Genomic DNA, 72,089 nt, shown 5'->3' with positions numbered 1-72,089 from the left:
AATCAGCCATCCAGATCAACGACTACTAACACCGGTCAGATCATCGACTACCACAATGTCTTCAATCAGCCCACCCGCACCTTTCAACCAAGCTGGAGAAGACTGGGAATCTTACATGGAAAGATTCCACAAGTTCCTGGATGGAAACGACCTATTGAGCCTGTCGGAACAAAGAAAGAGAGCTATATTCCTCACGCATTGCGGAGCCACCATATTCAAGATGGCAAAAGCGCTTGCAGCCCCAACCAAGCTAAGAACGATGTCCTGGCCGGCCCTACAAAACATCCTGAAGGCACACTACGCTCCCTAAGCTTCATCCCTGGTAAGGAGACATGAATTCTACCGGAGGGACCAGAGGGAAGGCAAATCAATAAGTGAATTTGTTGCGACCCTGAGGGAGATAGCTGCAGCCTGTGACTTTTCCAACTTAGAAGAAGCTATGAGGGATCGGCTGGTGTTGGGGTTAAAAGACCTCACATTGCAAAGTAGACTACTGGCCAAGCCTCAAATAACTTTCAAAGAAGCGATGGAAGAAGCCACCTCATCAGAGGCGTCCCAGAAATCCGCGGCAGCCATGAAAAAGATGAACAAAGGGCCGCAAGGAAAAGAAGAATCCTAGATCCATTACGAGGACGTAGAAATGGGGTCAGAGGAAGAAGAAGAGGATGAAGTCCATCACCTCCAAACAGACCGAAGGGGCAAGCCACGAGGAAAAGGGAAGTCAGAATTCCGGTGCGCAGGATGCGAGGGAAACCACCCAAGGGCAGAATGCAGGTTCCGTGATGCCATATGCCAGAGATGTGACCGGAAGGGGCATATAGCGAGAGCCTGCAGAGCATCCCAGCCAGCGTTCCGAAGGAACCGACCAAACCGTCCGCCAAGCCCACCATCAAACAACTGACAGTTCAAGGCAAGCGGAAAAAGACAGCCGTTTGGAAGAGGTCGCAGAAGCGAGGATTCCGAATCGGAGAGAGGAGAGACCCACCAAACCTTAATAGTGGGTCATGCAAGCACGGGAAAGTCGAACAAGATGGCGGCGACCATACTCATCGAGGGGAGACCCTGCAAAATGGAGGTCGACTCGGGGTCCTGCTTATCCATGGTTTCCTGGGCAACAATCAAACGTCTAGTTCCTGACATCACTACCAGCGCACTCAAATGCCAAAGACTGACACTAATAGACTACCAAGGGAATCAGATTCCTGTAATTGGCACAGGAAATTTCAACGTTGCATACAAGACCTTCAAAGCAAAGCTGCTCCTCACCATTGTGGACCAAGATAGACCTAGCCTATTAGGTCTGGAATGGTTCAAGCCATTAGGACTGGCTGTAACGGGCATCGACCACATCAACGACTGCGGCTGGGAGGAAAAGCTGATGGCAGAATTCGCGGAGGTGTTCAACGGCGAATTAGGCAAGTACACGGGGTCCCCAATATCATTTAATTTAGACCCCCAAGTTGCCCCTGTCCGGATTAAACCCCAAAGGGTCCCATTTGCTCTAAGGCCCAAGATAGATGAGCAACTAGACAAGCTAGTTGCCCAGGGAGTATTAGAGCCTACAGACCATGCAAAGTGGGAGACACCCATCATCACCCCCATTAAGCCAGATGGGTCGGTACGCATCTGTGGAGACTATAAAAGCACAATAAACAAGGCATTACAGCAGAGTGCTTATCCGGTGCCAGTGGTGCAACATCTGATCCACTCTTTGGGCCGAGAAAATTTTTTTTGCAAAGCTTGACCTGGCACAAGCGTACCAACAGCTTCCTGTGGACAATGCCACAGCCGAGGCCCAAACAATCGTGACACACAGGGGTGCCTTTAAGTCAGTGGTTCTCAACCTTCCTAATGCTGCGACCCTTTAATACAGTTCCTCATGTTGTGGTGACCCCCAACCAGGGGTGGGTTCTAAATTTTTTTACTACCGGTTCTGTGGGTGTGGCTTATTTTGTGGGCGTGGCTTGGAGGTCATGTGACTGGGTGGGTGTGGCTAGCTGGTCATGTGACCGGGTGGCCATGGCTATGTGTATAGGGACTACTCAGAGGGCTGAAAAAAGTCATTTCTGACAGGTCCTCGGACTTTTGACTGGTCCTCACACTTATGACCATCCTCACATTTATGCCTGTGCAGCATTCTTAACAACCATGTCACTCATTTCACAACTGCTTCTCTTCAACATGGTGATAAGATAGGGCAAAAAACGTAAAATGTGAGGACTGTCGTAAATTCGAGGACTGGTCAAAAGTGCGAGGACCAGTCAAAAATAACTTTTTCAGCCCTCTGAGTAGTCCATATGCATAAAAGGATACAGCAATAGAGAGGGATGAAGGAAGGGAAGGGAAATTAGAGTAGGAGTGAGGGTAAGAGAGGGAGGAAGAGAGGAGGAGAAGGAGAAAGGAAGAGGAAGTAGGGAGAAGAAGAAGGGGGGGGAAGAGAAAGTAAGAAGGAAAGAAAAGACAGAGGTGGTAGGTTTGAGGAGAAAGATTGCTGTACAATAAAAAAGATGAAAGGAAAGAAAGCCAACCCCAAACAAATATAAAGATGTTAAGATAAAGAATGAATTGTTAAACTTTAAAGAATAAAAGAGAACAAATATGAATAAATAGCAATAATTAGAAACACACATACAAACATACAACGTATTTTCTTTGAACAGAGTATTTGGCTGGTTCACAAATTTAAACAGTTGTAGGAGGTTAGCACCCACCCCTTTCCTAGAAGAATTAAATATTTTGGGAAATATTAAAAAGGCAGAATATTATATTTCCCTGGATGAGAAATGGAGAAGCATATTTTACAGACAAAGCAGCTCCCACCTTCCTGGCCCCCACCCTTTGTTAATGGGCCAGAGGCAGAAAGTCAATCCTTTGTCAAAGGACATTTGCAACACAATAGCAACAGAAACTAACACAATCGGCCCCATCTAGCAACCGAAACTCACCACACGTGACCTGGGAAGCATGTGACCTGGGAAGCACATGTGACCATCAGCCAGCAAGGCTAGCTAAGACCCTCACCCCCTGGGAGTCTGACAACCAATCAGGATACTCTTTCGGGGCCCCAAGAAATGCAAAGCCAGAGAGAGCATAAAAACCCGAAGATTTACTGTATCTGCCCCTTTTCTGTTCAGGAACTCAAGCCATGTGATCCTGTCCACCATTAAACCATCTTTCCAAGCAGTCTCCATGTTTCCAGTGTCTTTTCTCCCACTTGGAGCAGAACCCAGAAGGATATTTCTTCCAACACAGTGTTTAGTCTTTTCAATTAAATTTACAATTTCTATATTTCCTTTTTACCATATTTATTCCTCATCTATTTTTTTTAAAAAAACAATATTACCCTTCATCCTCATCTCTAATCTTAATCAAATTCAATTTTTCCCTTCTATTCTATATTATACCCCTTCGCATTGTCATCTATTTTTATATCCATCCTCACATTGGTTAATTATGTAATTATGTAATACAGTTGTTTAATACAAATTCAACATTTTAATATAAATCAATTAGTTATATAACTATCTTTTTTGTATATTAATCAATATGAACATGAATATTCCAATTATTTCCATGCAATCCAATTTCTTACAAATCAATTAATTATATTTACCAATAATAATAAACCAAATAATTTCCCCCATATATTCCTCCAAACCACAACTTAACCATTTCTGCTTTCAACACAATATACAATTAATAGTATCTCAATTATTACAATTCCCTAGTTAAATAGAGCTTTTTTTCTTTTGTGTTTTAAAATCTTGAACCTCCTCTTTTGCCCTAAATTTCCCATTGTTTGCAGTTTTGCACCTACTTTTTTTGGTGAGGAAAAAAAAAGAAAAAGAAATCTCTCTGCCTCATTTTGTCACGTTGCAGCAAAGACCCTGCTTTACTTTCAATTTCGCTTTTTCAGCATAGCTAGGGGAAAAAAAATCTGCTCCAGGAATTTACCTCTTTGCAGCTAGCTAGCAACAGAGCCCTCCGCAAAACAGCTGAGAGCAAATCAGCCGAGAGTCCAGAGGCTGGTCAAATCAACTTATGGTAATTAACCTATGCTGAAGCTGAAAGGGGCTGTTTTTTCTATTTTTGCAGGCACTGGTCTATTCATTTGTTTTCTTTTAACACTGATCAGCTGTAGGGTGGCTCTTTGAAGCCCCGCGGCAAGAATTTAAAGTTTTTTTCCCTCTCGCCATCAGCTGGGACTCCGGAGGCAGCAATAGATTGGGAGTGGGCGGGGTAAGCGAACGGCAAACGGCGATCCAACAGAGGCAGAGAGTGAGGGTGAGTGAAGGCGTGGGAGGGGGCGAGAGAGGGCTTTGGCGACCCCTGTGAAATGGCCGTTCGACCCCCAAAGGGGTCGCAACCCCCAGGTTGAGAACCGCTGCTTTAAGTGCAAGCGGTTACAGTTTGGAGTCAGCATTGCCCCAGGGCTGTTCCAAAGCCTGATGGAATGCCTATTACAAGGGATTGAAGGAGTTGTCCCATATTTCGACGATGTGCTCATCTCGGCAGGGAATTTAGACCAGCTACAGCAGCGTTTAAGAGAAGTACTATCTAGATTCCAAGAAGTGGGGCTAAAAGTAAAAAGGAACAAATGCAACTTGGTGGAAAAACGACTAGAATTCCTGGGCTACTTAATAGATGAATCAGGGATATGACCCACTCTGGGGAAACTGAGGGCCATTAAAGAAGCACCTACACCAAAAAACAAAATGGAGCTGTAGGCTTTCCTCGGATTACTGAACTTTTATAATATTTTCCTACCGCAGAAAGCCACAACTGCTGAACCTCTCCACTGGCTACTGGACAAAACAACGGAATGGAGGTGGGGGAAACAAAGAACGGCATTAGAAGAAATAAAAAAACTATTAACATCAGACAGAATATTGGTACAATACAGCGGAACATTGCCAATCAGGCTGACTTGCGACGCGTCACCTTTCGGCATTGGAGCTGTACTGAGCCACTGCATGCCAAACAGAAGAGAAGCCCCCATCGCATTCTATTCCCGAACATTGTCCAAGCCAGAAAGGAACTACAGCCAATTAGATAAGGAAGCGTTGGCTGCAGTAGCCGGAATAAAGAGGTTCCACAAGTATTTGTATGGCCGGAGATTCAAACTCATCACCGACCATAAACCACTACTTGGCATCATCGCCGGAAACAAACCCAGTGTTGTGGCTCCGTTACCTGAGTCTGTGTCATCGTCAGGAGAGGACTCTGAGAGTGAAGGAGAGGAGTTGGCAAGGCCTCCCTCTCCAGGATCCTCCTCTCTGGCAATGCCTTCGGTGTCCGCCGAAGGGCAAGAGATAGGGCCGGGGCCAAGCATGTCCACGCAGCCACAGGTGGACAGTGATGAGGGAAATGAGTCTTGGCTGGATCCTCGGCAGTGTCGCAGAGATAAGCGCGCGCAACAGAAGAAAAGGCGTGCCAGAGATTAAGCTGAGTCACTGGACCACACCCCACAGGGTATAAAAGGGGGTGAGGTGGCCATTCAGACTCTGTGACGGACAAAACTAACTACTATCGAGTCACATTGCATCTTTGGAAACAACATTATGGGCCTTGGATTTATTTTACGAACTGGACAATTCTTGACTGTGTGTATTTTGTTTAATGAGTAAAGTTCTTGGCAAGCAGCTACTGGGTTGCTGCCAAGCTTCTTATCGGAAGAATTGGTTGTCTGCCAGTTTATTTAACCCCCAGCTGTCTGTTTGTGTGCGTGTGTGAGACGGGGACAGAACACCCACACCTCCCATACTATCACCAAGAATGCTCCGTTGGATAGAGTTCCTAACAGCCTATGATTACCAGCTGAACTATAAGCCCGGGAAGACGATTGACCATGCTGACGCACTCAGCAGATGCCCACTTCCAGAAACAGCAGAAGACCCAGCTCCAGCATCAACCACACTACTGATTGAAACGATGGAAAGTGCACAGATCTCCGCTGCAGACATCACGAGAGCCACAGCAAAAGACAAAACTCTGGTGCGCGTTTTGAACTGGATCTGGAAGGGATGGCCAGAAGCGAACGTGGACACAGAATTCCAACCATTCAAATCAAGACAGACCGAGCTGTCGGGATTGAAAGGGTGCATATTGTGGGGAGACAGAGTCATAATTCCCGGGGTGCTAAGGCAGGACATTTTAAACATGTTACACGAGGGGCACCTGGGAATCGTGAAGATGAAAGCATTGGCAAGAAGCGACGTGTGGTGGCCGGGAATGGATAAGGAGATAGAGGCATGGGTGGCAACCTGCACACCCTGCCAAGAATCACGACCAGCACCACACACTGCACCCACACATGATTGGGAGAACCCAGGAACACCCTGGTCGAGAATACATATAGACTTTGCGGGGCCATGCCAGGGCAACATGTTCCTGATAATAGTGGATGCATTCTCCAAATGGCTAGAGGTATACCTAATGCCATCTACAACCACGGAAGCCATCATCTGAGTTTTAAGAAGATTGTTTGCAACACATGGGCTGCCCGACTTGTTGGTGTCAGACAATGGGCCCCAGTTCATGGCTAATGCATTCGAGATGTTCCTGGCCAACCAGGGAATCCAACACGCATTATCTGCACCGGGAAAACCATCCACGAATGGGCTTGCTGAAAGGATGGTGAGAACAAAGGAGACTTTGGCAAGGCTGGGGCCCGGAGACATGCAAGCCAAAATAGACAAGCTGCTGACCATCCAGCACATTACACCGAGCGCATCCACACACCGAAGCCCAGCTGAATTATTAATGGGGAGGAAGTTACGATCCCCATTAGACAGACTGCACCCACAGTACAGCACGGAAAAACCAACCGACTCCACGAGCAGGATCCGGCAATTCCAAGTGGGGGACAAAATCTACGCTAAGAACTTCAGCGGTAACCCCCTATGGATACCGGGAGAAATAACCCAAGTCACAGGACCACTGTCTTACAGATTACAGACAGAGGATGGCCGACAGTGGAAGTGGCACGTCGACCAGATCAGAGCCTGAGTGACCAGAAACGAACAAGGCCCACCAGAAAACGCCCAAGAGCAAAGGAAGGAAAAATGCACAGAAAGGAACCAGACCCTACCACAGGCACAAATATAAGACAGCACAGGAAAAGACTCAAACCCGAGAAGAGACAGCGGACACTTACCTGAAGTCCGGGAGGAAGAGCCGAACACCAGTAACAGTCCACCATGTCGGCCGGGGGAGGAAGGAAATAACATCCAAAGAAATAAGTCCACACCAGCGAGCGAGTTCGAGAGAGTTCCGGAGGCAGAGCCAGCAGAGCCACAGAACTCAGCCTCTCACTCCAAGAACGCTGGGACGACTGATCTGCGCAGGTCTAGTTGCGCATCGAGACGACCCGCCTACTTACGTGACTACGTATCCTAGAGACTTCAGGATTGGTTATGCTAACTAGAGGGGAGGGGTGTTGAGTATTGAATGGCAGATTTGAACGGACCAATCAGAAACGGGAGTGGGAAATTCAGAGCAACATCAGTGGCTGAAGCCGCAGACAGCTCCTAGCATAAAAGGAGCTGCCGTGGCCAGCAATCTCCATTGCGATTTACGGAGCTAATAAAAGTGTTTGATTCTACTACGTGTCCGGTCCTTCCTGCGCCCACGACTTAACAAAAATCATTATAAAATTCTCTACCGTTGGCACTTAGCCCCAGCAAGGCTGGCTAAAATGTACCCAAACCTAAGCCCAAAGTGCTGGAAATGTAACCAACACCAAGGTACCTTCTTTCATGCCTGGTGGCTATGTCCTGAAGCGAAAAAGTACTGGACCAAGATACAAGGTTGGCTACAAGGCCTAATAGATTGTCAAATTGAGCTAAATCCGGAAACATTTCTCCTGGGAATATTAAAAACTAAATTTGATAAAAAAAATACGATATCGAATCCTACATATATTAACAGTAGCAAGAATTGTGTTCGTGCAATATTGGAAGGAACGCAATTTACCACCAGAGGGACTGATCATCCAGAAAATATATGACTGTGCCGAAATGAATAAACTTACCCTAGAATTAAAAGAAAAAGATGATTCGGAATACTATGAGGTTTGGGGAAAATGGTATAGGTGGATAGACAATAGAAATAAAAATGGGTAATATATACAAGGAAGTTGAGGATTTGACTTTAAATGTATAAATACATATATAATGTATATATTACATGAAGTGTTAATCCAAAGTATACAAAAATGACACTGTCTGTTTGACTATGTACTAGAGTTATGTAAAAGAAAAACTACAATAAAAATTATTTTAAAAAAACAACCTTTATTTGTTAAACATATTCCTAAATATTTTATTTTTTGTTGTTGTTTGGATACCCATTTTGTCTTGTAATTCTTTCTCCTGCTGCTTGGTAAGGTTTTTTGTTAGTGTCTTTGTTTTGAGTTTATTAATTTTAAGTCCCGCTACTTTTCCATATTCCTCTATTTGCGTTATTAATTTGGGTCCTGACAGTATTGGTTGTTCTAAGATGACGACCAGGTCGTCAGCAAAGGCTTGGACTTTATATTCCTCTTTTTTTATTTTCAATCCTTGACTGCACTGATTGGAATGTTTTTGAAAGTACATCTGCAGACTTAGATGAACTCACAGAGACTGTAACATCATATGTCAGCTTCTGTGAAGACCTATGTGTACCCACCAGGAACTTGCGAATATACAGTAACAACAAACCTTGGTTCACAGCTAAACTTAAGCAGCAGCTACGTCGTTCCAAAGAGGAATCCTACAGAAAAGGTGATAAAATGCTGTACAATCAGGCCAGAAATGTATTAACAAGGGAGATCAGAGCAGCAAAAAGAAGCTACTCTGAAAAGCTAAGGAATCAGTTCTCAACAAATGAACCAGCAAACATGTGGAAAACTCTTAAAAATATCACCGGCTATGGCAAACCTCCTTCCCAGGCTGAAGGAAATCAGCAACTGGCAGATGACCTGAACGTGTTTTACTGCAGGTTTGAAAGGAAACTACAGCCACCTATCTCCACAACCCCCATCTTAGACACACCAACAACAGCCAAGCCTCCTACAACTGACCCCATCCCATTGGGTTCACAACCCCTAGTGATCACAGAAAAGGAAATGCAAGACCTATTTCACAGACAAAAGCCAGGGAAAAGCTCCAGGCCCAGACAAGATAACTCCTTCTTGCTTAAAAGTCTGTGCTGACCAATTGGCTCCCATCTTCACCCATATATTCAATAAATCACTAGAGATGTGCTATGTTCCTTCTTGCTTCAAATGCTCTACTATCATCTCAGTGCCGAAGAAGCCCACCATCAAGGAACTGAATGACTACAGACCAGTTGCTCTAACATCTGTAGTCATGAAAACCTTTGAAAGGCTAGTGCTGTCCCACTTGAAAACCATCATGGATCCGCTGTTAGACCCCCTGCAATTTGCATACCGAGCAAATAGATCGACAGATGATGCTGTTAATATGGCTCTGCACTACATCCTACAATACCTTGAATCTCCAAAGACCTACGCAAGGGTCCTCTTTGTAGACTTTAGTTCAGCATTCAATACCATCATTCCATACACACTTCTAACTAAACTAAACCAGCTACAGGTACCTGAACACACTTGTAAGTGGATCATAAGCTTCCTAACAAACAGGAAGCAGCAGGTGAAGCTAAGCAGAATCGCATCAGATACCTGTACAATTAGCACAGGGCCCCCCGAAGGCTGTGTGCTCTCTCCACTTCTCTTCTCTCTGTATACCAATGACTGCATCTCAAACGATCCATCTGTTAAACTACTGAAGTTCGCAGATCACACAACAGTGATCGGTCTCATTCGAGACAATGATGAATCTGCATACAGACGGGAGGTTGAACAACTAGCCTCGTGGTGTGACCGAAACAACCTGGAACTGAACACACTCAAAACCGTAGAAATGGTGGTAGACTTTAGGAGAAACCCTTCCATACTTCCACCTCTCACAATACTAGACAACACAGTATCAACAGTAGAGACCTTCAAATTTCTAGGTTCTATCATATCTCAAGACCTAAAATGGACACCTAACATCAAAAACATTCCGTGATGTCTAAGTGCCTGGAGGCGGTACGGGTCTGGATGGGTAGGAACAGGCTCAGGCTCAACCCCTCCAAGACAGAGTGGCTGTGGATACCAGCATCCCATGATCTAGCTCCCCCATCACTGTTGATGGGAGGGGAGTGTCTTGCTCCCTCGGAAAGGGTTCGTAATCTTGGCGTCCTTGATTCACGGCTGTCTTTAGTGGACCATCTAACGGCCGTGACAAGGGGGGCATTTGCACAGGTTCGCCTGGTGCGCCAGTTACGCCCTTTTCTAGACAGGAACGCCCTCCGTACGGTCACTCATGCTCTCATTATCTCTCGGATTACTGCAATGCCCTCTACATGGGGCTGCCCTTGGGGTGCACCCGGAGGCTCCAACTGGTCCAGAATGCGGCCACGCGAGTAGTTACGGGTGCGTCCCGCTATTCCCATATAACACCTCTATTGCGTGAGCTGCACTGGTTGCCGGTGGTCCTCCGGATCCTCTTCAAGGTGCTGGTACTCACCTATAAAGCCCTTCATGGCATGGGCCTGGGGTATTTGCAGGATCACCTCCTACTGGCCTCCCACCGCCCAGTGCGCTCACATAGGGCTGCCCTCCTCCGGGTCCCCTTGGCCACACAGTGTCGGCTGGCGGTCCCCAGGATGAGGGCGTTCTCTGTGGTCGCACCGACCCTCTGGAATGGGTTGCCCACCGGGCTCCGGATGGCCCCCGACCTCCGCACCTTCCGTGCCGACCTAAAGACATGGCTCTTTCAGCAACTTCCCTGATCTGCCGTGGATTTTAACTTGGGGATTTGGGGATTTTAAATTGGTTTTTAATATTATTTAATCTTTATCTATTTTTTTTTATTGAAAAAGTTTTTCAAATACAATTTTTTCCCCCCTTTCCCCCCCCCTCTCCCCCTCCTCCCTAACCCCCCCTCACCCTCCCCTCCCCCCATGGCTTCTTCAAGATAAAATCATTGATATCAAGTTAAATAATACTTTACCATCCTTTTACACCACCCCCACATGCTAACCATTTCTTTCTAACATTGTTATTATATCCCCCTTATACTATACATTTCAAAGCAACCTTCAGCTATAAAACTTTATAATAATTCCTAATTTGGCATTTATTCAACTCATAATCTACCCATTTCCTCCACCCCCATACATATATCTCTTAATTCAAATCTTTTACATATATTTATATCTAAACATAACATCCCTTTTACTAAGCTAAACAATCAGTAACCTAACCTATCTCCACCCATTTTGCTACAGGTCTACCATACATAATATTTTAATATCTTCATACTTCTGCCCACACCACTTAAAAATATTTCCATATATAAACAGAATCCTCAAATGACTTTAAGTTTGTAATCCATATAATATCTTCTGTAATGTCTTTCAGCTAGATTATTAATTCCATCGCCCATGTTAGGGTAACATCAAGTTCTGTTTCCAACAGTATATTCAATATCTTCAATTACCATCTGCCCCCATCAGTAATGAATGTTGTCGTATATAAAAAACCACCCGAGTGACTTTATATTTATATTCCATATAATATCTTCTGTAGTGTCTTTCATCTAGATTATTAATTCCAACCACCGTGTTAGGGTAACAACCAGATCTTCTGCATGCCCCACCATAATTCTCGTGCCTTATAGCTCAACATATACGTAATCCATTTTACAAAGAGTTCAAAATAGAAAGTTCCAATCCACTCAGTTAGAGGCCTTCTTCCACATCCCTAAGGCACAGCACTGCAGAGATCTGTCATTCTTCTCAAAATAGTACAAGCCAATAATTTGCCTCTGCTATATTTTCATATATCAACCATCCATAAATCCCGCTTATTATATTTAATCGTCTCTTGAGTAACTGGCATTAGACTGTTGTTTAGTCTAAAATTTTTTAGTTTTGTAAGACCTGCTTCTTCTTTTCTTAACTTTTTGTGGTTTAGATCTCCATCCTGGTTGCCTTTCTAGGACTTGTATATCAGCTGATTGATTTCCATGCTTGTCTGTAACTTGATGAAACATCGCATTAAAATCCAAAGCCGCCTCTCTTGTATTTGTAAGTAATCCAGCTATAACCTTTAAAGGAGAATCCAAAAGCGACTCGTCCAAAAGGACCTCTGTGACTTGTTTTTCCATTACCTCCATCTCCATCTGCTTAGCCTGGGTTTCAGTCTCTTGTTCATTTTGCATTTCTTTATTCCCCTCCTGTGTTCCTAACACTGATGGCATACATGGAGATGTTAAATCCATTTTAAGAACCTTGTAGTAAAATTCTTCCACTTTTTCAACAGTATTTAATTGATATCTTTCTCCTTGGTATCTCAATATTATACCAACTGGAGCATCCCACCTGAATGGGATGTTTTGTTTCTTTAGCTCAGTCACCAAAAATCCAAATTCCTTTCTATCTTTCAACATCTTGGACGGCAGCTCTTTATATATCCAAATCTTCCTTCCATTCAGTTCTAGAGTGGAGTTAAAAGACTTTTGCACAATATCATTTCTTATTCCTTTATCTGTAAAGTAAATCACCACATCTCTAGGCAACTGCCTTTGCTTTGCAACCCAGGAATTTACTCTGTAGGCCTTATCAATCTTACAGGATACCTCTTCAGGACTAACCTTTAAAATCACAGCCAGAACTTCAGCAGACATCTTTCTCAAATCATCTCTTTTATTTTCCTGTAATCCCCTCATTCTGACCGCAAATTCCATGGACCTGTATTGCATCATTATAACTTCTTTTTCAATCCTTTGTTTTATATTATCTGCATTGTAAGTCTCGTGATCAGCTTCCTTTTTAGACTTTACTTCTGAGCTATTGTCTTGAATATTTATCAAATCATTTTCAATTCTTTGTATTTTATTGTCCAAATTATAAATCTTATGATCAACTTCCTCCATTTTAGACTCTAGTTCTAAATTCATCTTTATCCATCTTTATGACTATTTCTGAAAAAGTTTTCAAAGCTGTTACAAACTGTTGTTTCAAATTGGCATATTTTTGTTGTACCAACTCTTTAATTTCCTGCCTGAATTTTTCAAGATTCTGGTTCACAATCTCATCATGTCTTGCCATCTCCTCCAAGACAAATTCTTTTAAATTAAAACCATTCTTCTGAGTCTGCAAATTCAAAACTTGTTAATATGGTTTGTAAATGGGGGAAACCCCCCCCCCCGCTGCTTGTTTGTCTGGCTTTATCAGTTTTAACGCCATCCTGCCACACAGACAGACTCTTTTTAAAGAAAAAGACTTCTCTCCAAACAGTATCAATATCAAATCTCCAAGAAGAAAGAAACAGAGTAGAAATTTTTCTTTTCAATTCTAGCCAGTGCTATTATTTCTGCTACTTTGTAACTTGTTAAACTATTCAGGCGGAAGGACTTTCACTTTCTTCTTTCTTCTTCTCAAGCCTCAGTCAGTCGCCATTTTAAACTTTTTTTCCCCTCTTTTCTTCGCTTTTAAAATCACTTATAAAATTGTTAGAAATACTTGTGATTTAGGGTCCAAAATCCGGATCTCATCCTATTTGTTTAAACAATCTGTTGATTTCCATTGAATGGATTGGTCCCGTCGCCTGGCTCTGCAAGAAGCAGAGTTCTCCCGAAGCCTGGAGCAGCGGCGAGCAGAATAGGGAGCCTCATCCTGCTTCGTCCCCAAGAGTAAAACAAAAACTCTGGGGACTTCGCAGAGGGCTCTACCTGCCCTCGCCGGCTCTATCTCACATTTCCTTAAGGAAATGGAGTTTTTCGAGCCGCCTTTCAGCTGTAAAGGCGGCTCTTTACGGGCGACGGGGCTGGCGGTCTCGAAAGACCGTCTGACGGCGATGGAAGCCAAACCGGAAGCCTTAATCTTTATCTATTGTCGGGTTGTTTTATTGTTGTGAGCCGCCCCGAGTCTTACGGGAGAAGGGCGGCATATAAATCTGACAAACAAACAAACAAACAAACAAATAAATAAATAAAAACATCATCAAAAAAGCACAACAAAGAATGTTCTTTCTGCGCCAACCCAGGAAGCTAAAACTGCCCATGGAGCTGCTGATACAGTTCTACAGAGGAATTATTGAGTCTCTCATCTGTACCTCTATAACTGTCTGGTTTGGCTCTGCAACCCAACAAGACAGACACAGACTTCAGAGGATAATTAGAACTGCAGAAAAAACAATTGCTACCAACCTGCCTTCCATTGAGGACCTGTATACTGCACGAGTCAAAAAGAGGGCTGTGAAAATATTTACAGACCCCTTGCATCCTGGACATAAACTGTTTCAACTCCTACCCTCAAAACAACGCTATAGAGCACTGCACACCAGAACAACTAGACGCAAGAACAGTTTTTCCCTGAATGCCATCACTCTGCTAAACAAATAATTCCCTCAACACTGTCAAACTATTTACTAAGTCTGCACTACTATTAATCTTCTCATCGTTGCCACCACCCATCTCCTTCCACTTATGACTGTATGACTGTAATTTTGTTGCTTGTATCCTTACGATTTATATTGATATTGTTTCCTGATTGCTTATTTGTACCCTATGACTATCATTAAATGTTATACCTTATGATTCTTGACAATGTATCTTGTCTTTTTATGTACACTGAGAGCATATGCACCAAGACAAATTCCTTGTGTGTCCAATCACACTTGGCCAATACAAAATTCTATTCTATTCTATTATTTCGTTTTCACTTCTAATTTTGTTTAACAGTATCTCTAGTGTTAAGATAAATAGTAAGGGGGATAGAGGACAGCCCTGTCTCGCTCCTTTTGCTATTGTGAATTGTTCGGTAGTGTCCCCATTTATTGCTATCCTTGCCGTTTGATTTGAATATATTTTTTTTTACCATCTTTACAAATTTATTGCCAAATTTCATATTTTCTAATTGTAAAATAAGGAATCTCCTATTTAAGTTATCGAAGGCTTTTTGTGCATCCAAAAATATTAATGCCTGTTGTGACTCCGGCCCCGGAGGCTGATTTTTCTTCGCATGCTGAGTCGGAGGATGATATGGAGGAAGCTGGCACGAGCTATGTGCCAGAGGGGCCGTCTTCACTGGTGAGTCAGCAAGAACTGACAGTTGCTGACGTGCCTCTGGACCCCAGCCAAATTGAGGAGGAAACAGAGGCCGGTAACGAGGAGGGGGAACCCTTATTGGATGCAGGAGAGAGATGTAGGAGACGTCGTAGAGAACAGCTATTGCCACGTCCCAAAAGGTGTGGTCAGGAGACGTAGGGCCACACCCTACAAAGTATAAAAGGTGTGGTTGGGCCGGAAAGGCGCGGTGAACAATTTGTTGGTGTTTTGGAGTTTAGAACTGCTAGTTTTGAGTTTTGAAAAGGAGTGCATTCCTGCATTAGCCTGCTGGCCATCTGTCAAGACCTCTGGAACATTGCCGGTAACTACTGAACTGATATACTTTTGAAAGAGAACTGTTGGGCCAGCTTCAATCTCTCTAGCCTGCGTTTGTTATTGCTGGGCTATTTGAGCTTCTGCAAGGCCACTCGTGGGAGGGGACAGAACAATGCCAATTGTTTATCTGGATTTGTTTCATAATATTCTAATACATCAATTATAATTCTCATATTGTTTTTTATTTGCCCTTTTGGCATAAAGCCATTTTGATCATACTTTTTCACATACTTTTTCTTGCAACTGTACATGTCTCAATTTTGCTCAGGCTTTAGCTGTTGGACAGATGGCCTCACATTTGACTCTAGAATACTTTGGTATACAGAGGAGTTCATGGTCAACTTAACGACTGCAAGGTGCCCATGTCCTGTGGCTGCAAAACAAACCCAAATCATCACTTCTCCACCACCCTGCTTGATGTTTGGTATGAGATATTTGTGCTGATATGCTGTGGTTGGTTTTTGCCAAATATAGCACTGTGCATTATAATAATAGCACTTAGACTTATATACCACTTCACAGTGCTTTACAGCCCTCTCTAAGCGGTTTACAGAGTCAGCATAATGTCCCCAACAATCTGGGTCCTCATTTTACCAACCTTGGAAGGATGGAAGGCTGAGTCAACCTTGAGCCGGCGAGACCCGAAATGCCGAACTGCTTGCTGGCAGCCAGCAGTCAGCAGAAGTAGCCTGCTGTACTGCATTCTAACCACTGCGCCACCACGGCTCTTATGGCCAAACAGCTCCCCTTTGGTCTCATCTCTTCAAAGGACAGTATTCCAGAATTCTTGTGATTTGTTCAGGTGCAACTTTGCAAACCGAAGCCATGCTGCCATGTTCTTTTTAGAGAGAAGAGGCTTTCTCCTGGCAACGCTTCCAAACAAACCATACTTGTTCAGTCTTTCTAATTATGCTGTCATGAACTTTAACATGCTAACTGTGGCCTGTAGAATCTAAGATAGTTGATTTTTTGCATTTTTTCTGAGCACAGTCTGACCTTGGGGTGGATTTGCTGGGACGTCGACTCCTGGGATGATTGGCAACTGTCTTGAATGTTTTCCACTTATGAATAATCTTCCTCACTGTAGAATAAGTCCCAAGTCGAAAAATATTCAGTTTCTTTCTTTTCCTTAATAATAAGTGTTAGCTTATCCATTTCTGCACATTCTAACATTTTTTTAATCACATTTTCATCTGTTGGGATCTCTTCATTTTTCCATTGTTGTGCAAATACTATTCTAGTTAAAGTCAATACATGTAAAATCAAATATACATTCCCTTTATTGTACTTGTCTGATAAAATGCCCAATAAAAATGCCTCTGGTTTCAAATCAATATGCTGTTTTATCATTTTTTCCAGCCATGTATGTATTTTTGTCCAATATATTTTCGCTTTTTGACATGTCCACCACATATGATAGTACGAACCAGGTGTCTGGTGGCATTTCCAACATTTTCCAGATTGATCCTTAAACATCTTTGCTAACCTTGAGGGCGGAAAATGCCATCTATAAAACATTTTATAAGGATTTTCTTTGTATGCAGTAGACATTGTTAATTTATAATTTCTATCCCATAATTTCTGCCATTTATCTAACTCAATCGGACAGCCAAAGTTTTTAGCCCATACTATAATTGTCTTTTTTACTTGTTCATCTTCCATCTTAATACTTAACAAATAGCTATATATTTTCTTTATTAATTTTTCATCTGTCCCTGTTAGTATCTGATCTAATTCTGTTAATTCTTTATTTAAAGCATACATTTTAACATCCTTCTCATATTTAGATTGTATCTGCACATATGACCACCGTGTTATCTCAATCCCTTGATCATTCAGTTCCTGCTTAGTTTTAAGTTCCCCCTTTTCATTTAAAATATCTTTATATCTGGTAACATTCGATTGATTGATTGATTGATTGATTGATTGATTTGATTTATATGCCGCCCTTCTCCGGAGACTCAGGGCGGCTTACAATGCGTTAAGCAATAGCCTTCATACTTTTGTATATACCTTCTTAGTAGGGCTTTTGCCCCCCCTCCAAAGCGGTGTTCTTTTTTATACAAAGTCAGCTTATTGCCCCCACAAACCGGGTCCTCATTTTACCTACCTCGAAAGGATGGAAGGCTGAGTCAACCTTGAGCCTGGTGAGATTTGAACTTGCAGTAATTGCAGGTAGCTGGTGTTAGTTAACAGTGCTTTAGTCTGCTGCGCCACCAAGGCGCCAGGAGCCTGGATAGCTCAACAGACTAAAAGCCTGTTATTAACATTCAGCTGTCTACAATTATTGCATGTTCGAATCTCCCCAGGCTCAAGGTTGACTCAGCCTTCCATCCTTTCTAAGGTAGGTAAATTGAGTACCCAGTTGTGGGGGCAATAAGCTGACTTTGTATAAAATATACAAAAGTATGAAGGCTATTGCTTAACGCATTGTAAGCCGCCCTGAGTCTCCGGAGAAGGGCGGCATATAAATCTATTTTTTTTTTTTTAAAAAAAGGCTCTTATAACATTTGGATAAATCAGTGCCTCCATTGTGGAGAGCCAGACTGGTATTTTCAAATAATGTTGTTCTTTAATTTTCTCCCATACTACTAATAATGCATTCCTAATATAGTGTCTTTGGAAATAGCTATGTATTTTGTTTTTTCCATACCATAAAAAAGCATGCCAACATAGTTCGAGATCATGTCCCTCCAAGGTCAATAGTCTTTTGTTCCTCAAGCCAATCCATTCTTTCACCCAAGTAAGTATCGAAGCCTGGTAATACAATTCCCAATCTGGTAGCCCAAAACCACCTCTATTTTTAGAATCTTGCAACATTTTCAAACTTATCCTTGCTTTTTTCCCTTGCCAAATATACTTTAATATTGTTTTATTTAATTCTTCAAAGTTTTTTTTTTCCAATTTTATTGGTATTGTTTGAAATAAATATAGTAACCTTGGCAAGATAATCATTTTTATAGTGGCTATTCTTCCCATCAATGATAATTGTAGATTTTTCCACTTCTCCAAATCTGTTTTAATTTGTTGCACCAATTTATAATAATTATCTTTTTTAATTGTTACACACCTTACTGTTAGTTGAATTCCTAAATATTTAACTCTTGACTATCTGTTTACTTATTTCCTCGTTAATTCTTTTTTCTGTGTGTCTGTAACATTTGTAACTATTATTTTGGTTTTTTTCTTTATTTATTTTCAGTCCTGAAACTTCACCATATTCTTCTATTTTCCTAATAAATTTAAGTCCATTTTCTTGTGGGTCTTCCAAGATAAAGACCAAATCATCTGCGAATGCCTGTAGTTTATATTGTTCCTTTTTTATTTCCATACCTTTAATTTCCATATCTTGTCTAATGTTTCTATTTAACACTTCCAATGTCAATATGAATAGTAGAGGAGATAGTGGACATCCTTGTCTTGTGCCTTTTTTCATATTAAAATTCTCTGTCGTATCTCCATTTACCATCACCTTTGCCGTTTGTTTATGGTATATTGCCTTTATTATGTTAATAAATCTCTCATCAAAGTCCATAGATTTTAATTGTAACAACATAAATTGCCAGTTTAAGTTGTCAAATGCTCCTCAATCCCCCCCACCAAAGTCTCCAAATAATTTCACACTTGCTATTATTGTAGTCCAAAAGAAAGGAAAAAAGGAAGAAAAGAAGAAGAAAAAAATACTAAAATCATATGGTTCAGGGAAGAGACTGATGAACTTGATCTTTCAGGTCATTTGATAGCTCTCCGTGTATGTCTTTGTTGCTTGAGAAAGGAGTCCAGTGGAGCTGGAGATATGTAGGTAGCCATGCTTCTGTTTTTAAAGTCATGTTGGACCTCAGTTCCACCTGGAAACAATCCTTGCACTCTACTGGAAGATTTATGCCTGATAGGTGAAGGCTCCCTCAACTGTGTAGTAGCAAAGAAACTACACTGAATAATTTCATGGGTATTTAGTTCTATTCCACATACACCTGAGGGTTTAAGATAACTATAGAAGAAATTAATTTATGGGGGAGCATGTGTGGATGAAAAATTCATAATTATCAAATACTGGCCTAGTGTGCTCACCGTTCTAAGCCACGCTTTGATAATTATAGTTTACAGAACATATCACTGTTGGTTGGGTTGAGCAACACAGAGGCCAAATGTGAACTAATCATATTGTAATATGAGCATAGTCATTAGTAATTTCAAAGTAGGCTCAGCCTTTGTTGATAAAACACCTTTCATCTACCATGACTTCCACCACCCTCTTTGTTGCAGCTGATGCAGCTGACCTAATAAGGGTGACATGTCAACTTGGCTCTCACTGGCTGTTCCATCATCAGTCAAGGATTAAAGCATGTGATCAGGAGCACCATGGAGGTGAGTGGCTTGAGTCATAAAACCAGGGGTGAATATAACAGGATGGGGAACTCCTGAAATGTTTTTTCCCTCCTCCCTACAGTATTTTCAAAGTAAGTTATTCTAAGATCACCTGAAATTAACTTGGCAATAGTCCAAGTTCTCTTATCCTCCTCTCAGATCCCCCTTGGTGAAATACTGAATTTCAAAATCCATTGAAACTGGAAAAATAAACACTTTTAATAGGGGCAAGATGAAAAAGATGTATTTATATATTATTGATTTTAATTATTATTCATTTATTTATTTATTTTATTAAATATCTATACCACCCTTCTCCCGAAGGACTCAGGGTGGTGAACAGCCACAAGATAAAACACATAAATTTAAAATAAATTAAAAACGAATTAAATAATTTGGCTGAATTTAAAATACCCCATTTAAAACAAATTAAAATTTACATTTAAAAAGGGGAGAAGATTTAGGCCAGGCCATTATATCCCACTTTTATGGATACTAAAAGGGGGGGGGGGGGGGTTAACAACTAGATTGCCATCAAATATTCAAAGAAAAGGCAGACAACTGAATACTGCCATTGCAATTCATAGCCAGCAGGTACAGAAGCTTTTTTCAAACTTGCCTGCCTCAAGCTTCTTCTCATGTCAGAGAGAGACTGGCAGAGGAGTCAAACAAAGAATTAATCTGGAATCTCTGTGTAGGCACAAGAGGGCAAGGTCTAACTCCTCTTGAATGCCATTGAACCTTATGTAGCCTGGCCTAAATGCAAACTGCCAGTCTGAGAAGATTCCTGTGTTATAGGCATGAGCAATAAATCAGCTAATTGAACTCTTCACGTGTGGATCTGATTGTTTGCACCTGACACATAGGCCTCTTGGCATCAGTTGGGGGTCAGAATGGGACATAGTGTGATAGAAATAGGAGTTTTCATGGGTAATAAGCAAGATAACAGAAGTCCCATCTCCACTAGAGAACTCTTGAACGTAATGGGACAATTACAATCTATTCAATTCAGTGAAATTAAAAGGGGGAGCAAGAAATCCAAACAATATTTAATGTTAATTTTACTATAAGCCTAAAATGATTCCTGAGGTTTGCCTTTGACAATCCCATTAAATTTGTTTTGCACTTTAGTTTTGTATGTCTCTCCCTCTGTCAGCTTTGGAAGCCATATTAGGCCAGAAGCTTCAATGCTGCCACCTTCTCATGTGTGGGAAAGTAGGAGGGGGGATTAAGGAGACATTAACCCAAATCTCCTTTAAAACCTAACAGCACCCCGTAAGGGGGCTGTCGGGGGTGCTGAGCCCCAGCATCTACCTAAACCCCGGGTGGTGCAAAGACTCAGTGAAGATGGAGGAGAAAGGAGAAATCGGAGAGGGGCCCGCCGGGGAGGCGGATGCTCAAGGAATTGCCGACCCCTTGCTTTCTCCTTCTGAAGAAATGGGGAGAGCCATGGAGGCTGCAGAGGAAGCCCTTCGGTTGGGGGCTCGGCCCAAGGCGTCAGATTCCTGGAAGAGTTGCCAGTCCGACCCAGCTCCAGGAGTGGAAATAAAGTCGCCCCGTGAGCCAGACTGGAGGATAGGGGCTGCTGTGGGATCCGGAGACTCCCGGGACTGGGACCGGCTGCACCCAATGCGAAGCCAGTCCTTAACTGGGCTCCCTGAGTGTTTTGAGCGGATGGAAGTGGGGAGTTCCGCACCCTCTTCCCAACCCCTTGAGGTGAGGTGGAGGCTAGCACAACCTACATTCACCTTCCCTGATCCGGGAACCCTCCCTCCAGCACAGCAAGCAGCTCAACAGCCAGGTCCCCTCCCCCAGCAGCCGACGACGTTGCCCCCCCCTCTGCAGAACTGAATGATGCCGATGGGTTTATTATTATATTTATTTATTTTATTTATTTGTTTCAATTTCTATACCGCCCTTCTCCAAATAGGACTCAGGGTGGTGAACAGCCAAAGTAAAAAACAGGACATACAAAATTTTAAAACAGTTTAAAATAATTAGATATTTTGGCCGTAAATTAAAACAACCCAATTTAAAATCAATTTAAAATTTAACTCAAGCCATTATATATATTTATATTATATTATATTATATTTATTAAATTTTTATACCGCCCCCTCTCCCGAAGGACTCGGGGCGGTGAACAGCCAAGATTAAAAAACATACAATATAAACATTAAAATACATTTAAAACAAAATTAAATCCAAAATGGCTCCCCAATTTAAAACGCCTTACCCATAACCCTATAATTAAAACAAATTTAAAATTTCCACATTAAAAGGAGGAAGATTTAGGCCAGGCCAGCTTGATGAAATAGAAGAGTCTTAAGCGCGCGGCGGAAGGTGCGCAGATCCGGGATCCTCCGTATCTCCAGGGGGAGCTCGTTCCAGATCGTTGGTGCCCCCACAGAGAAGGCTCTCCCCCTAGGGGCCGACAGCCGACATTGTTTGGCCGACGGCACCTGGAGGAGCCCCTCTCTATGGGAGCGTACTGGCCGGTGGGAGGCTATTGCTGGTATCAGGCGGTCCCGTAAATAACCAGGTCCTAAGCCATGGAGCGCTTTAAAGGTGATAACCAGAACCTTGAAGCGCACCCGGAAGACCACCGGGAGCCAGTGCAGCTCGCGCAGGAGAGGTGTTACATGGGAACTCCACGTCACTCCCATAACCACCCGCGCGGCCGCACTCTGCGCCAGTTGGAGCCTCCGAGTGCACCTCAAGGGGAGCCCCATGTAGAGAGCGTTGCAATATTCCAGACGAGAGGTAACGAGGGCATGAGTGACTGTGCGTAGGGAGTCCCGATCTAGAAAGGGATGCAACTGGCGGATCAGGCGAACCTGATGAAAAATCCTCCTGGTCATGGCCGTCAAGTGCTCTTCTAAAGACAGCCGTGAATCCAGGAGGACGCCCAAGTTGCGAGCCGTATCCGTGGGGGCCAATGATTCGCCCCCAATAGTCAGCGATGGCACCAGCTGACTATATCGGGACATCGGAAACCACAGCCACTCGGTCTTGGATGGGTTGAGCCTGAGCCTGTTCCTCCCCATCCAGATCCGCACGGCCTCCAGGCTGCTCCGTTCCCAATTTGAGGACCCAGACCGCATAAATGAAAGCGAAGCCACGCTAAAGATCATGAAGCAAGGTAATCGACCTATAAAAGACTTTGTATGGGACTTTAGACGAGTTGCAGGGAATCTAGGGCATTGGCCTGACCGCATACTCCTACACTACTTTAAAGAAGCTATTGACCCAGCTATCCAGAAGGCCCATTTCAAAGGCTACAAATGTCCCCCCCCCCGGGGCGATTAAGTGCTATTGGTGTGGACAAACAGGACATCGAGCTTCTGAGTGCCTGGCCCCTGCCCCAGTTCCACAACAACGTCCTGCCACAGCTCCATGAGGCAGGAGGGCTCCAAGGAAAACCCCAGACACTAGCTGATTCTCCAGACAAGCCATGGAAATTCCCCTCCCCACTGAAGAGAGCGAGGACCCTCTGGCTAAAGAAGCCCCTCCTGGCGTGGCTAGCGGAGTTGAAGACCCGATGGTGAGTGCACCCATCCCCCCCTTCTCAATTAAAGTAAAACTGGTGCTGCCAGAGACAGGGAAACAAGCAGAACTGCCAGCAATAATAGATACCGGCTGCACCAGATGTCTAATCGGGCTTAAAGTTGTAGAACAATTGGGGATCAGGACAACACCCTTAAAGCGCCCAATTAAATTTCACCAGGTGGATGGAACGTTAATTGGGGGGGTGTCCCTGCCACCCATATTACTGAACTGATTAAATTAGAGATGGGGAAACATCATGAACTTATACGATTTATAGTAACCCCAAAAATGTCAGAATCTATCATAGTAGGCCTGGCTTGGCTGGACAAATGGGCCCCCACCATCAAATGGGAAGATGGATACCGAAAAATCAGAATAGGGATTGGCCCATTACCCCCTGCCCCTCCCCCCAAAAAGCAACCTACCCATAACGGCCAGCGGCCAGAAACAGCAGCGGTTTGTTCAGACGGGCCTCCAGGCGAACACCAGATTCCTAAGGTGTATGCAGACTTAGCCGAAGCTTTCAGTGAGGAAGAATGTAACCTCCTCCCCCCTCATCGGCCCACGGACTGTGCCATCGAATTACAACCGGGAGCCAAATTGCCAAAACCCAGAATGTACTCCATGACACCTGCTGAAATGACCGAGTTGAGGAAGTACATTGACAACAACCTAGCCAGAGGGTTCATCAAGCTTGTGAAATCCAGGATGGCCACCCCAGTACTGTTTAAAGAAAAAAAAGATGGTACATTGAGATTGTGCATTGATTTTAGAGGCGTGAACACCATTTGCATACAAAATACCTACCCCCTCCCACTGATGAAGGACTTGCTGAACCACCTATCAAAAGGCAAGATTTTCACCAAGCTAGATCTAAGAGAAGCCTACTACCGAGTTCGCATAAAGGAGGGAGATGAATGGAAGACTGCTTTTAACTGCCCCTTGGGCAGCTTCCAATTCCGGGTCATGGCTTTTGGACTCCAAGGGCCCCCCGCAGTCTTCATGCAACTGATCAACGAAGTTTTGCATGAGCACCTATATCAGGGGGTTCTTGTTTATCTTGATGACATTCTTATATTCAGCGAAAGTATGGAAGAACATGTCAAATTGGTCAGACAAGTGCTGAAAAAGCTCCTAGCGGGCAAACTTTATGCAAAGTTGTCCAAATGTGAGTTCCATAAGGAGTCCTTGGACTACCTGGGATACAGGGTGTCGAGTCAGGGAATCGAAATGGACCCAGGGAAGGTGAGGGCAGTGCTGGACTGGCAGCCCCCACGTACCCGTAAGCAACTCCAAAGCTTCCTGTGGTTTGCAAACTTTTACAGACAATTCATCCCTTCCTTCGCTGAGGTCGCACTCCCTTTGACAGAATTGCTAAAAACCAGCCCGTCTCCCACCAAGCCAAAACCTAGCCAACCCCTAGCTTGGACAATCGACTGTCAAAAATCCTTTGAATGGTTGAAACGCCTATTTGCAGTGGAGCCGATCCTACAGCATCCTGACCCAAATAAGCCCTTCGTGGTTCAGGTGGACGCAAGTGACGTGGCGGTGGCTGCTGTTCTACTGCAAAGGGACGCCCAAAACAATCTAATGCCGTGTGCTTACGTATCAAGAAAGTTAACGGACACTGAGCGCAGATGGGCGGTATGGGAGAAAGGCATGTGCGGTGCAATGGGCTCTTCTATCCTGGAGACACTTCCTAGAGGGGGTTAATGAGCCTTTTGAGGTGTGGACTGACCACAAGAATCTCGAGGCACTGAAGACCTCGAGGAAACTTTCTCCCAAGCAGGTTTGTTGGGCTCAATATTTCAAACGCTTTTGCGCACCAGAGCGCAAACGCGCCAGGGTTCCAACCTACCCAAAGACAAGTTGACAGCGGAGCTAAAAGCGGCGCTCTCGACTGATTCCTGGTTCAAGGAGAACCAGGCGGACCTAACCCTAAGAGACGGGTTGGCATGGAAGGGGAGTAAACTTTACGTGCCCCGCAGCCTGCAGCTCCTGGTGCTAAAGAGGAGTCATGATTCTCGACTAGGGGGCCACTTTGGATTTTTAAAAACCCTCCATTTGACTAGGAGACAATTCTGGTGGCCAAAGATGAAAGCTGATGTGGAAGACTATGTGAGGAGCTGCGCCACCTGCGCCACCATGAAATCCAGACCAGGGAAGCCCCCTGGACTTCTCCAGGCTGTGGCCGAACCCACCCAGCCCTGGGAGGAGATTGCGATGAACTTCATAGTTGAGCTCCCTGACAGTGGGGGGGTAACAGGGTTATTTGGACTGTCATTGATTTATTCTCCAAGCAAGCACACTTCACTGCCTGCAACGGACTACCCTCGGCCAAGAAGCTGGCAAAGCTGTTTGTGAAACACATCTACAGGCTACATGGAGTCCCAAGGAGAATAATATCGGACCGCGGGGTCCAGTTTACCGCTAAGTTCTGGAGAGAGTTTCTACGATCCATTGGGTCGTCCCAGGGGCTTAGCTCAGCTTTTCACCCATCGACTAACGTATTGGCTGAAAAATTGAACTCAGTGGTGGAGCAATACATTAGGTGTTATGTAAATTATCAACAGGAAATCTGGGCGGACTTGCTACCATTCGCAGAAGTGGCTTATAATAATGCAGTACACAGCAGTACTGGGTTGACTCCTTTTCAGATAACTACGGGCATGGATTTTGTGCCGATGCCTGAGTTGCCTAGAGAGCCGCCCACTTCTATGTCCCTAACGGAATGGATGACCTCGTTGAAAAAGGGTTGGGAGAATACTAAGAAAGCTTTAGCAGAGTCAGCGGAAAGATATAAGGCCCAGGCCGACAAACGCCGGTCTCTCCAACCACCTTTCCGAATAGGCGATAAAGTGTATTTGTCAACCAAGTACCTAAGATTGAGGTTACCCAGCAAGAAGTTTGGACCCAAATTCATAGGTCCCTTCCCTATAGTGAAAGTTATTAACCCAGTGACTGTCCAACTTAGACTCCCACACATATTAGAGAAAGTACACCCTGTTTTCCACAGTAGCTTATTGACCAGCCAGCGAATCTAACCTAAGACCCTTGCCAGCTGCTCCACCCCCTCCTTTGGTTGTGCAAGGGGAGACTCATTATGAGGTGAAGAAAATCCTGGACTCTAGACTCTACAGGGGTCGCTTACAATATTTGGTACATTGGAAAGGTTACCCTTTGGCTGAAGCTACTTGGGTGAAGAGTTGGGATGTAAATGCTGATGCTCTAGTGAAACAATTTCATGATAAATTTCCTGAGAAACCAAAAGGTCCCCCTGGGGGTGGGGGGAGGGGGTTAAGGGGTCTGGTGCACGGTATTAACCCCTTCTTTTGTGTTTTGTCTGCTTTATTTTTCAGGAGGTGGTTCTTTTTGCAGGGGAGGACGCCTGTCAGCCTTGGAAGCCATATTAGGATGGAAGCTCCAATGCTGCCACCTTCTCATGTGTGGGAAAGTAGGGGGGGAGGGATTAAGGAGAAGGGTTGTTTGTTTTTTGTTTTGTTTTTTATTAAATTTATATACCGCCCTACTCCCGAAGGACTCAGGGCAGTGAACAGGCACAAAATAAAATACATAGATACAAAAGTTAGAAACATAATTAAAACCAGATTAAATAATTTAGCCTGAGACAATTAAAAATCCCAATAATTTAAAACAGATTAAAATTTCGATTTAAAAGAATTTTAAAACGGGAGAAAATTAGGCCAGGCCGGCTTGCTGGAATAGGAGGGTCTTAAGAGCACGGCGGAAAGTGCGCAGATCCGGGATCCTCCGTATCTCTGGGGGGAGCTCGTTCCAGATAGTGGTGCCCCCACAGAGAAGGCCCTCCCTCTGGGGGCCACCAGTCGACATTGTTTGGCTGACGGCACCCGGAGGAGCCCCTCTCTATGAGAGCATACCGGCCGGTGGGAGGCTGTTTGTGGTAGTAGGCGGTCCCGTAAATAACCAGGTCCTAAGCCATGGAGCGCTCTAAAGGTGACCAAAACCTTGAAGCGCACCCAGAAGACCACCGGGAGCCAGTGCAGCTTGCGCAGGAGAGGTGTCACACGGGAGCGCCATGTTGCTCCCATAACCACCCGCGCGGCCGCACTCTGCGCCAGTTGGAGCCTCTGGGTGCTCCTCAAGGGGAGCCCCATGTAGAGAGCGTTACAGTAGTCCAGACGAGAAGTGACGAGGGCATGAGTGACTGTGTGTAGGGAGTCCCGATCCAGAAAGGGACGCAACTGGCGAATCAGGCGAACCAGATGAAAAATCCGGTCATGGCCGTCAAGTGCTCTTCTAAAGACAGCCGTGAATCCAGGAGGACACCCAAGTTGCGAGCCCTCTCGGTGGGGGCCAGCAATTCGCCCCCAATAGTCAGCGATGGCGTCAACTGACTATATCGGGACGTCGGAAACCACAGCCACTCGGTCTTGGATGGGTTGAGCCTGAGCCTGTTCCTCCCCATCCAGATCCGCACGGCCTCCAGACACCGGGACATCACTTCAAGGGCATCGTTGGGGTGGTCCGGGGTGGAGATGTACAGCTGGGTGTCATCAGCGTACTGGTGGTACTTCACCCCGAAACCACAGATGATCTCGCCCAGCGGCTTTACATAAATGTTGAACAAAAGGGGCGAGAGGACCGACCCTTGTGGCACCCCACATATGAGGGGCCTCGGGGTCGACCTCTGCCCCCCTGCCAACACAGACTGCAACTGGTCAGAGAGAAAGGAGGAGAACCACCATAATACAGTGCCCTCCACCCCTAACTCTTCCAACCGGTGCAGCATGATACCATGGTCGATGGTATCAAAAGCCGCTGAGAGGTCTAATAGGACCCTGTCCTGATTGTTAGTAGACATAATAGCATTCTTCCTGTCGGTCAAGGTCAGGGCGATCCAGCATCTGGAGAAGGAGTGGTCAGGGGACTGGATCGAGATGGAGCGGACGTTGATTGGAGCATGTGACCAACTGGGGGGAAAAGGGGATAGTTTTGGGAGCTTTGACTTACTGAAGGAAAACCCGGGCTTTTCAGATTCGGGTTTTCCCAGATGTGCCACTTTGCCTATTCTAGTAAAGAGAACGTTGGAAAATGTTTGCTTCCGCGTCTTTACTTGGAGTTGGGGTTTTTCTGGAACGCTGACACCCTCTTTGTTCCACTTACTGGTCTGAAGGTCTTACCCATTCTTTGGTTCACAACCATGTTTTACTGTCTTATCACAGGATATAATTCACCAAATTCAATCATGCTTTTGTTGACACACAGATTTATAAGTGCTGATTGATTTTCCAAAATGTGAAGTTGGGACACCTGCTCTTTGGAGTCTCCCTTTTCCTATTTCCCCTAACAATAAAGCAAAGCTTCTGCTTTCCAGTCATAGGAAAAAAGGTTATTTGGCTGCTTTTTTTTCAGCCTCTGCTTTGCAAAATGTTGAATGGAAAGGTTGCTGGCTGAGGACAGAAGGGTTTCTGTTTGTTTTGTACAAAGACTTCATGCCAACTACCAGTTTGCAAACTGCATCGAGGGAAATCCAGAGCTCTGTCTCATTCTTCAAGGAAATTAATGTCGTTCTTCTTTTCCTGTACCAACAAGCTGTTATGCTATATCATTGATTGAAAAACAGACTTAGGAAAAGAAATGATTCAGTATAAAGGTTTTAACTTTCTTCTTTCCCCCTTCCTTCCTACAGGGTGCAGATTACCAATTGCCTTCTGCCAATTCAGCCAGTGTTGCCCTTCCTTCTCCTTCCTCCTCTTCCAGTGATGAAGCTGACATTATGGCTTTCAATGGGGAGCTGGACTTACAACATTACTCTAATGGGCCAGGGGGGGCAGGAGGGGAGGCTCGCCCTTATCCCTGTCCTATCTGTGGCAAGCATTTCCGCTTTAACAGCATCTTAGCATTGCATACCCGCATCCACACCAGCTCCTATCCACTCACTTGTCCCTACTGTGGCCACCGGGCAGGGCAGCGTGCCAGCTTACGTCTCCACTTGCGCTCTCATTGTCCTGAGGCCCACACCCGGTTCAGTCACCAGAGCCGCCTGCTGCTTGAATTGGAAGAGCGGGCACTTCTGCGGGGTCAAGAAGAGGAAAAGGAGGAGGAGGAGGAAGAGGAAGAAGAGATGACTGCTCCTATTCCACCCCAACCTCTACCCACCTTTCACTGCTCTTTCTGCAAGGGCAAGTTTCGCACTGCAGGGGAATGCGAGCGCCACCTTCGCATCCTCCATCAGCCGTACAAGTGTGGGCAATGTTCTTTCGCTGCCACACAGGAGTCAGAACTTCAGTGGCACAACCAACAGGCTCATAACTCCCCAGCCGCTTGGACACCCACCCCTCCTGCTCCTGTACCCACCACTACAGCTCCACCCACCCCTCCTGCTTCAACACCCACCCGTTCCTCCTCTGCCTCCACCCCTACAGAGTTCTGCTGCCAGGTCTGTGGTCAAGCCTTCACCCAGTCCTGGTTCCTTAAGGGTCACATGCGGAAGCACAAAGACTCCTTTGACCATAAGTGCCAGGTGTGTGGGCGTGGCTTCAAGGAACCATGGTTCCTGAAAAATCACATGAAGGTTCATCTCAGCAAGCTGGGCCTCCAGAGTGAACAAAGAGGACCAGGACCATCAGCACAGAGTTTACTTGTCGGTTGTGAGGCCCTGTATCCATCTCTCCTCTCTCCTCGGCCAACAGACAAAGCCAGTACAGGCAGTTTCCTGGGTTACAGTGATGTGAACTGTGCTGAACGAATGCAGGCCACTGCTCATGCCATGGAGAGTAGTCAGCAGTGGCGGGAACATTCTTATATAGTAGGGTCCAAGCTTGTGAGAGAAGACTCAGGGGGGAACCATCGCTGCCCAGACTGTAACCGGAACTTTGGTACATTCCAGCAGATGGCCTTGCATCGACAAAGCCACCTATCCTGTGTGAGAGAGTGGAACAAGGGACAGTCACTGGGTTCTCACATTCTCAGTGGACACTGGCTTCCAACAAATGCGAGAGCATCTACTGCAGCCAACACCAGCTCACCACTGCTGACCCAGAAGGAAAAAGGCAAGTACAGATGGAGTCCAGACCACACTTAGCAATTTTATGGGAATGAATGAGCTGGGTGGAGGTGACTGACTGTGGTCACAGAGAATAAGAAGCAAGACTTTCATTTAGTTTGAGGCAAACTGGCCCGGGGCTGCATTTAACGTGGCCGAATTGAAGTTACTTTTTTTTTTAATAAACCTTTATTAACATTTCAAATCCAAAAATACAAGTTAAAATACATCTATAACAAAAATACATCCATAATAATTATACAATTAAACGTCATTCTGACAGTACGTAATTCTTAACTTTGTTCATCTATTCCCGCATATTCCTAGTTAATTGACATATTTAAACACATTTTGTATCTTATTTTATTCTATACATTTCTTATTTTTAATTTCTATCCATTGATACCAATTTTCCCAAGTTAAGTAGTATTCCGAGTCTTCCTTATTATTTAATTCTAAAGTAAATTTGTCCATTTCTGCACATTCGAAAATTTTCTGGATTATTGCACAGTCTGTTGGTATAGTGGACATTTTCCAGGCTTGCGCGAGTACAATTCTTACTGCTGTAGTTATATGAATAATCAAATATTTAATCCTTTTAGGGTAATTTCCTTTAATAATCCCCAGAACAAACAGTTCAGGTTTCAATTCTATTTTACAGTGTGTGATTTCTTTTAGCCATTTTTGTATTTTAATCCAGAATTTTTTAACTTCTGGGCAAAGCCACCATACATGGAAGTAGGTACCTTGTACTTGTTTGCATTTCTAGCAATTAGGTTTTAGGTTGGGGTACATTTTTGTGAGTCTTGTTGGGGCTAAATGCCACCAATAGAACATTTTATACTGGTTTTCTTTATATGTGGCAGATTTTGTTAATGTATAGTTTTTCTCCCAAATTTTTTCCCAATCTTCTAACTCAAATGTTGTGCCCAATATTTTTAGTCCATGCTATTATTGATCCCTTTACAATTTCTTCTTCTAAATCAAAATTTAATAAAATTATATATTTTAGATAGTAATTTCTCTTCTGGGCCTGTTAATAATTTATCTAATTGTGTAAATTTCGGTTCAAATCCAAATTCTTCTAAATCTTTTTTTTTTTCTAGATTGCAATTGAAGATATGGCCACCAATCTATGATTATTCCCTGTTCCTTTAATTCTTGGTTAGATTTTAATCTTCCTCCATTGTCCAAAATTTCATTTTTTTTTTACCATTTTACCACTATCTAATGTGTTGGGGTAGATCATTGCCTCCATAGTGGATAATCAGCCTGGTATTTTGAGATAATGTTTCTTCCTAATTCCCTCCCAAGTCTGTATCAGTGAATCTCGCAGTGTATGTCTCAGAATTGAAGTTCAATTAATAGAATTAAGTCTGTTTTGAATTTTGGAAGAACAAAAACCCTATAGTTGCATGCATGAATGTAGGCTTCTCTAGTGAAATTACCATATTTTTCAGACTATAAGATGCACTGGTGTATAAGACGCACCAAGATTTCGAAGAGGTAAGTAAGAAAAAAAAGGGGGGATTTGCCCTCTCTGGCCCCCAGGAGCACTCTGCAGGCCTCCCAAACCCTCTGCGTGCCCCGTTTTTGTGAAAAACAGACCCATTTTTTGCAAAAATGGGACGAGCGGGGCAGGGCTTCGGGAGGCCAAAAATGGCTGTATTCAGTGTATAAGGCACACCAACATTTCCACCCTCTTTTAGGGGGGAAAAAAGTGCATCTTATACTCCGAAAAATACAGTATATGCTTTAGTGAATCCCCAAGCAAACAGAGGCTGACACAACCTGTACATGATACAAACCATCTAAACAGGCCATCTTGCTGCAAATTTGAATGTAATTTCTGTTTACACGCAGCTGTTTACAGATTCAGAATAAGGAAACTAGTACAAAGTCTGGAAACCCTTCAGACTGTACTTTGTAATTCTTTGACAAAAATAACAAACATTTCGTGAAGCCAGGGAAGAGTTGTCTTCTCCTTCTCCTTCTCTACTTCACCCCTCCACCACCTCCTCCTCCTTTTCTTGGAAGTGTTTTACCTCCTTCCTAGGGCTGATAGAGTGTGACATGTTTGGGATCTTTTCCCTCAGATTTTCAAAAATATTCTTGTTTGAGAACTGTGACAGCCACCCCAAAATCTTTATCTTTATTTCCTGTAAGTATTTTATAGATGATTTAGAAGTTTCTTTCATGTCATAACTACAATGAAATATCTGAACCAGGGGTGGGTTCTACTTACCTTTACTACCGGTTCACAATGGAGCCGCACGCGCATGCGAGTGAAGCGAGAGCGTGCACGCTCTTCTGCGCATGCACAGAAGCGTTCTGATGACGTCGGGGTTGGTGGGTGGAGCCTCCCGCCGGTTTTACTACCGGTTCTATAGAACCGGGGGCAACCCACCACTGATCTGAACATTTTTCAGCTTCAATTTTCTCAGTTATAGAACATGAGGTTGTACAATATGTGGATATTTAGTTAATTCCACCCCATAAGCTGCTGTCATACAACCCCAAATATAATAGAGCCAGCTCCATTCTTATTGGATGGTAAAGTTTTTCTTAAAAATGATTCATCTTTTTACTTCCAAATGTATCTTGTGAATGTGATCATTAGTCCAAAGCACTTTCTACCAAAACATTTCAAGCTTGTCAAGGCTTTCTTCTGCTATTTTAAATGGTGACTTTTGTGAAGAGGTCAGAGAAAAGGTTTCCTTCTTGATAACATTCCCATGCACATCATTATTACATAAGCAACACTGTACTGTGGATAAACTTTTCAGCAGGGTCTTTTCAGCTCTAACCAGCTTTCATGTCATTGTAACAGATTTTTCCTGGTCTTCCAGATCTTGTTGACTTCAGCAATTCATGTAACTTTCACTACCTAATAGTGTTTCTCAAAATTAAAGTTGTTAGCTGGAAACATTCAAATTTTTTTTATAGCCTTTACTGCTTTATAAGTAATTTATGTTCATTTTCAAATATTCCAAGCAGGCAACTGCTTATTTATTTATTTATTTATTGGTTCGATTTATATGCTGCTCTTCTCCGGAGACTCAGGGCGGCTTACAATGCGTTAAGCAATAGCCTTCATACTTTTGTATATACCTGCTTAGTAGGGCTTTCGGCCCCCCCTAAGTGGTGTTCTTTTTTATACAAAGTCAGCTTATTGCCCCCACAATCTGGGTCCTCATTTTACCTACCTCGAAAGGATGGAAGGCTGAATCAACCTTGAGCCTGGTGAGATTTGAACTTGCAGTAATTGCAGGCAGCTGGTGCTACTTAACAGCACTTTAGTCTGCTGCGCCACCAAGGCTCCTCCAAGGCTTAGAAGAACTGTTGGTTGTTGAAAATAAACAGAACACTCACAACTTAAAAAGTTAGAAGGTTTAGTGCAGGGGTGTCAAACTCATGTCACGGTGGCGTCACGTCAGGGGTAAAATGCTACCGGTTCAGCTGAACCGGTAACAATGGCGGTGGGTGGTTCGGAGAACCGGTAGCGATGGCAGCGCAAGGATCCGCCCACCCGCCTGGTCATCGTTACTTCGTGGTTTTAACCAGGACGTAACCTGTTTTTTACCCTCTGCGCATGCGCAGAAGGGTTTGCGCATGTGCAGAGGGTCTGTGTGCGCATGTGATGCGTGCACGCTGCGTGCACTTCCAAACCAGTAGGGAAGGTAAGTAGTTTTCACCCCTGCGTCACATGATGTATGGGGACTTTTTTCCCCCTTTGCTAAACCGGGTGTGAGCATGGCCAGTGCATGATGCATCTGGCTCATGGTCCAGGAGTTTGACAGCTCTGGGTTAGAGTATTTGCTTACCAGTGGAGTTGTCTTCACGTGAGTAACTTTAGACCTAACAAATCAATCACTTTTTGGAGCTTTAACAATTTGATGATAATAAAATAACAATGAATTTGGTGTTTGAAGCTAAAATGTCACTGGTTATTCTTTTTTTTTGGGGGGGGGGATTTTTTTTTTTTTATTATTTTTTTAAAACACACAAACATACAATACATCTTTTCGGAACAGAGCATTGATCCGGTCATAAATTTGTTCAACTTTTTGTTCATCTTTAACAGAATTTCATATATTCTATTTTTGCCATAACACTTATCACATATCTCAACTATTACCATCTTATAGAAAGCTAACTCATATTAACTTAATCAAAGCAATTACCCTTCTATTAATCCACCTTAAATCTTAATTCAATTAATACCTCATAATACATTTCACAATTCTTACCCCAAATAGCCCAAAAGAGCCTTGGTAGTACAGGGGTTTAAGGCACCCTGTTATTAAGCTGGTTATTAAGACCAGCTGTCTGCAATTACTGCAGGGTTCGAATCTCGCCAAGGCTCAAGGTTGACTCAGCCTTCCATCCTTTCTAAGGTAGGTGAAATGAGGACCCAGTTTGTGGGGGCAATAAGCTGACTTTGTATAAATATACAAAAGGATGAAGGCTATTGCTGAGCACATTGTAAGCCGCCCTGAGTCTTCGGAGAAGGGCGGCATATAAATCAAATTAAAAAAAAAAAATACTCACTATTAAAAATACAATTCAAACATGTTTATATTTCTAAATCTTATTTCCATTTCTAGAACTTCCTTACATTTTATTATTACTTCATATAATATTCATTAAGTCTTTATTTAATTATTACCTCATCAAATTTAAATCTTATCTCTAATCTTGAAAATATACCAATTTAACATTTAAACAAAGTTCTTAATTCAAATAACACAACATAATACAATTCACAGTTATTTCCCTAAATTCTGTCTATTTAACAATACCATTTATATAAAAACCAATTTAAATGAATCTTATTTAGTAAATCATAATCCTATATCATTTCAATTTTCTTTTCCTTTGTTTAAATAAATGTATTATTGAAGATATTCAAATTATTACAATTGTTATAGGTATTGAAACAATTATTATAGCCATCAATTTTCTCAAATAGTACCATCCAACATCTCAATAACAATTAATTCATTATATCCATTGATACAGTTTCTTTTTACATAATTTAATTTTCATATATTTTAGCTTCAATCCATATTGACTTTGGACTATGTCCTCTGTTGTGAGGGGACTATGTCCTCTGTTGTGAGGGGACAGGGGACCTGGTCCTATAAATATGTCTCTGAGACCCCCCATTCCTTTGTCTTCTCCTCGGTCCTTTATATATACCCTCAGGATATGGTCGTGTCACCCATTATGATCAATGTACTCAGCAGCGGAGCTTCTTGGTCTGCGAGACTCCCCCCTCTCGCAGGCTTGGCCCTCCATTCTATCGAGGGCCTACCTCGATGACGGGCTCTGGAGTCCCGAGAGGTGGCATGCCACAAAGAGGGGGCTGCGGGGTTTTTTAAAATTGTCCTTGTCTAAACTTTTAAGGGGTTTGGGGAGGGGGGAGGGGGGTGGGATTGGAATTATGGTTGTGGGTTTGGGGGATAACCCACTAGGGGGAGAGTCGGGCTTGGCCAGGACATTCGGCGGGGGTGGTGGGGGATCCGGAGGGGGTCGAGCTGGTCCAGACGGTGTTTTTACCATCGGTACTGTGTGTGGGAGAGGTAGATATGGCGGGAGCAGGGGGCCATATCATGTTAAGGGAGCACGCACCCGCTGTCTTCAAGCGGTAGGGTGCTCCGGCCCCCAAGGCTCCACCCGTTCTCCAGGTAGTACAGACCTTCAGGGCCTGGGCCTTCGCCTGATGTTGTGCAACGCCAGGTCCGTAGTAAATAAAGCCCCCCTCATCTGTGATCTTGTTTACGAGGGGGGAGCGGACCTGGCGGGTATTACGGAGACCTGGTTGGGCCCAGAGGGAGGGGTCCCTCTGGTAGAAATGTGCCCACCAGGTTTCCACGCATTCCATCAGCCAAGGTCACAGGGGAGGGGCGGGGGAGTAGCGGTTATTATTAGAGAAGGCCTTAGGCCGAGGGAGACCACTGTACCTCAGACAGCTGGTTGTGAGTCCCTCCTTGTGAAGTGGGGCCATGGGGTTCAGATGGGTTTGCTGATCACGTACCTGGCTCCCTGCCACGTGGCGGCAGCCCTGCCCGAGCTGCTCAACGTTATTGCCGCGGTGGCGGTTGATTTATTTTATTTATTTTATTTATTTTATTTTATATTGGATTTCTATACCGCCCTTCTCCCTGAGGACTCAGGGCGGTGTACAGCCAGATTAAAAAACATGCAGAACAAATATTAAAAACAATTAAAAGATATATAAATTTGGCCCAATTAAAACTCATTTACCAATTAAAAACGTTTAAAACATTTAAAAAACAGTTAAAAATTTCATCTTAAGCCAGCCCGGCTTGTTTAAATAAATGGGTTTTAAGGGCGCGACGGAAGGCACTGAGGTCTTGGATTCTCCTTATCTCTCGCCTCTCCTGCGCGAGCTGCACTGGCTCCCGGTGGTCTTCCGGGTGCGCTTCAAGGTTCTGGTTACCACCTTTAAAGCGCTCCATGGCTTAGGACCTGGTTACTTACGGGACCGCCTACTACCATCAATAGCCTTCCACCGACCAGTACGCTCCCACAGAGAGGGGCTCCTCCAGGTGCCGTCGGCCAAACAATGTCGGCTGTCGGCCCCTAGGGGGAGAGCCTTCTCTGTGGGGGCACCGACGATCTGGAATGAGCTCCCCCCAGAGATACAGAGGATTCCGGACCTGCGCACCTTCCGCCGCGAGCTGAAGACGCTTTTATTTCATCAAGCTGGCCTCGCCTAAATCTTCTCCCTTTTAAGTGTAAATTTTAAATTTTTACTGTATTTAAATATGGGTATTTTAAATTATGGGTATTAATTCAGCCAAATTTATTTAATTCATTTTATTCGATTTTAAATTTTGTATATCTATGTGTTTTATTTCATGGCTGTGCACCGCCCTGAGTCCTTCGGGAGTAGTATAGAAATTCAATAAAATAAAATAAATAAATAAATAAATATTTCAAGTCTAGGTATCTATAGCATATTCTTCTCTCATTTCTATCTTCCTTTTTCTATCCCCTATTTTACCCACTGTTAATCCCAGTGTAATCATCTTTTTCACTGTTAATCCCAGTGTAATCATCTTTATTTTTTCACTGTTAATCCCAGTGTAATCTCTTATTTATTTATTTATTTATTTATTTATTTATTTATTTATTTATTTATTTATTTATAATGCAATTTATATGCCGCCCTATCTCCAAGGTCTCAGGGCAGCTCACAACAGTAAAGATACACAGTTCCTCATTAAAAGACAATATAAAATTAAAATTCCAATTTAAAACAATTTAAAATTCATTAAAAAAACCCCCATCAGTCCAGGCTGCGGAACAACCAGGTCTTCAAATCGCGGCAGAACGAGCGAAGGTCAGGGGCCATCCGGAGCTCCAAAGGAAGTTGGTTCCAGAGGGTGGGTGCGCCCACAGAGAAAGCTCTCCCCCTGGGAGTCGCCAGCCGACACTGTCTGGCTGACGGCACCCTGAAAAGGCCCTGTCTGTGGGAACGCACCGGGCGATTGGGAATTGTCGCTGGCTGCAGGGGGTCCGACAAATATCCCGGCCCTAGGCCATGAAGGGCTTTGTAGGTAATCAGCACCTTGAACCTCACCCGAAGGGCAACCGGTAACCAAGTCGCGCAGGAGGGGTGTAACATGGGAGTGTCGGGACGCTCCCATCACAACCCGCGCGGCGTCATTCTGCGCCAGCTGAAGCCTTCGAGTGGTTTTCAAGGGCAGCCCTAGGTAGAGAGCGTTGCAGTAGTCAAGACGGGAGGTGACCAGCGCATGAGTAACAGTGCGTAGGGCATCTTGGTCCAAGTAAGGGTAAGATTTGTAAAATGTATTATGAGGTATTAATTCTTCTCTCATTTCTATCTTCCTTTTTCTATCCCCTATTTTGCTCACTGTTAATCCCAGTGTAATCATCTTTATTTTTTTCACTGTTAATCCCAGTGTAATCTTTAAAAATAGCCATCAATTTTCTCAAATAGTACCATCCAACATCTCAATAAAAATTAATTCATTATGTCCATTGTTCATATATTTTAGCTTCAATTCATATTTCAATTCTAGATATCTATAACATATTCTTCTCTCATTTCTATCTTCCTTTCTCAGTCACAGAGGAAACGCCGGTCACTAAAGGGTTACAACCAAGCCAGTAGCTCTAGGACCGAGTCCACCAACAAAAGAAGCCCCGCCTCTTCCTGTATCCAGTTTTTCGACTCGGTCCGGTAGAGGACAGTCGTGTCTGTTAGTTCTCTCTCATTAACTCTTCGTGGGGGAGTTATTTGGCCATTGCTGGCTTATTTCTACTTAGTTTGCTCTTTTCTGCTCAAATTGCTGGAGTTTTCTTCAAAAGTGGCTAAACTTAATTGGAATCAGCTGGGGAGCGCTGGAAACGCTCCAGCGGCCCTGAGCAGCCCTGCAGCAACGCCCACGTGCGTTTTGCATCGTCCTACCTTTTGCAGCACTTTCAAGGGATTTTGGAGGCTTTTGGAGAGGTTTCCCTGCCTCCTGCTGCTGTTGGAGAATTCTGGCTGCTAATTTCTGGCGCGAAGGCTTTTCCGCGCCCAATTTTGCCACACTGTTAAGCCCTTTGGCTAGTGGCCATTTCCTGCCTCCTGAGTAATCTTCCTGGCTCCTGGATTCTACTCTGCTTCTCTCCTGGTGCAGTGAGTTACCTGAACCACCAATTATTCCCTGTGGGTGCATTTAAGGGTGATTTCTATCCTTTGCATTTATTCTGAGCTGCAAAAGTAAATTTCTGCTTTATCATGGCTGATGCTAGGAGCAATAAATCCCAAAGCAAAGGAAAAAGGGGCCATTCTTCTGATCCTAAAGAAAGTTCCTCAGGGGATTCTGTTCCTCCCAAGGCAGCCAGAATTTCTACTAGATCTAATCACTCCAAGAGTACTAATATTGCTGCATCATCAAGAGAAGAGACCAGGAGGCATAAGGCCATGGAAAAGGCCTTTCAAAAAGCTGCTTCAGAGGCCTCTAGATTTTCATCTCCTTCTGTGGGGCCTTCTAAATCTCCTGCCCTCCCCACTTCCAATGTGGCTGTTCCTTCTTCCCAAATTCAAATTGAACATGATTTTTCTCCTGATCAGTCTACTCTGGGTGAGAATGTAGTTGTTGATCCTTCTTCAGTTTTTCCTGCTGCTAGGCCTCTTATCTCCAATTGTTTCTATTCAGGCCCCCCCCAAGGCAAGAATTTCCTGAGGCTCAAGCCCAATCCTGCATTCAGGGGTCTGAGGCTCCTGTAAATTTAACTCCTGCCCTAGCTGAACTTATTTCTGTTTCAATTAGGCAGGGTATTGCTGAAGGCCTTCAGCAAAGGGCCTCTTCTGAGGCCTCCAGTTATGTGAGTCAGCAGAGTCGTTCTGTGAGGGCCCAGGCGGTTGCTGATCCTGTGCAATGTGAAGAAAGGGTGGATTCCCCGGAAAATGCAAGTCAAGGTTCCCTGTCTGAGGGGGAAATTGCCCCTGATCAAGATCTCTCGGATGATGAAGGTCTAGAACCAGACCAGCCTTCCTTCATTGGTCTTTTCAAGCCTCAATTATTCAGATCCCTTCTATTTAAAGCTCAAAATGTTACTGGCCTGGGAATTTCTTCTACTCCTTCCTCTCAAGGGGCTTCTACATCCTCTTCTCAGCATCCCTCTTCATCATTATTATTTCAGGAACCTTCCATTCGTGCAGAGGTCGTTCCAGCTCCCAAGCTGTTTTCTGATGTCGTTCAAAGACAGTGGTCTTCTCCTAGTTCTGGCCCGGTTCCCAATGGTCTAGATAAAAGATTTTATAATATGGCATCTGATTTTGCTAATATTCTTCAAGTTCCTTCTGTAGATGCTCCCGTCGTCGCCCTCTCTTCTGCATCTCCTCTTACTGGTCCGTCAGAGGAATTCCTGCGCCCTGAAGATAAGAAGTTTGAACGCTCCTTGGTCAAGGACCACCAGGCCTCAACTTGGTCCATTCAGGCCTCCTTGGCAGCTTCCTTTTTTAACAGGGCCTCCATCCTTTGGCTTCGCCAACTACAGGAAAGGCTGCCTCCTTCTGATATGCGATCTCACCAGGACATCAACAAGATCCTAGCTGCTGTTGAGTTCTCTGCTGATGCTATTCTGAATGCGGCAAGGTTTTCAGCTAAGGCTATCGGGGCTTCAGTCACTTCTCGTAGGCTCCTGTGGCTTCGTCAGTGGCAGGCAGATGTTCGGAACAAGTGGAGACTGGCATCAGCTCCTTTCTCGGGGAACTATCTCTTCGGCCCAGCCTTGGACCCACTCCTCATCGAGACGAAGGATCATCGCAAGATTCTTCCCGCCTTATCGAGAAGATCTGATCCTCGTCAGCAGGGTTCCTTTCGAAGCCATTCCTTTCGCTCCGACTTCTCTTCCTTCCAGTCCAGGCCTCAGCGGTACTCTCAGCCCAGGGGCGGACAACAGCAGGATTTCCAGGTCAGGCAGGGGTCCCGTTTCCCTCCCCGCAGACCCTTCAGGGGGGGTAGGGGGCGTCCCTTTCGCAGGTCCCGTTAGTTCTCCTTTACCTATCTCTGACTCCTTAATTGGAGGTAGGTTAGCATTTTTTGCTGACCAATGGGATTGTTCAGTTTCAGACCCCTGGATTAGACGTACTATTAGGTTTGGGTTGACCCTTGAGTTCTCTTCGGTTCCTCCTGACTTGTTTGTCAGGTGCCCTGTCTCTCATGTCAGGTCCAAGAGGGTTCTGCTAGATGAGGCTATTCAACATCTTTTGGAGATTAGGGCTGTTCAATGTGTTCCCCTAGGGGAAGTTGGCCAGGGATTCTATTCCCGTTTGTTTCTAGTTCCCAAGGCTTCAGGAGGCTGGAGGGCCATATTGGATCTTAAATCCTTGAACCGATATATAGTCTATCGTCGGTTCAAGATGGAATCCCTCCAGACCATTCTCCTTTCTATCCGTCCAGGTGATTTTTTGTCTTCCATCGATTTGACGGAGGCTTATCTCCATGTGCCCATTTTTCCGGACCATCGGAAATACCTCCGTTTTTGTTATCGGGGTAGGCATTATCAGTATAGAGCCCTTCCCTTTGGCCTTTCCTCAGCTCCTAGGGTCTTTACAAAGATCATGGCTGCCTTATCGGGCCATATGAGATCTTTTCCTGTTAGAGTTTTGTTTTATCTAGATGATATTCTTATTTTGTCTAGTTCTGAGGTTAGGGGTAATGAGGATATTCAGGTCACCCTTCAGACCCTGCAATCCCATGGTTTTTTGGTTAATCGTTCTAAAAGCAATCTAGTTCCCTCCACGTGCATTCAGCATTTAGGGGCTGTTATTGATTCTGTCAGGTTGCAGGTTTCCCTTTCTCAGGATCATCAGGACAGCATTGTTGAGCTGGTAGGTCAGGTTAAGGCCTCTCGCTCTTTTTCCCTCCTGGGGCTTTCCCGCTTGCTAGGGAAAATGGTTTCTGCCTTCGGGATCACTCCGTGGTCTCGGTTTCATAGCCGGGAACTTCAATGGTTTTTACTTCCGTTTCAACGGTCACGCAGGAGCACGTCAGAGGCCAGAGTCCCCTTGACTCCTCAAGTTCTCCGGTCCTTGGCATGGTGGACCTCTCCGGCTCTTGCTCAGGGATGCCTGTTCAGAGTGCCTCAACGCGTGAGCATCACCACGGACGCGAGCCTCTTCGGATGGGGGGCTCACCTGGGGTCTCAGCTGGCCCAAGGGCAGTGGTCGGTCCAGGAGAGGGGACTTCACATCAACATCTTGGAGCTCAGAGCCATCTTCCGAGCTCTTCGCAAGTTCGCTCCTCTCCTTCGAGGTCTGGATGTCTTGATCAGAACAGACAACGTAGCTGCCAAGGCCCACATCAACCGACAAGGAGGGACCCGCTCCAAGGCTCTCATGAGGGAGGCATCTCATCTCTTCAGGTGGGCGGAGAGTCACTTGGCATCCATCCACGCCTCTCACATCTCAGGGTCAGCAAATGTTCAGGCGGACGCTCTCAGTCGATCGGTGGTGGACCAGACGGAGTGGAGCCTTGATCCACTTCTGTTCCAGGACATCGTGCATCGCTTCGGCCTTCCAGCAGTGGACCTCTTCGCGTCCGAATCCAACCACCAGCTTCCGAGGTTTTACACAAGATTTCCTGTCCCGGGAGCCGAAGCTGTGGACGCCTTGATCAGCCTGTGGCCTTGTGGTCTTCTTCTCTATGCTTTCCCACCTCTTCCCCTCATCTCCAGGGTCATCAGGAAGCTGTTGCAGGAACAAGCCGAGCTCATCCTTCTGGCTCCCTTCTGGCCCAGACAACCGTGGTTTGCGGATCTGATGGCTCTCTCTGTTGCTCCCCATTGGCAGATCCCGGCTGACAAAATATCTCTGTGGCAGGGCCGTCTAGCTCATCCAGACCCTCAGTGGTTCCGGCTGACCATCTGGAGGTTGAGCGGTTCCTCCTGTCCTCAGCCAGGGTGCCTTCGGAAATAATTTCTATGATCCAGGCCTCCCGTCGAGGATCAACGAACCGTATTTACAATGCTACTTGGATGGCCTTCTCTGCCTGGTGTCGCCGTAAGAAGGTCCTTCCTACTGCTGCTTCCATTCTTGACATCCTGGGCTTCCTTCACGATGGCTTCAATTCGGGGCTTTCTCCCAATACCCTCCGGAGGCAAATCTCTGCCATCTCATCTATCCTCACCTGCGGCACCGCTGAGTCTGTGTCCACTCATCCTCTCATCCGTTCATTCCTCAGAGGCGCAACCAATCTACGTCCTCCGGCTGTTCATCGGTTTCCCACCTGGGACCTGAATAAGGTTCTGTTAGCTCTTACTGGTCCTCCTTTTGAACCTCTCCGGGAAGTCTCGCTGAAGTTCTTGTCTTTTAAGTCAGCCTTTCTAGTGGCTATCACCTCGGCTAGGAGGATCTCGGAGTTGGCTGCCCTCTCAGTTCGCCAGGATCTCTGTATTATTCATCCTGATCGAGTAATTTTGAGATTGGATCCAGCTTTTATTCCAAAGATCAATTCAACTTTTCATCGTTCTCAAGAGATCATTCTTCCCAACTTCTGTACTTCCCCCCGTCATCGCTTGGAGACTGTGTGGCACAAGCTTGATGTTCATCGGGCTCTCAAGATTTATATCTCCAGGACTTCTTCCTTTCGTCGCTCCGAGGCTCTCTTTGTGTCTTTCCAACCCCAGTCCTTGGGGTCAAAGGTTTCTTCTACTACCTTGGGTCGATGGCTCAGGGCTTCCATTTCTTTAGCTTACGAAGCTCAATCGTTGCCAGTGCCTCGTGGTGTTACAGCCCACTCTACCAGGAGCGCGGCTACTTCGGCTGCCTGGTCTACCCAAGCTTCACTCGAGGAGGTCTGCCGAGCCGCTACTTGGACGTCTCCATCTCCATTTATCCGGCATTACCGGTTGGATGTTTATGCATCGGCGGAAGCCTCCTTTGGAAGACGTGTGCTGCAGCGGGTATCTTCCCAGGACCAGGAGAGGCGTCGGCCTTCTCCCTCCCAATAGGTACACGGGCTTTGGTATATCCCTTTAGTGACCAGCGTTTCCTCCGTGACTGAGAATGAGCGTTGGTCTTACCTGATACGCCACTTCTAGTCACTAGGAAACGCCGGTCACCCCCTCCCAATTGGTCCGGCACCTCTCGTGCTGGCTTTTGGCTGTTGACAGAGGGGGGTGGGTCCTGGGGATTTTTTAACTTTCCTTTATTTTTCTACAGACACGACAGTCTACCTTTCGTCCTCGTCTCAAACTGGATACAGGAAGAGGCGGGGCTTCTTTTGTTGGTGGACTCGGTCCTAGAGCTACTGGCTTGGTTGTAACCCTTTAGTGACCGGCGTTTCCTAGTGACTAGAAGTGGCGTATCAGGTAAGACCAACGCTCATTCTCTCTCCCCTATTTTGCCCTATCTGTCCCGTTGTTTCCCTTCTCTTTTCTCTTTCTCTCATTTTACCATTATTAATCTCAATATAATCATTAAATCAAAGACCTGGACTCTTCTATTTTACTCTATATTCCCTAGTATTTTCCAACCTTTTCTTTTATCATTCCACTGTTAATCCCAGTGTAATCATCTTTTTCACTGTTAATCCCAGTGTAATCTCTAAAAATGTAATCTCTAAAGAGCCTTGGTGGTGCAGTGGACTAAAGTGCTGTTAAGTAGCACTTAGCTGCCAGCTGCCTGCAATTACTGTGAGTTCAAATCTCACCAGGCTCAAGGTTGACTCAGCCTTCCATCCTTCCAAGGTAGGTAAAATGAGGACCTGGATTGTGGGGGCAATAAACTGACTTTGTATTAAAAAAAAAGAACACCGCTTGGGGGGGGGCGAAAGCCCTACTAAGCAGGTATATACAAAAGTATGAAGGCTATTGCTTAACGCATTGTAAGCCGCCCTGAGTCTCCAGAGAAGGGCGGCATATAAATCGAACCAATAAATAAATAAATAAATAAATCTCCTTTTTATTATTCTTATATTTTCCAACCTTTTTCTTTTATCATTCCACTGTTAATCCCAGCATAATCATCTTTATTTTTTTCCCCATTGTTAATTCCAATATACTCTCTAAAAACCTCCTTTTTATTATTATTATCCACATGTACAGTAACTTCTTCATAGTTAATCATATTGTCTTTGTCTTCTCTATTTTCAATCTCTATGTCTTACTTCTCCGTCTTCATTTTCTTGTCTGCTTGCATATGCTCCATTTCAGTTTTTATATCCTCAAGTTTTAGTCTTCCATGTAACAGTATAATTATTTCTCTTATTTCCATTTTCCATGGCAAGTACCTCAATTTAATAATTTCACTAATTTCCTGTGCCATTTTATTCTTTTTAACTTAATATTGTTCCAATTTATAAAAGTTCCGTTGTATTCCCCCCTTTTTTCCCCTCCAAAGTCGAGCTGCTTGCAGACAAAGAAATCCTCCCCCGAAAGTTCTCACGACATTTTATCTGTAAAGTTCACAATTTTCCAAAACAAAGACCAAGTTGCAATTACAGTATTCCTTTTTACTCCTGAAGGTGTCTCTCTGCAATCCACAATTACCTGTTGTCAAACAAGTATCCATTTTGTTTCAATCTGCATCAACAATCTTATTTAGCTTCTCTTTTTCTTTTTAGCTTTTAAAAATATCAAATCAGTTTTGTAGTCCAGTCCAAATTTACACAGCTCTTTTCACTTCTTTTTTCCTTTTTTCTTTCATTTATACGACACTTCTGTTTTAAAGCTTATTATCCATTCTCTTTGTTTTTCTTGAAATTCGAAAAAGAAAGGAAAAAGAAAGGATCTATTTATTTCTTTCCGATCCTTTAACCACTCTTGGGGCAAATTCTCTAGTTATTTAAAATTTCCAAATAGTTTTATTCAAAAGTCAATTTTCCATCGGGTTTTTATCTCTTTAAAATTGCGCTTCAGAATCTTCTTTTCTCCCCCCCCCCCCCCGCTCATTAGCCGCTGTTTCATCACTAGGGGTCTTTAAGTTACAAAGATGTTTTCCTTATTGTTGTTTCAAACCATGGGTTGGCTGCACTCACCCGGCTTCCAAAAACTCCGTTCCATTCATCACTCCTGCTCAATGCTTAATCCGGTTGCCCTAGCTTCGTGGCAGCCGCAATGGCTGCCATCCCCTGCCACCAAGTCATAGAGAGTTTCCTCTGACCTTCGAGGAACTTTCCTGTTCCTCTTGGTCTTCCGAGGTGCCTCTCCTTCTTCCCCGTCCCTACAGGACGGTTCTGGTCCGCAGACCCATCGGCAGCGGTTCGTCAGTCCGGGTTTTCACGGAGCTCATCAGCCCGCTAATTCCCCAACTGTCTCGCCGCTACGCCAAACCGGAAGTCTCGTCACTGGTTATTCTTGAACAACTGATCATAACCAATAAGCATGAATTCAGATTTGCAGAACTTTTGTTCCATGTATAAGTTGTATCATATTCTGTTCACTAAGGACATTGAAATAAGTAATTTGACCAGGTATGCATAAACTTTTGCATGGAACTTATGTTACTAAAAGCTCACTGAACATTATTTTTGTGTTTCCAGTCTCAAAGTGGTGGAAAAATCACATTGGAAATGTTTATCAAAAATGATCAGAATGGCAAAAAACCCTGCTTTGTAGGGCAATGTGCCTGTAGATCTAAACTGATTTGTGCTTTAAATGCTACAAGCAAGTCTTTGTCCCAGAACCCTTCCTTCCCAAACAATACAGCGAGAAATAAAGATATTAGACATGTGCACAATGTGGCTGATCCAGCCAGCTGCTCTCCTGATTACTCATCCCATACACTACATGATCAAGAGTCAGCAGGGAAGCAGCCATTTTCTGTGCCTTCCAAATTACTGCAAAGGAAAACAGAATGTGTGTTTGGGCATAGGATATTTTGGGAAGGAGCAAAACCTCCCACCCCCAGTGTAAAAATCCTCAGTGTTTCAGTTTAGAGCAACATCAAGAAGAATCTTTACCCCTTTGGTCTCTGACCAAGATGATGTCATTTGTTCCTGACAATGCCAACCTGTAAACATCTCTGGGCAAGCAAAATTTGGATTTCCATGTCCCATACATGCCAGTTTGGTTTGATAGGATGTACCAGGTAATACATGTGCCATGGAAATAAAATAACCCTCTTCCGCACAGGTAGAAGATATATTTCAGTTGCCCTGATGCACTTCTCAAATTGCCTCTTCCAATGCTTTTCCCTGTACTTCAACACACTACTGCTTTGGCGTTATTGCCTTTGCTTCCTAGTTATAAGAAGTCTGGTTAAAGAGATGTTGTCTGCCTCTCCCAATTCAAATTATGCATGAAGGAAATTCAAAGTACTGTATTTTTTGGAGTATAAGACGCACCTTTTCCACCCTAAAAGGGGGTGAAAATTTAGGTGCGTCTTACACCAAATGTAGCCCCGCCTACCCACTGGCCCCCACCCTTTGGCTTCTGCCTCCCAGCAATTTACCTCCTTGCAGCAAGCAGCAAGAAGAAACAGCCCATTTCAGCTTCAGCACAGCCTAATTAGCACAAGTTGATTGTCCCTTGGATCAGTCTCTCGACTCTCAGCTGTTTCAGGCTGCAGGGATTGCCACTGCCTATTGCTGCGCAGGCCTCTGCTGCTTGCTGCAAGGAGGTAAATTGCTGGGAGCAGATTTTTTTTTCTTGTGCTAATCAAACTATGCTGAAAACGAAAATGAAAGTAAAGCAGGCTATTTGCTGTTTGCTGCAACGAGGCAAAATTGCTGGGAGGCAGAGGCAGAGGCAGATTTCTTTTTCTTGTTTTCCTCACCAAAAAAGGTAGGTGCGTCTTATACTACGGAGTGTCTTATACTCCGAAAAATACAGTATGTTGTGAAAGCATAGGGTACATTTATGCAAATGAATATGGCATGATGTAACATTGCTTCTAAGTACATTTTTTATTGCACACAGGCATTCCAGTTTCATTCATTTCATTGTTCTGAATTTTCTTAGAAAATCCAAAGAATGCATCTTGGTGACAATGTTATACATTTTCTAAGACTTTTCAAGCTCCACAGAGACCTACAGTTCTAATAAAGGAGAATATTTGTAGTTTAGGGTTGAAATGATGGGTCCTTAGTGCTCTCTGAGCTTGGTTGTTTTCTTGCAGACATTTCATTACCCAAACTCTGTAACATCATCAGCACTGAAGATGTTACCTAGTTTTGGTAATGAAACGTCTGCAAGTAAACAACCAAGCTCAGAGAGCACCAAGGAACCCTCACCTACAGTTCTCAGTCTTCTTGATGAGAAATAATTTCTTATTAAATGAGATTAAATCTGTAGTATAGAGATGGACTAATTTTCATACTATTTGCCACTTTGGAAAAAAAAAAACCTATACTGTACAGTTGGAATCACATCAGGTTACACAAGAGGATTTGGCCATGTCATTTTGTATGGTGGATATTTGGTTTGGTGTTGCTTCATTTATTTTATAAATAAAAACATCTAAGATGAGGTCTGCCAGTATGGAAAATAATGTCCCTTTCCATGTTTTATGAACTGGGATAAGTAGGGCCAGCACTTTTTTGAACACTTGGAGCTATTAGCCTGGTCTCATAACAATCTCACAAACTTTGGCTCCCCTCGTCATGTTGAAATTCCTACTACACAGATTTAGAGTCACATTAGGCTCCTTCAAAATAAATTTCTGAAGTTCTACACAAATGAATTATTAATGTTCTTTACTCTGGAAAAGTTGCAGAACCATTTCAAAAGCTCGAGCTCTACAATCCTCAAAGACAGTGTCTTGAAAGGGAAAAAGTAGTGAATAGTGAATCTTTCTTAGAATTACCATCCTGTCAAATCACTCCCAAGTTCAACATAACATTGTCAATGAAGTCACATAGAACCCCAGAACAATATCTAAGGATCTACCGGCCTAACTTGCTTTGGTTAACGATAAGAGTTTATGACTCCATGATCAATCTTCAAAAAGGGAGACCCCAGCCTAGTTGAAAATTACAGACCAATCTCTTTATGCTGCATCACCTGCAAAGTCATGGAATCAATCATTAACCAATCCATTACCCTCCACCTAGAAACAAACAACCTACTCTCTAATAAACAATTTGGTTTCAGAAAAAAATTATCCTGTAATCTACAACTTCTACACTGCAAGAACATATGGACTACAAATCTTGATCAGGGCAAAGCAATAGACACAATTTACATAGACTTCTGTAAAGACTTTGATTCAGTGGTACATGACAAACTACTTCTAAAACTAAAATCCTATGGCATCTCCGGACCCCTACATAATTGGATAGCCGCATTCCTGACAAACAGACAAGTGGTCAAAATAGGGAGCGCCCTATCAAATCCTGCACCTGTTAATAGCAGTGTCCCCCAAGGCAGCGTTCTAGGACCAACACTCTTCATACTATACATAAATGACCTTTGCGATCATATTATAAGCAACTGCGTTCTCTTCGCCAATGATGTAAAAATATTTAACACCACAGACAATGCTGCTACCCTTCAAAAAGACCTTGACTTTGTGTCGGAATGGTCAAACAATTGGCAACTCCAAATCTCAACCAACAAATGCTCTGTCTTACACATTGGCAAAAAGAACCAGAACACAAAATACAAGCTTCAGTGACATGACCTCGTAGTTGACCCTCACTCTGTCAAGGACCTTGGAGTACTCATATCTAATGATCTAAGTGCCAAAGCCCACTGTAACAACAGTGCCAAAAAGGCATTAAGAGTTGTAAACCTAATCTTGCGTAGCTTCTTCTCCAGTAATATCACACTACTAACCAGAGCATACAAAACATTTGCTGGACCAATTCTCGAATACAGCTCATCTATCTGGAACCCGCACTACATATCAGACATTAATACAATTGAACATGTCCAGAAATATTTCACAAGAGTCCTCCACTCCTCTGCTTGCAACAAAATACCTTATGCCACCAGACTTAAAATCCTGGGCTTAGAAAACTTAGAACTATGCCGCCTTCGGTATGACCTAAGCATAGCTCATAAAACTATCTGCTACAATGTCCTACCTGTCAATGACTACTTCAGCTTCAACCACAACAATACACGAGCACGCAATAGATACAAACTTAAAGTGAACCACTCCAAACTCGATTGCAGAAAATATGACTTCAGCAACAGAGTGGTCAATGCCTGGAATGCACTACCTGACTCTGTGGTTTCATCCCAAAATCCCCAAAATTTTAACCTAAGACTGCCTACTGTTGACCTCACCCCATTCCTAAGAGGTCTGTAAGGGGCGTGCATAAGAGCACCAGTGTCCCTACCGTCCCTGTCCTAATGTTTCCTCTATTTGTATCTATTTTATGTATCCAATCCATGTTTATACTTATTACCTAATACGTTCTTCACAAATAAATAAAAAAATAAAAATAAAAAAAGTAAATCAGAAAAGCACTGGATAAAAACGGGATTCCTATGTTCAACCCTAAATTGCATAGAAATGTTATGGCAGGATGAGAAATTAGCATTTGTTCCTAGAAAGCCACAAAATATTACTGAGTTGCCTAAAATTAAGTCAGGTGGTGGTGGTGCAACTAGTTACAGAATCTGAGGGGGGTGGGGATTACATTTTCACTGGCACCTCAGTTTGTCCTTCCAGCAGACTTAGGCCACTACATTTTGTGAACTTGCTTAGCAATGTTTTCAATTTTTGTGTAAACATTTTTTACAACATGAGCTTTTATTTTATTGGTTCCCTTTTGTGTTTTTTTTTTTTTTGACAACATATTTTATAATTCATTTAATTTTTGTATGTCACCTTTTGCCCTCCAATATGGTAGCTAAATAAAATAAAATAAAAAGATGTCTGTCTTTGTTTGGAAACTAAATGAAAGGGAAACTCAGCATTTTGTTAAATCAGATTTCCTTTCTATATCTGTATGACCCACATGAAGCTCCTATAACATTAACTGACAAAGATATGTAAAAATCCGGAAAGCCCTAAAGAGATCAAGTACTTTTGCAAAGCTATCTCTCTTGATAGCTATTTTGCAAAGGTGGGCATAATATAATCTCAACATTTTCTGTGATGTTCACCATCCTGAAATGACTTGGGACATTATGATCTCTAGGTTCACAAACGCCCTTAAAATTATTTCCCCCATCTTTTAGCTAGTATCTTTCATTCTACACAGAAGAGAGAAGGAAACATCTTCACAGTACTTAAGAATAATGATTGGAATGACCAGGAAGGACCACTTCATCCTCCCTTCCAACTTTGTGAGGAAGGAAAAACAAAGTCGGATGATTGTATCTTGTGACAAGAATTTACTTTCTCTCCTCTCACCATCCCCTTTTCTGGCTCTGATTTGTACAGGTATGAAAAAAAAATAGATCTTACACATTTGAGGTCTTCTCAAGTGTTTTTTTTTTTTTAATTCTCTTGTTACAGTTTTGTAAAAAGGCTTCCTCTATTCCCAAGCTTCCTCTGCCATGGTGCCAGGTCTGTGAGATATGTCACTTTTTTAGTTAACTTTTTAAAAAATTGTTGCCTCTGAAATCAGTACTACCCAGATAGCTGTATGCAAATATAAATTCTTACAGTTCAGCTGTGTTTGGACATTTTTGTATTTTTTTTAAATTTTATAGTTTGTTCATATAACAATAAAAAATAGAGAAAAAAACTAAAATGCAATCAAATGTGACTGTCCTCAACATTGCCAACATCTCTGGTTTATACATTTTTCCTTCCTGTATTTCTGCCTCTAGAAAGTGTTCCCATTTTATTGCATCCCATTTTCTTTTCCTAAATGTCAGTCATCTTGCTGAAGGCAGTTTCTTGCTAATAGTGTATTTTATTTCAATTTCAATCTTATTTCAATCTTTATCAGAATCATAGAAGAACATAAGTTCTGCAGCTATTAAATACACTGGGTATAATTCCTTATACAAATTATAGTTCAATCATTTGTATCATTTTAGATATAAATCTAAATCTAGAGTGGTCTAAAATAGAGGTCCCCGGGCCGCAGCCCACTACTGGGCCATGAGCAGTTTGGAACCGGGCTGCAGAAGCGGTGGGTGAGCACGTGCATCCCCACTTGCATAAGCAGCGGGCAAGTGTGTGTGTGCACGCTCTATTTGCATGAGTGGTGGGTGCACGTGCTTGCCCACCACTTGCATGGAACCATCACCTCCCCCACCAATCTGCAAATGTTGGGGAACTCTGGTCTAAAAGAAGTTGGCTGTGCTAGACAAGTGAAATGAGACACTTGTTGTCAGCCTTGGAAGCCATATTACGCCGGACGCTCCAATGCTGCCACCTTCTCATGTGTGGGAAAGTAGGAGGGGGGATTAAGGAGAAGGGTTGTTAGTAGACATAATAGCATTCTTCCTGTCGGTCAAGGTCAGGGCGATCCAGCATCTGGAGAAGGAGTGGACGGGGCTGGATCGAGATGGAACGGACATTGATTGGAGCATGTGACCGACTGGTGGGTGGGAAAGGGGATGGTTTTGGGAGCTTTGACTTACTGAAGGAAAACCCGGGCTTTTCAGATTTGGGTTTTCTCAGATGTGCCAGTTTGCCTATTCTAGTAAAGAGAACTTTGGAAAATGTTTGCTTCCGCGTCTTTACTTGGAGTTGGGGTTTTTCTGGAACGCTGACATTAACCCAAATCTCCTTTAAAACCTAACAGCACCCCGTAAGGGGGCTGTCGGGGGTGCTGAGCCCCAGCATCTACCTAAACCCCGGGTGGTGCGAAGACTCAGTGAAGATGGAGGAGAAAGGAGAAATCGGAGAGGGGCCCGCCGGGGAGGCGGATGCTCAAGGAATTGCCGACCCCTTGCTTTCTCCTTCTGAAGAACTGGGGAGAGCCATGGAGGCTGCAGAGGAAGCCCTTCGGCTGGGGGCTCGGCCCAAGGCGTCAGATTCCTGGAAGAGTTGCCAGTCCGACCCAGCTCCAGGAGTGGAAATAAAGTCACCCCGTGAGCCAGACTGGAGGATGGGGGCTGCTGTGGGATCTGGAGACTCCCGGGACTGGGACCGGCTGCACCCAATGTGAAGCCAGTCCTTAACTGGGCTCCCTGAGTGTTTTGAGCGGATGGAAGTGGGGAGTTCCGCACCCTCTTCCCAACCCCTTGAGGTGAGATGGAGGCTAGCACAACCTACATTCACCTTCCCTGATCCGGGACATGGAGGGGGGATTAGTAGGGAGCAGACCCCCCCTTACCCGGCCAGGGGCGAAACGAGAGGATTAGCGCAGCATAGCCATCCTGCAGCAGTGGGGCACCAGGCACAGCCGGCATACAGAATGCAAAACCCCCCTTTCGGGGGCCCTCACCAGCCTGCCTTCGCGCTACCTCCTGCTGAGAATATACCGCCCAGATGGGGGTTTTATCCCAGCCAGGGATGGGTCCAGTGCCAGTGGTATCCTGCGCCATCTGTTCCAAGCTTCCAGGGATCCCCATGGCCCCCCTCCTAAGGCCCAACGATCCTGGCACCACAGGGGGGACTAATCCAGCAGCCGGCTGGAATGCCCCCCTCCCTCCAGCGCAGCAAGCAGCTCAACAGCCGGGCCCCCTCCCCCAGCAGCCGACGACATTGCCCCCCCTCTCTCCAGCCCAGCAAGTCCCCCAGCAGCCGGCTGCAATGCAGCAACCAGGAGCAGCACTGCAGCAAGTTATATCCCAGCCAGCCGCGGCCGGAGCCCCTCCACCCGCGAAGCCAACGCCACCCCGCTTCAGAGCAACCTTTGACGGGATGCCGGCCAAACTAGCTTATTTCCTCAGCAGGGTCTGGGCTCACGTAGATCAGTACGGGGACCAATACGAATCAGAACGGGACTTGGTGTCGGCAATCTCAGATAGGATGAATGTGGGAGAGGCTTCTAAATGGATAGCCCAGCTGCACAATGAGGGTGCTGCAGAACTGAATGATGCTGATGGGTTTATTACACTGCTCCGTTCCCGATTTGAGGACCCAGACCGCATAAATGAAAGCGAAGCCATGCTAAAGGATATGAAGCAAGGTAATCGACCTATAAAAGACTTTGTATGGGACTTTAGACGAGTTGCAGGGGATCTAGGGCATTGGCCTGACCACATACTCCTACACTACTTTAAAGAAGCTATTGACCCAGCTATCCAGAAGGCCCATTTCAAAGGCTACAAATGTGCCACACACACCCTGGGGCGATTAAGTGCTATTGGTGTGGACAAACAGGACATCAAGCTTCTGAGTGCCTGGCCCCTGCCCCAGTTCCACAACAACGTCCTGCCACAGCTCCACGAGGCAGGAGGGCTCCAAGGAAAACCCCAGACACTAGCCGATTTTCCAGACAAGCCGCGGAAATTCCCCTCCCCACTGAAGAGAGCGAGGACCCTCCGGCTAAAGAAGCCCCTCCTGGCGTGGCTAGCGGAGATGAAGACCTTATGGTGAGTGCACCCATCCCCCCCTTCTCAATTAAAGTAAAACTGGTGCTGCCAGAGACAGGGAAACAAGCAGAACTGCCAGCAATAATAGATACCGGCTGCACCAGATGTCTAATCGGGCTTAAAGTTGTAGAACAATTGGGGATCAGGACAACACCCTTAAAGCGCCCAATTAAATTTCACCAGGTGGATGGAACGTTAATTGGGGGGGGTGTCCCTGCCACTCATATTACTGAACTGATTAAATTAGAGATGGGGAAACATCATGAACTTATACGATTTATAGTAACCCCAAAAATGTCAGAATCTATCATAGTAGGCCTGGCTTGGCTGGACAAATGGGCCCCCACCATCAAATGGGAAGATGGATACCGAAAAATCAGAATAGGGGTTGGCCCATTACCCCCTGCCCCTCCCCCCAAAAAGCAACCTACCCATAATGGCTAGCGGCCAGAAACAGCAGCGGTTTGTTCAGACGGGCCTCCAGGCGAACACCAGATTCCTAAGGTGTATGCAGACTTAGCCGAAGCTTTCAGTGAGGAAGAATGTAACCTCCTCCCCCCTCATCGGCCCACGGACTGTGCCATCGAATTACAACCGGGAGCCAAATTGCCAAAACCCAGAATGTACTCCATGACACCTGCTGAAATAACCGAGTTGAGGAAGTACATTGACAACAACCTAGCCAGAGGGTTCATCAAGCCTGCGAAATCCAGGATGGCCACCCCAGTACTGTTTAAAGAGAAAAAAAAGATCGTACATTGAGATTGTGCGTTGATTTTAGAGGCGTGAACACCATTTGCATACAAAATACCTACCCCCTCCCACTGATGAAGGACTTGCTGAACCACCTATCAAAAGGCAAGATTTTCACCAAGCTAGATCTAAGAGAAGCCTACTACCGAGTTCGCATAAAGGAGGGAGATGAATGGAAGACTGCTTTTAACTGCCCCTTGGGCAGCTTCCAATTCCGGGTCATGGCTTTTGGACTCCAAGGGCCCCCCGCAGTCTTCATGCAACTGATCAACAAAGTTTTGCATGAGCACCTATATCAGGGGGTTCTTGTTTATCTTGATGACATTCTTATATTCAGCGAAAGTATGGAAGAACATGTCAAATTGGTCAGACAAGTGTTGAAAAAGCTCCTAGCGGGCAAACTTTATGCAAAGTTGTCCAAATGTGAGTTCCATAAGGAGTCCTTGGACTACCTGGGATACAGGGTGTCGAGTCAGGGAATCGAAATGGACCCAGGGAAGGTGAGGGCAGTGCTGGACTGGCAGCCCCCACGTACCCGTAAGCAACTCCAAAGCTTCCTGGGGTTTGCAAACTTTTACAGACAATTCATCCCTTCCTTCGCTGAGGTCGCACTCCCTTTGACAGAATTGCTAAAAACCGGCCCGTCTCCCACCAAGCCAAAACCTAGCCAACCCCTAGCTTGGACAATGGACTGTCAAAAATCCTTTGAACGGTTGAAACGCCTATTTGCAGTGGAGCCGATCCTACAGCATCCTGACCCAAATAAGCCCTTCGTGGTTCAGGTGGACAAAACAATCTAATGCCGTGTGCTTACGTATCGAGAAAGTTAACGGACACTGAGCGCAGATGGGTGGTATGGGAGAAAGAGGCATGTGCGGTGCAATGGGCTCTCCTATCCTGGAGACACTTCCTAGAGGGGGTTAATGAGCCTTTTGAGGTGTGGACTGACCACAAGAATCTCGAGGCGCTGAAGACCTCGAGGAAACTTTCTCCCAAGCAGGTTTGTTGGGCTCAATATTTCAAACGCTTTTGCGCACCAGAGCGCAAACGCGCCAGGGTTCCAACCTACCCGAAGACAAGTTGACAGCGGAGCTAAAAGCGGCGCTCTCGACTGATTCCTGGTTCAAGGAGAACCAGGCGGACCTAACCCTAAGAGACAGGTTGGCATGGAAGGGGAGTAAACTTTACGTGCCCCGCAGCCTGCAGCTCCTGGTGCTAAAGAGGAGTCATGATTCTCGACTAGGGGGCCACTTTGGATTTTTAAAAACCTTCCATTTGACTAGGAGACAATTCTGGTGGCCAAAGATGAAAGCTGATGTGGAAGACTATGTGAGGAGCTGCGCCACCTGCGCCACCATGAAATCCAGACCAGGGAAGCCCCCTGGACTTCTCCAGGCTGTGGCCGAACCCACCCAGCCCTGGGAGGAGATTGCGATGAACTTCATAGTTGAGCTCCCTGACAGTGGGGGGGTAACAGGGTTATTTGGACTGTCATTGATTTATTCTCCAAGCAAGCACACTTCACTGCCTGCAACGGACTACCCTCGGCCAAGAAGCTAGCAAAGCTGTTTGTGAAACACATCTACAGGCTACATGGAGTCCCAAGGAGAATAATATCGGACCGCGGGGTCCAGTTTACCGCTAAGTTCTGGAGAGAGTTTCTACGGTCCATTGGGTCGTCCCAGGGGCTTAGCTCAGCTTTTCACCCATCGACTAACGGATTGGCTGAAAAATTGAACTCAGTGGTGGAGCAATACATTAGGTGTTATGTAAATTATCAACAGGAAAACTGGGCGGACTTGCTACCATTCGCAGAAGTGGCTTATAATAATGCAGTACACAGCAGTACTGGGTTGACTCCTTTTCAGATAACTACGGGCATGGATTTTGTGCCGATGCCTGAGTTGCCTAGAGAGCCACCCACATCTATGTCCCTAACGGAATGGATGACCTCGTTGAAAAAGGGTTGGGAGAATACTAAGAAAGCTTTAGCAGAGTCAGCGGAAAGATATAAGGCCCAGGCCGACAAACGCCGGTCTCTCCAACCACCTTTCCGAATAGGCGATAAAGTGTATTTGTCAACCAAGTACCTAAGATTGAGGTTACCCAGCAAGAAGTTTGGACCCAAATTCATAGGTCCCTTCCCTATAGTGAAAGTTATTAACCCAGTGACTGTCCAACTTAGACTCCCTCGCATATTAGGGAAAGTACACCCCGTTTTCCACAGTAGCTTATTGACCGGCCAGCGAATCTAACCTAAGACCCTTGCCAGCTGCTCCACCCCCTCCTTTGGTTTTGCAAGGGGAGACTGTGGAAATTGGGATCGTAGAAACACCCAGGAGCATAGAAAAGTCCAAAGGCAGATGCATGAATAAATGTGATAAATGTATTTATTCATATAACAAAACATATTAACTATATACAAAGGCTGTCTTAATATCCATTAGGATAGGGGGCACACAGCGTGTGTGACTACCCCTATCAAAGATCATGTCTCATGGAGAACAAATGTAAAAGAGAGCATGGTGGAAAGGTTAGAGGGGGTTTTATACTCAGTGTAAGCCCCTCCTCTCCACATAGGGGTGGGGGCACTTTCTGCCTCCACTAGTGTCTGTATGATATATGTGCCAATGGCTTGCAAATACTTGACAGAGACTCATTATGAGGTGAAGAAAATCCTGGACTCTAGACCCTACAGGGGTCGCTTACAATATTTGGTACATTGGAAAGGTTACCCTTTGGCTGAAGCTACTTGGGTGAAGAGTTGGGATGTAAATGCTGATGCTCTAGTGAAACAATTTCATGATAAATTTCCTGAGAAACCAAAAGGTCCCCCGGGGGGGGAGAGGGGGTTAAGGGGTCTGGTGCACTGTGTTAACCCCTTCTTTTGTGTTTTGTCTGCTTTATTTTTCAGGAGGTGGTTCTTTTTGCAGGGGGGGACGCCTCCCCTGTCAGCCTCCGCTCTTTCAATGCTTGCTTGTCGGCTGCCATGGTAACAGGGGAGGGGGAGCTAGGAAGTTGCTAGACGGGGAAGCGTGCTGGAGGAGGGAATGACAGGGGAAACAAAAGCGAAACTTAGTTGCAATCCTGTGCCTTTGAAGCTGCTATAGAGTCAACGGTCCTGACATTCCAGATTGATGACACTGTCAGACGTGTGATTCCACCTGACCTCTGGAGGACCTTTGGATTGGATGATTTACGCTGGACAGTGGGAGGGGATGCTTTGTATATGTGATTTTCGTGCCTATTGCCTCAGATCTTGCTTTTCTTTTTTTTTTTTTTTTGTCAGGAGGTCTACAGAATTTATTTTGTTGTTTTTGTCCTTTTTTTTTTTTTTTTTTAAATACTTTATTGAATTTTCCAATTTTTAAAAAGACAATATACAATCACAGTCTTAATCCGAGGTGCAATGTTACACATTTCATTAGATCAAACAATAAATGAAATCCATCCATAGCTATACAATATACAGTTCTATACAGTTCTCTACATTTCTATACAATTAAGTCCATTTCGGGTCTTGCTTTTCTTGGCTGCATTCAGTTCAATTTTAGTAAAAGTACCTTTATCTATGAAAATGGAGTCGGGGTCATTCTTTCCTGAAATCTGAAAGGAGGCACGCCTGACATTAAGTAAGATTTCACTTTTACAGCCATCCCGGATAACTACCGAGGGGGCTGAAACCAAACGATGTCTGATCAAGACAGTGATCAGGACCAGATGGGAGCTACTGGCTCTACAATTTCTTCCCTCCAACCGGGCAGGGGGGGGAGGAATGAAGAATGGATGGCAATATTACGACTGGGAGAAGATCCAGAGCGAGCCAGATGGTCGACTGTAGTGGGGAGGCTACCGGACTGGGGAAGGACCCCCCAAGGAGTAACAAGTGCCAGACCCCGAAGGGGAGAATCGGCATAGATGCAAGAGCAGAAAGAAAGCCTCATGGTCACCCAGGCTATGCAACTTCTCAGGGATGCCAAAGACAGCCGCTGGGCCTGGGAGAGGTATGTTTACCCAACTGGGAAGGGAGGAGACCACCCCAGGGAAGACCCAGAGATGGCTGCTTGTGGGGGAGAGGAAGAGCAAGCTGCGGAAGGAACATCTCAAGCCTCTGAAACTCAGGTGAGGGATGTGGCAGCCCAGGGGGGCCCAGCATTGCAGGCTCCACCCCAGAGGCGAAGAAAGCCAAAAATTCCCCCCCACCAGACAAGTTTAGAGGAGAACTGAAAACCTTGGGATTTTTTTTAACCCAAGTGTGGAACCACATGCAGGACTGGGGGGAGGACTATCTGTTGGATGCAGCACGAGTGAGGTGCATTACAAATGCCCTAGAGGGAGTGGCAGCCGAATGGATGGTGGGTCTTCACAATAACAATTCCCCCCTGCTGAGAAATTACAACCTCTTTATGGGAGTCCTCAGAATGGGCTTTGAGGACCCCCTAGCCGAGCGGAAGGCGAGAATCAGAATCAAGGGCATTCACCAGGGCCGGAGATCGGTGGCAGAGTACACTCAAGAGTTCCGCGAGCTGGCTCCTTTCATGAGAGGGTGGTCAGAGGTGGCCCTATTAGAAAACTATAAAGATGGATTGAATGAGGACATTTACAAAGATTGCAGAGCATGGAGGGTCCCCGAAGATCTGCAGAGCTGGTATGTGGTAGCAGTGGATGTAGAGATCGACCTGGCCCGAAGCCAGATCCATGGTGGCCACTCCTGGGATCAGTCATCCTCCTCTTTCCATAAGGGGGTGCCAAAGACAGCGGTGGGGAAGACAGAGCCCAAACCCAAGCTGAAATCCTTCGCGTGTTTCAAATGTGGAAAAGAAGGACACCAAGCGGCTGAGTGTTTCTCCAAGCCAGCGCCAAAATCAACCTGCCCCGGAGGGAAGAAGGCTGACAAAGCGCCCGCAAAAGCCCGCGAGCCCGCCCTGAAAGGAGAAGTCATTGAGTTCGCTCCCCGAAAACTGGGTGAGTTGGGAACTCCGTCCATCGCGGACGACAGCGAGACTGACACCGAGTCCGACGACGACCTGGTGAGTCACAATGGGGGCCCCATGATCATCCCTGTAGAGTTAAGGGTGCCATCCACCGGGGCTCACGGGCAGATGCCAGCCCTCCTAGACTCTGGATGCACTAGGTGCATAATCAGCCCAAAAGTGGTGGAAAAGATGGGCCTAAGACTAAAAACATTGAGAAGGCCTATCGCTTTCTGTCAGTTAGACGGATCAGTGGCAGGAGGGGGCCCAGCCAGTTTTGTGACTGAACCCATTGAGATGCAATTGGGCCCTGTTAATGTGGAGGCAATTCCTTGAAGGGGCTAAGCACCCCTTTGAGGTGTGAACTGACCACAAGAACTTGGAGGCTTTGAAAACGCCACATAAACTATCCCCAAAGCAAGTCCGTTGGGCTCAGCATTTCAAACGTTTTAAATTTTCCCTGCGTTATCTTCCTGGAGGGAAGAACTTTATGGCAGATGCACTTTCCAGATTACCGCAGTACAACAGTACTAGAGAGGAAGTGATTCGGCCAATCATCCCCTCAACTCAGCTGGCGGTACCAGTAACTACTCAAGCGCAGGCTAAGGCAGATCCAGCTTTATCGGGTGACTTGTCTAAGCGAATACAAGAAGCTCTCAAGACCGACGAGTGGTTTCGAGCCCACTCGAATGAGTGTACACTGCACGATGGTCTGGCTTGGGTGGGAGCCAAATTATAAGTTCCCGCCAGACTGAGAGCAATGATCTTACAGCACACTCATGATGCCAGAGTTGCTGGGCATTTCGGATTTGTCAAAACTTTACATTTAGTCAAACGACAGTTCTGGTGGCCCGCACTCAAGAAAGAAATAGAGGCATACGTGGCTAGCTGCCCTGTGTGTGCCTCGGCCAAGAGACCTCCGGGGAAGCCGCCTGGATTACTTCAGAGCGTTGCCAGGCCTGATGCCCCTTGGAGAGAGATCTCCATGGATTTTATTGTGGAATTGCCCGAAAGTGGGGGGAGCACAGTTATTTGGGTGGTCACTGATTTGTTTTCCAAACAAGTGCATTTTATCTCATGTCCCAAGATTCCTTCTGCTAAAACACTTGTGAAAATGTTTGTCCAACATGTGTACAGGTTACACGGTGCCCCCAAGCATATAATCTCTGATAGGGGTGTCCAACTTACCTCCCATTTCTGGAAAGAGTTCTTAGCGCTAATAGGCTCTGCCCAGGGATTAAGCTCCGCCCACCATCTTCAGACAAATGGGGCTTGTGAAAGAACCAATTCCGTACTGGAACAGTATTTGAGGTGTTATGTCTATTATCAGCAAGATAACTGGGCAGAGTTATTGCCATTCACAGAGGTGGCCTATAATAACCCCATACATAGCAGCACTGGGTTCACCTCTTTCAAGGTGGCCTCCGACCAAGACTTTGTGCCAATTCCAGAATTGCCCCAAGAGAATCCAAAACACCCCTCTCTGATTGATTGGATCAAACAGTTACGAGGCACATGGGCAGTAACTCGTAAGGCACTCAATGAAGTACATTGAGTTCATAAAGCCCAGGCCAATAAAAAACAGGGTCAGCCACAAGATTATAAAGTTGGTGACATGGTCTACCTTTCCACCAAATACTTGCAAACTTCCCAAAAGTCAAAAAAGCTTGGACCCAAATATGTGGGGCCTTTCCCGATAGTTCGGGCCATTAACCCAGTCACGTTTCAATTGCAGTTGCCAAAAAATTTACGTCAAATTCATCTGGTATTCCATGTCAGTCTGCTCAAACCGGAACACCTTTGCGCCCAGACCAAGAATCTCCTCCTGTCCCCATTCTGATTGAAGGAGAACAGCATTTTGAGGTCAAGGAAATCTTGGATTCCAGGAAGCATCGTGGTAAGGTGCAGTATTTGGTGGCCTGGAAACATTTCCCATTGTCAAAAGCTGAATGGGTAAATAAAAAAGATGTTCGAGCACCAAAGAAAGTACAATTGTTTCATACCAAATATCCTGATAAACCTTGATCATTTACTCAATGTACATATTGTATATTGTATGTTTATATCCCTTTTATCTTTTCCAGAAAGAATGTCTCTTTTGAAGGGGGGCCGAATGTCAGCCTCCGCTCTTTCAATGCTTGCTTGTCGGCTGCCATGGTAACAGGGGAGGGGGAGCTAGGAAGTTGCTAGACGGGGAAGCGTGCTGGAGGAGGGAATGACAGGGGAAACGAAAGCGAAACTTAATTGCAGTCCTGTGCCTTTGAAGCTGCTATCGAGTCAACGGTCCTGACATTCCAGATTGATGACACTGCCAGACATGTGATTCCACCTGACCTCTGGAGGACCTTTGGATTGGATGATTTACGCTGGACAGTGGGGGGGATGCTTTGTATATGTGATTTTCGCGCCTATTGCCTCAGATCTTGCTTTTCTTGGCTGCATTCAGTTCAATTTTAGTAAAAGTACCTTTATCTATGAAAATGGAGTCGGGGTCATTCTTTCCTGAAATCTGAAAGGAGGCACGCCTGACAGTCAGCCTTGGAAGCCATATTAGGATGGAAGCTCCAATGCTGCCACCTTCTCGTGTGTGGGAAAGTAGGAGGGGGGATTAAGGAGAGGGGTTGTTAGTAGACATAATAGCATTCTTCCTGTCGGTCAAGGTCAGGGCGATCCAGCATCTGTTCTGCCACAACAGCATCTGGAGAAGGAGTGGTCAGGGGACTGGATCAAGATGGAGCGGACGTTGATTGGAGCATGTGACCAACTGGGGGAAAAGGGGATGGTTTTGGGAGCTTTGACTTAATGAAGGAAAACCCGGGCTTTTCAGATTCGGGTTTTCCCAGATGTGCCAGTTTGCCTATTCTAGTAAAGAGAACTTTGGAAAATGTTTGCTTCCGTGTCTTTACTTGGAGTTGGGGGTTTTCTGGAACGCTGACATTTGTAGCATTTGTGCTTCTAAGCCTTTTTTTAAAAAATAATCTGGTCCTAGCAAGCAAATAATATAAAATACTCTGAGAAAACAATATGGAAAAGAAATAAGAACTATCAAAAGCAATCTTCAGCTCATGTTAAAAAAATTATCTTTGTCTTCACTTTGCCTTTTGCAGAAATACAGGGTCAGTCATGCTTGGATGGATCCCGACGAGGCACTGGGAAGGACTGTCCATTCTGTGGAAAGTCCTTCAGATCTTCCCACCATCTCAAAGTTCACCTCCGTGTCCACACAGGTAAGAGTCAGGAACAGCAACATGGGGTATGTATGGAAGTAGGTGGTAAGGTTCATTTGCCTACAACTTAACCTTTCACATTAAATCATCTCTGAAACTGATCGTTTTGAAAGTATAGTACAGGAAGACCATTTGGTTTAGACCAGGTGTCCCCAACCTTTTGGACCTCAGGGACCACCAAGTTCATAATTTTAAATTTCGTGGACCACTAATACGAATCCAGTGTGCCGCTTGCTGAAGTGACGGGATGGGGTCCTTCAGGCACTCTCCCTCCACTCTCTCTCTCACATTCTCTCATTCTCTCTCTTTCTCTCTCTCATTGTCTCTTTCTCTCTCTACCCCTCTCTCTTTCTCATTCGCTCTTTCCCTCCCACTCTTTCTCTCTCATTCTCTCTTTCTCTCTCCGCCCTTTCTCTCTCTCTCTCCCCCACTCTCTCTCCCCCCACTCTCTCTCTCTCTCTCTCATCCCCCCTCTTTCTCTCTCTCTCTCCCCCACTCTCTCTCTCTCATTCTGATTCTCTCATTCTGATTCTCTCTCTCTCTCTCTGATTCTTTCATTTTGTCTCTCTCTCTCTCTCATTCTCTCTCTGATTCCCTGATTCTCTCTCATTCTCTCTTTCTCTGTCTTCTCATTCTCTCTCTCACTCTCTCTCTGATTCTCTCTGTCGCTTTCTCCCTCTCATTCTCTCTCTTTCATTCTGTCTTTCTCTCTCTTTCATTCTTTGTCTCTTTCTCTCTCTGTCTCATTCTGATTCTCTCTCTTTCTCTCTCTCTCATTCTCTCTCTCTCTCACCTCATGGGCCAGCCAGTGTCTTGGGGCTGAGAGGAAGTCAAGCATCTCCCTGAGAGACCGAGGTGCACGGAGCATCAACAAGGGCCGGAAGAAGTGTGGGAGCGAAGCACTACTTGAACTTGCGCGGCATGAGCATTCGCCTTGGTATATTTGCAGTGCAAGGCAGCCCTTGTTTCCTGCCTCTTGGGACTCAGAACGGTAAACAGTGTCTGGTTCGGGGAGCAGCCGGATTTTGCTCTCCAGTGCGGATGCCAGATCGGCCCCCTGCAAGCTCTCGTCTCTCGAGGAGCCCGGCCAAAGTTTCCAGCGCCGCTTTAGGGAGCCCTTCTCGAGACGAGAGCTTGCAGGGGGCCGATCTGGTGTCCACAATGGAAAGCAAAATCCAGCTGCTTCCCGAACCAGACACTGTTTACCGCTCTGAGTCCCAAGCAGCATGAAACAAGGGCTGCCTTGTACCGCAAATATACCAAGGCGAATGCTCATGCCACACTAGAGCAGAGAGAAGAAGCAGGATTTTGCTCTCCATTGCGGACGCGAGATCGGCCCCCTGCAAGCTCTCGTCTCTCGAGGAGCCCGGCCAAATTTTCCCGCGCTGCTTCAAGCGAGTGCTCCTTGAGAGACGAGAGCTTGCAGGGGGCCGATCTGGCATCCATAATGTAGAGCAAAATCCGGCTACTCGCCGGACCAGACACTGTTTACCGCTCTGAGTCCCAAGCGGTAGGAGATGATGGCTGCGTTGTGCCACCAGCTGGCGCAAATATAAAGAGGCGGAATGCTGTTGCCACAAAAAAGAAAGTAGTGCTTTGCTCCTGCAGCTTCCAGGCATTGCAACCGCCGCTTCAGCCCGCTTGCACCGCCCCCTCCCCCGCCACCGCAACAGCACCATTATTTAATTTTGGACGGCAAGGGCTGCGCTCCTTTTTGCGCATTGCACGTGCCACCCCAGGGTAGAGATTTCCAGCCCCACCATGGCCCGCCCCATAGTCCATAGCTGTAATAGTCTCACTCACAGGACTGACTCGTTGGTCATCCCGGAGCAGCTCCTCCACCCAGGTGCACCGGCCTGCCGGGGAGCAAGCAGCTCCTCAGCAGGCCGGTGCACCCGGGTGGAGGAGCTGCTTCAGGATGACCAACAGGCCAGTCCTGTGACTACTACAGTCCCACCCAGAGGCCTTGTAGGAGAGATGTAGGCCCGAAAGGCGGCTGAACCTCCCCACCCCCCAGGCAGCCGTTCGGCTCTTGGTCTTACCTTTCAGTTCCAACTCGTGTGGCTCACACTGCTCTACTCAAGGTGAGGTTTGCACTCGGCCTTAAGAGTGGGGCTGGCATGTGGGCGGGGTGATGTGGACGGTGCAGCCATGTGTTCCCACGTGCGGGCTGGATTAATTGCTCTCGGGGGCCATATCCGGCCCAGGGGCCATAGTTTGAGGGTGAGTGCAAAAAAAATGCAAAAATACAAAAATTTCTCTGCGGACCACCAAAATTTTCTCACAGAGCACCAGTGGTCTGTGGACCACTGGTTGGTGACCACTGGTTTAGACCACAAATTTCAGTGTCTAAATTGGGTGAAAAACACCCCTCCTTCCATTAGCATGGTACATAACCAGAGCTGTCTTCAAGTCAGACACCTAAATGGACTCTCTTGCCATATGTTGCAACCAACCAGAAAAGAATTCACCGCAAAGAAAAATAATTACACATCATTGCTGTGCCAATTAATTCCTCCCCTTTTTTTCCTATAGGTGAGCGCCCATACAAGTGCCCTCACTGTGACTATGCCGGCACTCAGTCTGGCTCGCTCAAATATCACCTGCAGCGCCACCACCGGGAACAAAAGAATGCTGCTGCAGCTGTAGGAACAATGGAACAGTGCCACATGCCCCTGGCCCCTACTGCAGTCCCTGCCTTTCCCCCTATGCAGCTTACCAAGAGCCATGGGTCCTTCCTTCCTCTAGGTGGCATGGGGGCAGCTTGGTCCCACCAATCCCACCGCAAGTCACTGCTAAACGGGAAGGCTGATTTCCAGCCATTGGATCTTTCCCTACGTCCAGCCCTGGCAGGAGGAGCCCTCCACCATTGCCAGTTTTGCCCCTTTGCCACCTCAGTTCCTGAACTTATGGAATTACACCTTCAAGTCCATCATAGTAGGAAAGCTCATACCCGTCGCTGCTCTCACACAGCTCCTAAAGCCCAGGTGATGTTGGAGGAAGAAATAGTTGATCTGAAAGGACCAGAATCCCCAAGCCTAAAGGGGGAGATTTCCAAGACACACAATTTCTGGTCCTCCGAAGATCAGGAAGTCTCTCACCATCTCAAGTTGCCTCAGGGGAAACCGAGTTCTGAGGAAGCAATAATTGCCAGCCTTTCTTCTGAAGCTACATTGAATCAGCAAGGATGGGAGAACCTATCACAAGACTGAGGAGCCAAAACATGAGAAGGAATTGTTTGGCCCACTGGTCCAAAAAGGACCACATCAGGAGGCTTCAAAAACAGGCCAAGGCCTCATATAATTACAGCTGGAGCCGGTACAGGCCTAAGTCTACTCTGCATATATAAACCAGTTCCGAATCTGTTTATGATGACTCTTGTCATGATGACTTTCAACCAAGGGACCTGGGAATTGTAGCTCTGTTCTATCTATTGGATAATAATAATTCCAGGTCTTTGGGAAGGATTTGATAGGCAGATAAAAATGCCAAATCCAGTCTAAACATCTGGCTGACTGTGACAAAGCCATAATTAATAATAATAATTCATACAAAGCTACATTTCCCAAAATTCGTAGGCAGGGGCTTTGCAGAGCCCATAGCATAGTGATAGAACCCATGCTTTGCATGCATTAAAGTTCCAGATTTAATATTTCCTTTCTATCTTCAAAACAAAAAAGTATCAGGTCCAGGAAAAGTGCCTGTGATCTTGACTGGACATTGCCTCCTAGAACAGGCAGTAAGAGGCTAGAGGGACCAATGTCTGCCTCAAGAAAAAGCAGATCTATAAGGCAGTGAAAGCAGTTTCAGACCTGTTTACATCTGTAGCATAGATTTGCAGAGACAGCTTGTGAGTGGTCACCTCACATACTGTATGACAGGGTCATGCAGCCATCTGCAAGAGGTTTTGGAGTTCTCTCTATTTTTAACAGCAGCAAGACAAACATAGTAAGATACAGGTATTACCTGCCAAGCAGCTAATAGCAGCACAAGAGCTCCAGCAGGGAAAAAACAAAACTACAACACAACCAAGTACTGACCCTGGAAGGTAAAAGCTGTAGCTGCAGTGGAGCACTGGTTAAGGGCCAGGGAAAGCATGGCGAGGAGATTCAATTCATGCCTTGAGTTGATGGGGAAAATTGCAGTTTGGCTGAATGGGATTATAATCCTCCGCATGATCAAGAAAGCTGCTTGCTGGGGGCTCCCAATTGTAAAAACAAAACACCCCAGTGAACACCCTGCAGAAACTCCCTGTCAACACGAAGAGGACAGGTTTAAAGGATGTGCTGCTGGTACTGGTGTCCCTGTCTCCTCTCCATGCACTGGATATTTGAAAGGGCTGCTGTAGCAGTTCTATTTAGTCAAACAGGGTTTGAAGGTGATATCACTGGGGTGTATTAGAGTTCAACCCCTTGTTTTTTCCTCAGTTCTGAGCTTGATGTGGCTTCTTTTAGGTGCCACAGTCTGAGGACCTGGCCCCTTGGGGAACCTACTGTTGGGACGTGGAGGGATGCTGGGCTTCATGGGGACAAGACTCCTCTAGTAGTTCTTGGAAGTTTTCTTTCTTTTTTTAAGGGGAGCATTTCTGCAGTTGTAGCTTTTCTCACCATAGTGTTCATGTGGTGGGAGAAGCTGAAATGTCAAAATTCTCTATTCTCCAATTAGTCATAACCCAGGAGCCCTGTCCCCATTACCCTGCCATATCTCCTAGAGGCAGGGCAGGCTTCACCAACCATTCTTGGCCCAAGGGGATTTCAAGCACCTGGGATGTGGCTTTGTCTCATCAAATCCAGGTGCTTCAGCCTCATGTTCCTGTAGCAAGCTACCTGATGCCAGTATCTTATCTCTGTAGCAACCCAGCAACAGAGCTGTGTTTCTGTAGTGACCTGGCACATCAGGGTGCTTGACAACTTCTAGAGTTTTCTATTTTTGTATTTTTTTCTTGTAGAAAATTTGAAACTGGAAATAAAAATTACATTGAAAAATTATGTATAGCATGTATGGGTCTACATTTTAAAACAATGTCTTAAGCAGCAATAGATTGTGCTATGAGAGTCGAATTGCAGTTTCCTCAAATCTTTAAGGAAAAAAGTCTTCCCCTTCCTTTGAAGGATTAAATCGAATTCCCTGCGAACCATAAAGATAGCATAACTGAGCTTCCACTTTCACTTGTTTTAGCTGCCTCTTTCTATTTGAGTTGCTGGTCCTTTTTTGATCCAAGACTGCAAATGTTTTAATGGCACTTGAAAACATGTACACAATAAATATGAAAGGCTGCTGTATGGGTTTGGGTACATAGGAAAAGTAAGATTCTAATCCTAGAAACCAGATGAAAAAAACAAAGCATAACTGAGTTTTGCAAAACTCAATACGTGCAGCAAAACCCAGGAATTGACAATGTAAACATGAATTTCATGATAATTTTATTCTTCCTCTGAATCTCTCATTTGTACACTAAAATAATTTGTGCTCTGCCTTCTTATGCTCTCAAGGCAAGGTAGACAGAAACAAAACAAATCAAATCTTGCAACGAACTAAAAAAATTACAAGCTTAAATCAAAGCAGCTACTCATACACATATACCATATTTTTCGGATTATAAGACACCCCCCCCCCCAAAAAAAGTGGGTGGAAATGTCTGTGCATCTTATAGAGTGAATATTGCGGCTGGGGGGAGGGGGGTTGGTGCAGTGCTGATCAGCTGTTCTAGGTGGCAGGGATCGCTGCCTATCGCCACCACCCTTTCACCACCAATCGTGGTGATGGCAAACGGGCCACGGCAAATGGGCCGCGGCAGTGGCAAACAGGTCACGGTGGCAGGCTGTGCCGAGCAGGCCGCAGTGAACGGGCGGTGGCTGTTCTTCAGCAGCAGCGGCAGCTCAGCTCAGTTGACCGATGGTGGGTGCAACGGAGTGGAGCCCTGACAAGCCACGTGCTGGGGTTGCGATAACGTGCTGAGGCTGACCAGGCTGTTTTCTGTTTGCTGCAAGGATGCTAGCCAGATGAACACCCAATCCCATTTACTTATTTTTTTCCCCACATTTTTGGGGGGTTGGGAAAAAATGTAAGATTTTCTTTTCTTTTCTTATCCTCCCCTTTTAAACCTTTTTCCTGTAAACCACACCAACAAGCACAAAATTTGCAGAGGCATCCATGATGGAGGTGAGTGGCTTGGACAAATGAGGAAACCAACATTTAGTATTTATAGAAGGGCTGTAAATTACATTGGAAAAGGAATGACAAATTGCTTGCTTCCATTGCCCAAAAACTGCATGAGGCCAGCTGAAGCTTGACTCAAAGGGGATATTATTTTTTAATGCTGAATTACTAAATTCTCCTAATAATCTTTATGATAAACTTGCCAAAAAGTAGATGGGCAGTATTATTCACATTTTAAGAAATCAAACATCTGAAACCTCAGAGCAAAAATCCTATCCCAATTCTGCTTCTGTAAGCACAGAATGCATTTCTTTAAATAGCAATATGCTGCTCTCTGTGTGGGCTTAGAGGCAATGTTTTTAATTATATTCTTAAAGTCTGATTAAAAACAGATTGAAAAACTGGCCATAGAAACTCATTATTTGGCTCACTTAATACATTAAACCATATTTTGCTGACAAAATCACAGTTGTTTAAATGTTCTCATTGAGCTAAATCACAAACAGGGTTGCCACATGTGGCCAGCAAAAATCCAGGCAACAACTAGATGAAGCAAAGGGATATACAGTGGTACCTCTGTTGCAATATTTTCAGAATCAGACTCAATAAGATTAGTGAGAGTTAGAGGTTTGAATATATTTTCTTTTATTTACAGCAGGCATTCTATATTCACTGAATATTCACAGATAGAAGCAAGGAAAAAGATGCAGACAGCTCCTTATATATACAATGGGAGGAGCTAGATGTGGGAGTGGTGAATTATGAATACATTAAGGAGTGAAGAATAAATTAACCCCTGATACCCCGTTCATATACTATTTACACATTGGAGAATAAGGCATTTACATCTGACAAATCCCCCTCTAAATGCCGATTCGTTATGCAACACCAATTACATTCAGATTCAGGACAATACAAAACATACAATTTAGAAGTTAAATATTTGTGCTGCTTAGAAGGTAAAGGCTTTGTCAATATGTCAGCTAATTGTTCTGAAGTATCACAATGCACTGCTTTAATAAATCCATCCTGAGATAATTGTCTCACATGTTTAAATTTTATATCTATGTGTCTGGACCTTTGTCCAATGGCGTCAGATCTAGATATTTCAATGGCTGCTTTGTTGTCTTCATGCATAACAAAAGGCAAAGCAGGTTTTTTCCAAACATCTGAAATTAAATCATTAAACCATACAAGGTTATTTGCAGCTTTGGATAAACAAACATATTCTGCTTCTGTCGTTGAAGTGGCCACTAGTTCTTGTTTACCAGTGTACCAGTAAACTGGACAGTCATTTAAGAGAAATATATAGCCAGATGTGCTTTTTCTACATGAGGTGTCTCCAGCCCAGTCCGCGTCTGCGTAACATGTAAGCTTTGGTTCTTTATTATCGTTAGGTTCTAACATTAAACAAAAGTCTAGTGTACTTTTCAGATATCTTAAAATTCTTTTAACAGCTTCCCAGTGATACATTGTTGGCTTGCTGACATGTCTGGATAATAAATTGAGTGGTAAAGCGATATCTGGTCTTGTCCAATTAGATATATAAAGAAGTGAACCTATGATTGATCTATAAAATGTGTTATCTTTGAATTCGGGAGAAGATTCATCAGTATTTCTTAGAAAGTCAGTTTGCATAGGAGTATCACAAGGTTTGGCATTATTTAGATTGCATTTATTTAAAAGTTCTATGATCTTATCTCTCTGAGTAAGTTTGAATCCTCTTTTAGTCTTATTAATTTGAACACCAAGATATTTGTTTACTTTGCCTAGAGATTTTAACGAGAAATGTTCATTTAGCTTAGTTACAAAAGTTTCTCTTCTCTCTTTATGTTTTCCTATGTATAAAATGTCATCCACATAAATCAATACAAATTCTATGTAATCATCACCCTTTTTGACAAAGAAACAGTTATCAGCAGTGGTGGCATTGAAGTCCATGGTTTTAAGTACTTTTACTAAACAATCATACCATTGTTTACCAGATTGTTTTAACCCGTATAAACTCTTGTTTAACAACCAAATCTCATTTTTGTTTGTGTATTGACTGTGAGGTGCTCTTACATATATTTCCTTATCTAGTTTTGCGTGTAGATACGCAGTCTGTATGTCATATTGGAATACATCAAGATTGAGTGCTGATGCTACCACTAGAGCTGTTTTGACACTCTCTGTTCTTACTGTGGGGGAATACGTGTCAGTATAGTCCTCCGGATATTTCTGTGCATAACCTTGTGCAACTAGTCTAGCTTTGTATAGGGTATTGCCTCCCTCTAAGTTCTTAATTTTATATATCCACCTGGTACCAATAATTGTTTTATCTTTAGGTGCAACTGCAGGTGTAAATACATTTAGTCCTTGTAAACTTTCCATCTCTTTTTTCATCGCTAATTCCCATTTTTCTTTTTCTTTACTAGGGAGTTTTAACACTTCCTCATATGTATTAGGTGTTGTTGGCTCACCATCCATATGCATTATATAATCCTTGTATTTATTTGGTATTTGATTTCTGGTGTTTCTAATAGTTTTTTTAGGTTTACTATCGTTATCATGCAAATATCTTGCTTCCTTTTTTGTTAGTGTATCTGTTTTTATTTTGTGTTGGCTATTTGTCCATGTTTTGGTTTTGTTTTTATATTTGTTGATATCT

The 72,089-nt window shown here is 44.7% G+C and overlaps 1 protein-coding gene across 1 annotated transcript; it reads left to right on the top strand.

The window, feature by feature from the left end:
* The first annotated feature begins 19,862 nt into the window (after nucleotides 1-19,862).
* LOC139317686 (zinc finger protein 219-like) lies at nucleotides 19,863-68,268 on the top strand. The gene is given in 11 exon segments (XM_070944763.1): nucleotides 19,863-19,868; nucleotides 21,138-21,584; nucleotides 22,920-23,010; nucleotides 23,348-23,412; nucleotides 23,835-24,137; nucleotides 29,089-30,451; nucleotides 63,161-63,280; nucleotides 65,816-66,488; nucleotides 66,490-66,598; nucleotides 67,213-67,255; nucleotides 67,258-68,268. Coding segments are annotated over 11 exon segments (3,282 nt in total). The 3' UTR covers nucleotides 67,320-68,268.
* The last annotated feature ends 3,821 nt before the right edge of the window (nucleotides 68,269-72,089 follow it).

The sequence above is a fragment of the Pituophis catenifer genome, unplaced genomic scaffold (genome assembly GCF_029215685.1).
Source record: "Pituophis catenifer annectens isolate HBS135680 unplaced genomic scaffold, rPitCat1.0.hap2 SCAF_5, whole genome shotgun sequence".
NCBI lineage: Eukaryota > Metazoa > Chordata > Lepidosauria > Squamata > Colubridae > Pituophis > Pituophis catenifer.
This window is presented reverse-complemented; position numbering and strand designations above follow the sequence as displayed.